A 72,089-nucleotide genomic window follows, 5' to 3' on the forward strand; every position below is an offset into this window, starting at 1 on the left:
CAAGATGATGCTCACAGACTGGGCATGCAGAGCTGCTTTCCAAATAGATGATTGTCTTTACACCGTGCTATTCACTGTCTATTATCCTTTTCTTGGATGGTGGCCCATATTTGAATGGGGGGGATAGACTTGTGAGGGCATCCCCTGCTCACTAAATAATCTCTATGCTGTAAGAGTCACCGCTCACTTGGCCTCTTACTACCCCTGAACCAAGCACAGCAGGGCATGCAGCATATACCAATGGCCAGATGTGAAAACAGAAAATAAAATATTATGCCAAGATAACATATCTATGGCCATTTTCATAGCAGTATCTTTAAAAACTAAACCAATAATGGTAATACAAAGTATAAATAATTCCTATGAAAATATTTGCTTTGGGAAAACTGTACAGTATGGCAGCTATTGTCTTGGTATGCTTTTGCTCAAAAGCAGATCTTTTTTTTTCTTTTGGCAGATCTCTTAATTCTCCTCAAATGAATATGTTTATCAGTGCACTGAGAGGCTTGAGTAGTATGTCAATAGGGTGTCCTCTTTTAGTGTAAGAAGCCCTAACATTTGTAGTTCAAAGAATGACACCCAAGATTTATCACATATACTAATTATATACTAATTAATACTAATTTTTCCTCATAGGGGATCTACTTACCTAAATCAGACTTTTCCCCCATTAAGCACGGAAGTATATTCTTCCATGCACTCCTGTTTTCTTCTATTTAAAAGATAGAAAATAATCTCATAAGCAGAAAGCACTTAACTCAAAACCCTGGAGAACCCATTTCAATCTGCATCCCTTGCAGTCATTGTGAGTGCCCACACGCTAACGCCAGCAAGTGGGTGTTGCTGCCGATGGGGGCCGTCCCCTGTGCAGGCTGTGCTCAGCTCCACTGGGCCAGGCACATGGACACCAGGGTAAGTGATGGCAGAGTCGCTGCGTGAGCGACATTGGGAGGATGGCGGGGGATGGAGGGGCATGGCGGGGGGTGGCGGGGGATGGCGCCTCTCAGAGAGAACAGGTGTAAAGGAGGAGGCAGCTGGCCCCAGTCCTGGCTGTGGCTCTCCAGACCAGGGTACAAGGTACTGAGTTGAGTAGAAGTTCTTGCTCAAAGGTGCAGTGAGGGACGTGCTGTCAATGCCAGGCCCTGGGAACCAGGGCTCCAGTCTGAGAACTGGCTGTGGGGCAGTCAAAATTGTTGCCTGCAAGACCGTGTTTCTGGTCTCACTGACTCTGTTGAATGTCATTAGCAGCCTTTCAGCCTCGCCTACCACCATCTGCACACACACACACAGACACACGGATGGTCCTTTTTCAATCACCTATGCTAATGTGTGAGAGGGATAGGGAAAATAATGAGTAACTGACCCCAAACTTCATTTCCTTTAACGCTCTTCCTGTCAGCTCCACACTCAATTATTTTACCAGAGCTTCCAGCGAGTCATCACTTTGTGGATATACCCAAATCAGCTTCTCCCCGGCCTCTGACTTCCCAGTGCTCTTTTGTGCTGGCAGGCAATGCAGGAACCTAGAAAGTTTCTGGAACCCCTGCATGGAAGGGATTGCAGATTTTTCTCTCTGGAGGCTTCCTGGAGGCTGGGTCTGTAACTGGGCCTCTCCTCTTAACCAAAGCATCAGGCTTCCTCTAGAAACACCATAGTCTTTGGTACATAATACATTTCGTTTCTGGTCAATTAGCTGTTCTTTCTCCCTCATCCCATGCTCATCTTAGAAAAGCAGGTTAGCTCTAAACGTGATGATCATGAAGAGAAATGTGCGTAGGTGCAAATGCGTGTGTAAATTTAGAAGCATTGCCACTTTCCTCCAAAGCTATTTCTTCCTTCGTAAATCAAGAGGAGAAAGAAAGTTGGTTAATTTCTTGGTTGAAATCGTTTCTGTCATTTTACTGTGTACTTAAAGCTGCTGCAAGCAAATGTGTAGCTTTTTACTGAATTGTACCAGCTTTTAGAGCTGCAGATTTCAGAAAGCTGCTCCAGATCTCAAGCTTCTAAAGAAAGTGTCAGTGAGATGGATGCTGCTATATCTGGCTCGAGCGTCAGATCCCAGGCGCCTGAGTGAGTTTCGAGCAAGAAATTACTTAATCGGAAAAAAAAAAAGTCTCCGTTCCTGCCCAATTCCCTGAATATCAAATGCTTTTGCCAGAGTTATCTTGTCCTTGGCATAATTTAAAGAGAGTTGTTTATCAATTGCTCTTTGCTTTTGTTTTGATTTTACTTCCTATTAGGATCTGGGTGGGAGTGGCTGGGTGGTCTGTTGACAACTTGGCTTCATTGTGATATCCACGCCCTCCCCCACAATTCTCCCCCATGTCTCAGAGAAAAACCAGGAACCTCATTCCCCAGAAGTCCTTTGCCTTCGTTCCTCCAGTTTAGATCTGGCCGTGAAGGGCCCCCCATGAGATGACCACAGCAGTAGGGATGGAGAAACCAGTTTTCCTTGGCACCAGCTGCAGGCAGGCAGGCAGTCACTCGAGTCCTTGGTGGCGGGGGGTTGGGGGGGGGTTCTTGAGAAACATCCGCTAGGGGCAGCTCAGTCACTTCAGCAGCCCCGATTTCCCTTGGGATTCCTGCACTTCCAGATGTCCCCAGAGCCAGCTTCTGCCCCTTACCTCCCCAGCCCTTCTAACAGTGTGCAAGCCTTAACTCCTCCCTCACGTCTCAGTGGAAAACCTAGCATGGCTTCTGTTTTCCAGATTGACCCCTGACTGATACGGGGGCAAGGGGCTCATTTGGTCATGCAGCTCTTTCCTTATAATACAACCAGGTAGGAATTCAAGTATTTCTTGAATGCACATAACTTACATTTCCGTGTCTTAAATACTGGGGACACACTTCAGAGATAAAGTCCTCACCTTCCAATAGTTCCAAATAAGATAGAGATACAACGATGGCCACGCATATATGAAAGAGTGTGTGTCGGCACAATAACCTAAAGTGTGTGCCCGGGGAAGACTGGATCAGGGAATCTGTTGGAAGCATGGAAATTATGTGAGTTTGTCTTTCTTCCCAAAATCCTCTGCCAGAAATGCTCAGTGGATGTGCTTCTCAGACAAGTGCTGTCCTCCCTGACTGCATTCCTGAGCGGCTCTGACAGACCGTCCTGCCAGGGACAGTGTTGGCACTGTCACCATGTGCCTGGGGCACAGGAGGAAGGAGGCGTGTGAACACAGAAACGCAGTGTTAATTCTCTGCAACTTCCTGCACATTCACGGGGGTCTCCTGGGAAGAACTGGAGGGTGAAAACAATGGCCATGAAAGGGGCATCTGTCAGAAAGATTTGAGTTTCAGGAGACAGAAGACGCTGGCCCAAACTGGCTAAAACTACAAGGAATGTATGCACTGAGATGGTGATGTACCCGCCCAAGTTCCTCCCACCTGCTCCGCTGTCCTCAGCATCCATTCCATTTTCAGGATCTCCTCCTGATGGGAGCAAGATGGTCACCGCCTTCCCAAGTGAGACATCCAGAAACGAAACACCACTGGGTGGCAAAAAGGGAGCATGGTTTCTGGTGTTTGCTTTCTTAGAAACAAGGACAACTTTCCCCAAAGTCCCCTCAACACACCAGTCCTCTTACATGTCCCACTGGCCAGAAGTGGGTCCGCTCCAAAATCTGTCAGTAGAGAGAGAACCAGACCAGGCAAACGGGCTTAGTTCAGTCAGGATTGAACCCTGGACCCAGGAATAGGTCCACAACTTTGTTTCACATTGGAGTGGGCTAGCCTGATGCTGGAGCTTTGGACAATAAGAAATGAGGCAATATACGTTGGCTTTTCTAGAAACGGGTCAAGAGGATAACTATTTAATGTAAAAAGAAGCCAGGAGGAACCCCAAGACCTGCCAGGAGTCTGCTGTTCATGACATCTACAGACCTTTGGGGAGTTTCTGTAGGACTCACACCTCATTTTGCACCACCACATTCAAGTGTCCTTGGATTACATTGTATTTCATGTACATTTGCATTCAGCTATTTCTGAAATTCCACGGTCAATCCTGATTTTAATGAAAGGAATTCTTCTTTACCATGACAAAGTCACTGTCAGAAGGGTAGCTCAACATGGTACTGAGGTCACAGTACCATGAGTCCACCTTCAGTAACCTCCACAAGTTGGCTTTGGTCTATTTTCCACTCATATCTCCCAATCTTGGTGCCAGCTGGGAGGATGGGGATGGATGGAAGTGGAAAGAGTCCCTAGGTGGACCTGCTGGGGGGATTCAATCTATCACTGGAGCATTTTTCTTGAATATTTGAGAGCGAGGCTGGGGTTGGGTTTCCACCGTTATTGTAGTTGGAGCAAGCTGAGCCCCATGGGTAGGAGTGTTTTAGGTTTCAAGATAGAGGGACAACCAGAAAATAGTTCCCCCATTAAGACTATGCATATAGAGACCTTTCCATATAATGAGATAACGCCCATCCTGACAGACCTGAGGATGACCTGGTCCAGAGTTTACTAGATGATATTAGGTGTTCTGCAAAAACAGTGGTCTCATAAGTAATTGTGTTAGGGAAATGCTGGGTTAACAAGGTTAAACAGGTTTATTTACTTCATGACCTCTCAGAGCTTTTGATATGGTGCCATAAATCGTGGTTCTCCAAAAGGGGACATTATATTCAGTGTTTCCCAGACATATATGATCACAGAATACAAACAGGACTATAGTGAGACTGATGTGTGGAAATCACTTTGGGAAATGCTGCCCAGGCCCTTTATTTATTTTACAGACAAATCAACCGAGGACCTGCTAGCTGAGGGCACTTGTCTAAAGTCACCCTATTAGCCAGATCCCTCAGGAAACAGAATCATCAAAAGAGGTCAAAAGAAAAAACATAAAGTCATGAATTGAATGTGGGCAGAATTAGGGAAGCCAACAGGTGCAGTGCGACACCCAGGGACTAAGAGCAGCAAGAAGCCATTGCCACCCCACCCCTGAAGGGGAAGGGAAGGAAGGGGGTTACTGGAGCCCAGCTAAGATCTGGAGCCACAGCAGAGGGGCTGCCTGTCAAAACTGCCACGTGGCAGGGACGAGGGGGATAAATGCATGCCCTCAAACTCGCTCTCCTCCCGTCCTTCCACTGGCCAACCCCGGCTGGAAGCCAGAGGGCCAGGAGCCTCGGTGCTGTCTGTAGAAGCCAGCCTTCGGGCACAGAACTGAGCAGAGAAGAGCCCATGATGTATCCGTGTGGCAAGCGAGGAATGACCAGAACGATCACACAGCTAGTTTTGTTTTGTTTTTTTCATTTTTAAAAATGTTTACCTCACGTTTTGTAAACTTATTTGAGTTTGCTTAACACAGTTTAATGCAATATGATATGTCAATTACATCTCAATAGAAGTGGGAAAAACTCAATGCCATGTAAAACAGAACAAAGACAAAACTGAAGATAGAAAGCAGTGGTTCTCAAACTGCGGCCTGGGGGTCTTACTTCCACAAGGCCCAGTTATAATAATGCTCTGATGTTATTTACCTTTCTACTTACATTCTCTCACAAGTGAATGGCGAGGTTTTCCAGAGGCTTCCTGACAAGAGCTGATGTCATTGTTCTGACAGCTAATGGGATATGTGCTTGTGGATTCTCATGTTTTAAAGTCGTTCCCTTTTCATTTCAATTACAGTAGATGATAAACATGACCCATATAAAAAAAAATCTCTTTGATGTTTTTGGTAACTTTGGATGAAAGGGGTCCTGAGAAAGAAATGTCAGAACTGCCAATGTGGAGGTAGTCAAGGCACCAGGTGTGCCCAGGTCCTTGAAAGGAACTATCCTCACGTTAACCACCAAATCTGTTCTTGGGTTCTCTGGGGCAAAGCCTGTAGGACACAAGGGTTACGTATAAGTCATCTCTAGAGCCTGGGGTATGACTCAGGTACATTTTCTAGCAATAAAGTGCAAGAAGATTTTGTATGTAGTCCACATACAGAGATATATCTATGTAAATAGTGATGAGGGATACTAGATAATAAAAACAACAAAATATTTTTATTACAGGGGTGGTGTATTAGTTTTCTATTACTGCACAACAAATTACCTCACTCTTAGGAGCCTAGAACAATACCTACTTATTATCTCATACCTTCTGTGAGTCAGGAATCTGGGCATGACCTAACTGGGTTTTCTGCTTGGGACCTCACAAGGCTGAAATTAGTGTCAGCCGGGCTGTATTCTCATCTGCAGGCTCAATTAGGAAAGGATGTGCTTCTAAGCTCCCTCAGGTTGTTGGCAGAATTCATTTCCTTGTGGCAGCAGAATTCGTGGCAGCTTGCCTCTTGAAAGCAAGCAATGGAGAGAGGCTACTTCAAGTCTCTAACTGGAGGGAAGGCCCAGAGACTCTTTAAAAAGGGCTCGTTTACTTAGGCCAGGCCCACCCAGGATAAATTCCCTTTTGTTTAACTTTTAAAGTCAACTGATAAAACTGCATGTTAACTCCACTGGAATGAAAATGAAAAACAACAAAAATCGATAAAAAATAAAGTCAACTGATTAACAACCTTAATTATATCTGTAAAATCCCTTCACCTTTGTCATATAAAATAATCACAGGAGTGATATCCCATACTTTTGCCGTATTCTATTGGGTAGGAGCAGATCACAGGTTCCACCTACACTCATGGTGAGGGAGTTGAGGGCCTGACTCATGAGCAGTTACCCTATGGTATGTCTGCCATGGGCGGGAACAGATTCAACCATAATTAAAAGCGTTTTAAAACAGATACCTGGGAGTTAGTACAAGGGCATGACCTTGGAAAGAACCCCTGAGCAAAGACCTTGGAAAGAATATCTTTTCCAGCAAGATCCCACATATGTGAACAGACTTTGAAGCAAAACACTGGGATGAAAATTCAGACTCACTTCCCCAGGCAAATGAAACAGTTAACAAAGAAGATGATGTAAAAGATGATGACTCAGAATCAAAATAAAGCTGCACCAGCATCCTACAATTCTGCTACTCTAGTCTAATCATTGGCTAATACAAATCATACTATGAATGCTAACTAGAATCAAGGACCATTATCCTGGAGGGCAAAGGGATGTGTATGTGTTTTTTAACCCTTACTATACACCTTCAAATTTTTTAGACTGTATTTTGCTATTTTCCAAAACTCTCTTCCTGAAAACTGTTGAGAGAAAAGCTGACAGGATTTTTAAAGGAATAGCCTACAGCTGGGTGGACTATTGAAGGAATAGACTAGCCTGGGCTTGGGGGTGATAAAGACAGATGGATGAGGCCACCCTTTAGGCCCATGATACAGAAACAAAACCTGCAGAATTAATCAGGGAAGCTAGTCCATCAGGAAGGGGAAGATCACCATTTGTGAAGATGTAACTGCTAGAGGCTCCCCACACTCTGTACACAGTCTGCTCAAAAATCTTGACTGGAAAGGATGATGCAGATGAAGATGAGAACCTTCCGAAAGGGTCAAAATCCTAAATCTTGGTAGTTGTCTTGGTTACTAACCAGGGCCCTCTGAGATGTGAGGCAGGACTGGCCCCCAGATGGGGAAGGAGGGAGGAGTGTAGGGGAGAGTGCCCCCACGCTAGGGACCCCTTGGAAGGGAGGCAGAGAGCCTCAGAGGCAGAGTTTACCCACTTCAAATGTTTCCCACAGTGGTTGCTTATTTTTGTTCTAAATAATTCGCTGATGGCAAAGTGGGTATTTTCCCAGCGATGTTCAGGAAATAGAAAACACAAAATTCTGTCTGATTTTCATTATACTCTGTAATTTAAGCCAGTCTGGATGCATTTGTAGTCTTCTCCTTCTCCACTTTTTCTGGTATGACTTAAATGTAATCAAGCAAAACCAATACACAGGTACTTACCAAATATTAACTGAGCCATTTATTTTTTTTTTATTTTTAAAGATTTTATTTATTTATTCATGAGAGAGAGAGAGAGGCAGAGGGAGAAGCAGACTTCCCGCAGAGCAGGGAGCCCGATGCGGGACTCGATCCCAGGACCCCGGGATCATGACCTGAGCCGAAGGCAGACGCTTAACCATCTGAGCCACCCAGGAGCCCTTAACTGAGCCATTTATTAATAAACTCCGTGATAAGATAAACCCTGGCAAAGATTTTAAAGTCTGAAATACAATCTATTAATGACAATAGTCATTATTTGGAATTTGAATTCATAGGCACATTACCATATCTTGAAAGGAATTTACATTAACTGACCAGCTATTTTTAATATTAACAAAACATATAAAATGCAATAGTTGAGAATATGGTAGAATTTTGTAAAAGAATAAATCACAACTTAAGAATACAACAAAGCAAAAGAATAAATAGGATGATGTTTTTCGGGCGTTTCTATACAGAGTTGAAGATAACCTGTTAATCTCTTTGTCTCTCAGTCCCACATACTTTTATTTCCCTCCATGCCTATCAAAAATCTCTAAAAACTACTCCAAGATTGGTTATCTTAATGATTTTTGCCTCTCTCCATTTAAATGTGTTTTTCCAAAACAGCAGCCGTGGGGCTCAAGGTGGTGAATTAGTTATAATAAGGCAGCTCCGGTAATTACATTATTGTGTTGCCACCCCTAGAGCTGTGATTTGAAAGGATGAAAGCTTAATTTTTCCATCAGCAAAGTCAGTTTCATCCAAGCTGTTCTTCAGAGTGCCATATGCATTTAAAAATTACATGTTTAAATCAATCAGAAGAAAATGGAGTTTAAACCCCTCATCACAGTAACATGGATGGATTGGAAATTTATGGAGCATCTTCACTATAGAAAACTAAGCCCACTGAAAGCAGATCTAGAAGTCATCAGGCACACAGAGCGGTACAGATATGACATCCCCACTGTGTGAGTGTAAAGCAGAAAGGTCCCTAATAAATTAGAGTAAACAGCAGCGGAACTGTCCTCACCATGGCGTATCTGTTCAACCTGCCAAGGAAAGGAAGTTTGCATTAATTGGTACCCTCAACGCTCTCTCAAAGGACCAGGCACTTAGAGCAATTAAGTCAGATGTGGAAAAACAGCTCTGCATTGAAAGCTGACAGCAGGACTCGGGCACAATATACATAATGAGTGGCTGAGGAGTTTAATGGATGGAGGCTTGGAGACTAATGGACAATTAATGTAAAACAGATGACTTCCCTCGGAGATGACAGTCTTTTGAAAGGCGCTTCACCTGCTGCTCAAATCCTGCTAAAATGAAATGATAAAAGGAACATGGTCTTATTTAGCTGGGCTGGAGCGAGTCTGGGTGTCCCTGCTTTGTCCTTGAATATTCTCAAAAACCAGGTCAGGAATGTACCAGTTCCTGCAGCTGGGGCTGCCAGCCCCCTCCCTCGGCCTCCTCACGACGCCCCGGGTGGCCAGAGATTGCAGGGCTCTGTTTGCCACAGAACTGTCCTGGGGGAAAACGACAGGGCACATAATACTGTTAACAGCCTAGCTTTTAAAATGACAACAAACCACCCCAACATGAGAATTGCAGTGAAGACATGCTGGAGCATCTCGGAAATTTTAAAACATGGTTTTCTCTCAGCTAAGCCATTTTAATTGTGCTTACTGAAGTCAGAGAGCCAGGGTCCTTCAAGTTTGAGCTTTAAAACCACAGACAGGGGGCACCTGGGTGGCTCGGTCGGTTAAGCGGCTGCCTTTGGCTCAGGTCAAGATCCCAGGGTCTCAGGTCATGATCACAGGGTCCTGGGATCGAGTCCCGCATCGGGTTCCTTGCTCAGTGGGGAACCTGCCGCTCCCCCTGCTCGTGCTCTCTCTCTCTGTCAAATAAATAAATAAAATCTTTAAAGACAAATAAAATAAAACCACAGACAGCATCCTCCTGAGAAGGGGCCGGGTACCAAAAGCATATACTTAAGTCAATCTTGTGGAAAGAGAAATCCATTTCCTATAGAAATAATGCTGCAATGATATTTAAATTCCCATGTGATCCCCTGCGAAGGCTATTTAACCTGGAATGAGGCTTAACACACATCGCCTGAGCCCTGGGTCACAGGGAGAAGAAAGTGGGTGCTTTTCCCTTTTTCTTAGCAGGAAATGGGATTGGGCTGAGCTATAATTTTGAGATACAAGCTAATCCTTGACAATTTTCTATCTTCGAACATCCCTCTCCTGTGTTCACCCTCAGGAAATCAGTACCTTTATGTAACATAAGCCACTAGGCATTCCACCCCTATCCCCACTCCAAATGTACCTATTGTAGCAATCCTCCACTCGTTCCCCTCTAATTTTTCTTCCATTTGCTCAGAACAGTATCTCTCAACTGGAAGTTAGAGGAGAGCAACCTGTGTGGGCTCATTTACACCCCTGCATGATGGCCGGAACACTAAGACGTCTTTGCCTGTGAAAAATAAGACAAATTGCTTCTAATACTATCTGTATCTCTAACTGGCAGAATTTCTTTTTTTTTTTTTAAGATTTTTTATTTATTTATTTGACAGAGAGAGACACAGCAAGAGAGGGAACACAAGCAGGGGGAGTGGGAGAGGGAGAAGCAGGCCTCCTGCGGAGCAGGGAGCCCGATGCGGGGCTCGATCCCAGGACCCTGGGATCATGACCTGAGCCGAAGGCAGACGCTTAACCAACTGAGCCACCCAGGCGCCCCAGAATTTCTGTGGGAAAAGGCAAGCGAAAATCTCAGGTAGCTGAGCAATTCCAAGTATCTAGTTTAAAAGTATCTACACATGCAGGAGAAAGGTGCGAGGATATTTGTTAATGACGGTGGAAAGTAGAAGCCACACGGAGGTCAACAGGAAAATGCCTCCCGTGTAGTGTACCCACAGGCCGTACCAGGACGCACGAATGGTGCGTGTCCGCTAGAAAATTAGACAAAGTCGCGCTTTGTTCACAGCCTGCCTGGATTTCGGCAGCCAGGTGTTGGGCAAGATTTGCACAGCTGTGCCCCGAAGCCCCACCCCTTGCCTCCCACGTGCGCAGAGCTGCAGCAGGGCCTGAACTTCGTTCGAAGCCTCAAGTACTTAATACATGTGGATTTATGTTTGTCCAAGCCAGAAGTCGTGGGTGTGGCGTTTTCTCAAAGCTGGGTAGGCAAGAAATATCCATTTTCTCCAAATCAAATCATATCTGACTGCCATCCCCTCCGCCACTGAGTTGGCAAGAAATTCAGTCGTTTGTGTTCTCTTCTCCCGGGATTTACGTAAAAATCCGGGAGGCTTATTTGGGGCCCAGAAAATTGGCGAGTCTCTCTGTGTCACTCGTGTTTCGGATTATCGCTGTCAATGGTCCATCTGAGGAGAGGGCTCGGCTCGCCTGGTTCCAGGCCAAGCAGCTTTCCTTCGAGCCCCATCCTCACCTGAGCTCAGCCCTGCCCTGGAGCACCGGTAAGGACCTGGGCCTGAATCAGGACCTACAGACCTCCATGTTTTTCCTGGGCGTTGGGAATGCCCTTTCCCTCAGTTTCAAGAGCTTCCCATGTTCCCTCAACAGACACATTTGCTTATCCCTTCCCTACACAAATACTCCCCAGCATGACCCTCTCAATAAGCTCAGGCCTCTGAAAGATAAGGGAGCTTTCCAGGCTGCCCGAAAGAAAGGTTACCGCAACTCAGTAGTTCTCAAAGGGGTGGTCCTGGCCTGCAGCATCACTACTAAAGGTACCCTTATGGTTTGAAATGCCAATCCCTGGACCCCGCCCCAGACTTGCCGCATTAGAAACCCTGGGAGCAGGGCCCAGCATGCTGTGTTTGTAAGCACTGCTGGGGCCTTAAAGCAATTTGGGCTGTCTGCTTAGACCCCCAACAACCACCAGAGGCAAAAGGTCTTCAAGTCCTGGCTACCTCCTTTAATAAAGTGTGGGAGCAAAAAAAGAGAGGTAAAAACAAAACAGCTCTCATTCTTTCCCATGCTTCTACAACAATAAAATAACAAAATAAATACCTTAATTATGTCTCCCCTTTTATAAGGCACTGTGTAAAGCACAGTCTGGATTTATAAAGAACGAAGGAAACCTGAGAACTCATCAGATCCTTACCTCTCCAACAAATCCTCACCCCCCACCTTCCAGGTTTAAAAATTCAGGAGGCTTTATCCTGAAAAAAAGAGCATGCTGAGAAATAAAGGTCAAGTGTTCAGACTAGGCTGTTCCACATCTCCATGGAATGTAGAAACGTGTGAACACCCTTAGAATTTCAATTGGGTCTCCTTTTGCAAGGATTTTTATGCTAACCAAGGTGGAACCAGCATATAACTTCCTTGTAGTAAAGGATTCTGTACCCTCCCACAATATATTATACCAGATAATGATAATTTTTATTGCATCATTTTATTTCAACTTTGTTATAAGGTTTGATTCATGCAAAAGTGGAGAGTCGTTCTTGTTCTTAAACCCAATTAAATCACCATTTCCTGATTCATCCTCCTGCTGCCCCAGATACTTCCAATACATTTCAGACCTGAAATTTTCTGAACTACTTCTTTTCCAAGTCATTTTAAGAACCTAGCATTAAAACATAATTACACGACTGAACATACTTTTGAAGCCTGCTCAGTAAGACTTTTTTTAATAGTGAGGTTTCTGAATTGTGTGCCTCAGAGGACGATTTTCCGAGCTGTGTATAACTCGAGAGCATCTCTCTGAGCCCATTAGTCACCTTACAAAATTACATGAACTCTTTCAGGCCTCCCGGGGTAGCAACGATTTAGCAATAAATGAATGGATTACGCTTCATACAGTCATATTTTAAAACAGCTTATATTAACAACCAAGACTGTTGAGTATTTTTTAGGCTTCCGATATTACAGTCGCGGTTTTTACTATGAAATACAAGATTCACTTGTTGAAAGAATCAAAAAGATGTTAGAAAGCCAAATGGAGAATTAGTCTCTAAGTTTTACTTGAGGAAATCCAGGCCAGAGATCAATTCAGACCTTGACCAAGGTCACACAGCCCGGTTTCCGTGCAGCAGGAATTGGACGCCCGCTTTCCTCCAACTGCCAATCCTCATTTCAGCCAATTCTTAATTTTCCACTAACCAAAAAGCCAGCCCATTACCTTCCAGCATACGACTGCCACCTAGTGGTTATAATGGTCATTGCTGCTTATGCTTAAAAGACTCCAGAGCCAGGAAGGAAATGGAGTAAGAATTAATTCACCTTTAAAATTTATCCAGAGTCTACTGCTCTGTTAGGCGCAAGTTAATCGTTTTAATACTATGAACTGGGCATTTTTATCCAGGAAGAAACGAGGCTCAGTTGAAGAAATTTACCCAAGTTCACATAGCCTAGCTCTCAGGAGCTGCATCATGTTCTTCTCCCCTGGGGCTGAGTCCCTGTCCTGTAACTTTGACCTGCCCAAGGCTGGCTTCTCTTAGCTCTCGGCAGTCCTCTCCGACCTGTGCGCTTATTCCCTGGGCTGCAGTGACTGGTTCAGGCAGAGCCAGTAAGACCCACGGACACTTTCCGGGAACAGGTGAGGGAGAGGAACATGCAGTTTTCCATTCACACAGGTTTGTAGTAGAAACAGTGTGGGGCGCCTGGGTGGCTCAGTGGGTTAAGCATCTGCCTTCTGCTCTGGTCGTCATTCCGGGATCCTGGGATGGAGCCCTACATCCGGCTCCCTGCCCAGTGGGGAGCCTGTTTCTCCCTCTCCCTTCCCCCCTTTCCCCCCCCCCCCCCTCGTGGTCTCTCTCTCATTCACTCTCTCTCAAATAAATAATAAAAAGAAGAAAAACAAAAACAGTGTGAAGCTTGCAGCCGCCCATGCTCTGCAAAGTGGAGCTGAAAATCAAGTCACCACAGGGCAAGAAAAGCTAAGAGAGAAGGAGAAACTGAACCTAGGGACATCCCTAGTGCTCCCAGTTCCAGCTGTGTTTGAAACTAGCTCTACTCTTGGGACTTCAGTTCCGAGAGCCAGTCAATGCCTCTTTAAGGATTAAGTCAGCTTGAGGTGGGTTTTTTGGTATCGTGTGCTGAAAAGTCCGGGTTCATTCTTCCTTGGTTTCTTCTCTTTTCCTACTTTCAACTGTCCACAAATCAATATTTGTATTGTCCTTACGCTTACAAGGTGTGGGTCTGTTTTCCAATACTTATCATTCTATTCTTGCAGGTACAGTACTTACATAAAAACGTAATTCGGAAATATTTAAGCATAATTTTTAAATGAAGTTTTCACATAAATTTTAAAGTACAAAATTCTTGGAAATCTTTTATTTTTCATCCTAAATATCAGCTTCTCAAGAGCAAGCAGGAAGTCTACGATCTAAAGTAATTAGTTCTTTTTTTTTTTCTAAAGATTTTATTTATTTATTTGACAGAGAGAGAGACAGCGAGAGCAGGAACACAAGCAGGGGGAGTGGGAGAGGGAGAAGCAGGCTTCCTGCCGAGCAGGGAGCCCGATGCGGGACTCGATGCGGGACTCGATCCCAGGACCCTGGGATCATGACCTGAGCCAAAGGCAGACGCTTAACGACTGAGCCACCCAGGCGCCCCTAAAGTAATTAGTTCTTTCATTAAAGCAGGAGCCGAATAGAGCTTTGGGGTTTGTGAGGGAGTCTCACCATCTGTGTAGGATTCCTGTATCATTATGGCTTAAAGCAGTATCGGGGGTTTTTGTCAAACAAGACAGAGTCCCTTGAGAATATCATTCATTTATTTAATGTAAGGTCAAGACATAAAATGCCTTGGGAAAGGTAGTCCTACAAATCAATAATTTTTTAAATGTTGTTAATTTATTCTTGGATAATAGAAGAAATTAACTCCTTTTCTTTATTATCTCATCTCTTAAAATTACATATCTCATTCTTAATTATATAATCTCTTTACTAATGCTCAGGTAAGAAATGTACTACATGCAATTTTCTAAACCAGAGAACTTCTTGGGAGGTGATTTATTTACAATTTCAGTGGTAAAGTAAATAACTTGATCCCAAAAGGCAACACCATGCTTATAATTTGCTTTCCCAACATTACTATCAAGTTTTGGAGACTATTTGCTGATTAGTTTGAGGGTTGGTGGCCTGGCTGATGGCTGCCCTAAGCAATGTTCAGATGCTTACCAAAAACTATCCAATGAAAATATTTTGGCTGCAGCAAAGGGAAGTTTGGGTTTTTTTGTTTTTAACTATTTGAGGGCACTGTATCAATGGGAGAAATACTTTGCAAGTAATATATGGAGCCATGAATAAACACTGGAGTTAAGGGCTACTTTGTTTACTGAGTCATGTTAGTGGTTCTAAAATTCTTTTTAAAATTGTTGACCAAGGGGCATCTAGGTGGCTCAGTTGGTTAAGCGTCAGACTCCTCTTGATTTCGGCTCAGGTCATGATCTCAGGATCATGGGATGGAGCCCCAAGTCGGGCTCCTGGCTCAGGGGGGAGTCTGCTTGAGATTCTCTCCCTCTCCACCTGCCCTTCCCCCAATTCTCTCTCTCTCTCAAATAAATAAATAAATCATTAAAAAAATAAAAATAATAAAGAAAATAAAATTGTTGACCAAGTTATCTCCAGATTGCTGGCTCCTCCCCTCTCCACACTTTCCCTGGTTTTCACACTCTTCTCCAAAGAGTTTCAGGAACAACTAGAAGAGAAGGTCAGGTAGGGGTCAGTCTACCATCACCACCACTCATTCCCACTCTCAGCTCCATTCAAAGAGAGCAACTTTGTTCAGAGCTCTTTTTTATGTATTGGTATTCCTTGATTTTCTTTGAACTCATTGAACCATTGTCTCTTGAAAACCCAACTATCTTTTAAGCATAATATTAAGGTATTGTGATATTCCCTGAACAAGAGAGTCCCTACCTTTATGTTCTAGTGGAGAACAGACAATACACAAATGCACAAGAGACTAAACAAAATAATACCAGTGGAATGGAGTATAATAAAGAGAAGAAAGTGGTAGTATGGTAAAGGGCCACCAAAGGGGTCAGGCATCATTAGAAAAGGTGCTGAGGAAATGCCACACTGAGAAAGTGATATTTGAGTGATGTATTTGAGCCATTAGAAGGTTGTAAACAGAGGTTTGATATGATCCAATTTTGTAAAAATTGTTTTTGTGTGTTTGGTGAAAGGAGGCAGGAGAGAGTAACAAGAGGGCCTATGGGAGGCAAGTGGGATCATCCCAGCAAGCAACCATTTGGCTAGGATTAAGATAGTAGAACACTGGCCATTAAGATAGCAGAGAGAAATAGACACAGTGGGCATATTTTGGAGGCTGACAGAACTTGCTGTTGATTTGCATATGATAGATGAAGTAAAGAAAAAAATCAAGGATGACTCCTAGTTTTTTTGGTTTTGAGCAGTTGGATGAGAGGTGACACTTTTCACTAAGATAGGAAAGACAGAAGAAAAACAAGTGTGGCTTGAGAATGTAGAAATAAAGTTTTGTTTTGGATGGTTCTGATATAAAATGCCTCTTAGATACTCAAGCTGAGACGCAAAGTAAGCAGTTTTATATGGAGTCAGAATCTTAGAGAAGGAGGCCCTAGAGATCTAATTTTGAGAGTCAAAGATGTAAAGCATTGGGGTGAAAGAGAATGCCAGGAGGGGACCCAAGACCATGTTTTAAGCACTCAAGCAATTAAAATTTGATTAGAAGGGGAAAGAGCAAGATGGAAAGAAAACCTGGAAAAGGCAATGGTTTTTTGCAAAACAAGCAAATTCCCACATCCCCCAAAAGACTAAAGAAATCTGAAGCAATTATAATGCATATTCCCAGGATTAAGCCTCAGGAGTCCTTCAAAATTCCTTTGACCAAAGCAGGAGATCTTGGCCAGTGATTCAGGAAGAAAACTAGGAAAATTCAATGAATTCTGCTGCTTTAAAAGAGCCCAAAAGTACTATAACAGGTAATTTAGAGAGAATAATCCCATTCCCTAAATGCTCTACTCTGGGGGGACAATGCCCTAATCTTGGGTGTCACAGTTACAGCTCTATTTTTTAAGATTTTATTTATTTATTTGAGAGAGAGCAAGCACGAGAAGGGGTAGGGACAAAGGGAGAGGGAGAAGCAGACTCCCCCTGAGCAGGGAGCCCACTGCAGGGATGCAGGCCTCGATTCCAGGACCCTGAGATCATGACCTGAGCCCAAGGCAGACACTTAACTGACTGAGCCATCCAGGTGCCCCACAGCTCTATTGTTTATATTCACATGGTTATTGTTCCCAAAGGTGCCCCAACACCTGGGTGCCTAAATCAGAAGATGCCGGTTTCAGCTACTCTTCCAAATCGACTCCTGTCCCATGCCAAACAAGGATTTCTGTATTGAGCACAGACTACCCATCCAGAAGACCCTACAGTGAGTTCCCCTTCAAGAGTGCCTCCCAAATTTCCTGGCAGACAAACTCAATTAAAACCATTGGCCATCCGTAAGATAAAGTTTAATGCTGTTGGACCACAACAGGGAAAGAATGGACTTCTCCACTCTTTCATTCCCAGGAAGTTCTTTGGACCAAAGAAATTTACAAATATGCAAAACTTCCCCAGACATTAGATTGCATCCTAAGCGGTAGCAGAAAGGGCAGACTTGGTCAAGCCACATAGGATTTTATTGCGCCCTTTCCTTATGTGAGAGGGAATCTTCTTTCTTAGAACAGTTGATCCTCAATATTCACAGATTTTGTATTTGTGAATTGCATACTCAATAAAATTTACCTGTAACCCTAAAATCAGCATTCCTGGGGATTTCATTATCCTTCATAGACATGCATAGAGCAGTAAAAAAATTGAGTTGCCTGATGTACACATTTCCTGCTGAGGTCAGCTCTGCCTCCGTGTTTCAGCTCTTTGACTGTAAGCAAATATCCTTTGTGTGGTCTGTTAGTGCCACATTTTCCACATTTTTGTGTATTTTTTGTTGGTGGTTTAAAGGCCCCCCAGGAATAGTGCTAAAGTTCTCTGTGGTGCACCTAAGCACAAGAAGACTGTGCTGTGTCTTACAGAGAAACTACGCGTGTTAGACAAGCTTCATTCGGGCACAAATTAAAGTGCTGTCCACCATGAGCTGAATGTTAATGAACCAACAATATATATTAAATATGTTGTCTTGAAATAGAAACACGTAAGAGAAGGATATGTTTCGATCAGTTAGCAAGAACATTGTGACCAGAGGCTCTTGAGAACCTAACCCTGAATTTGCCTTAGAAGCAGTGTTTCAGTATTCACTAATTCAGTGTTTGTGGTGACTTTATAGAACATAAGTATCATGAGTCATGAGTATCAACTGTATTTACATTATCAAAGGGACACCAGTCAAGTGACTTTCCTAAAGAAGACACCTACATCCAGGAGACCAAGGTGTCCACATAACATGCGCAGAAAAGTGCCTGGCAAGCTTTAAATGGCAGATGCTCTTTCTTTATAAAAAGGCAAAAACAAAACAAGAACAACAAACAAAAATCAAAACAAACATTTAAAGCATTGTTTAACCAGTCCCCCACCCACACCCCTCCCTCGATAAATACATATACACAAACATATGCGTGTGTATATATATATGTATATATAAGCAAATATATATATGTATATATACACACAAACATATGTGTATGGGGGGTGAAAAAACTAAACACTGATTTTAGAGTAAAATTTATATTAATGAAAGCATTTGGAGTAAATCCTGGCAGATGATATAAATTTCAGTGAAATATGCCCAAACGAGAAAATTGCAGATAAAAAGATAGTTATTTTGATAATACATGTTATTAAGAATTAGAATCGAACATAACCCAGATTTAATGTATTACTTCACTCTTACCTCACACAATTATGTGAAATATTTTTCTCAGAATGAGATAAAGAAAAGTTGATGTTTTCTATTTCTCCTTTGGAAATATCAGTAGGGGATTTTTAAATAATGTTACACAGTAAATTATTACATAACTATTCACAGCCATGTTTTAGAAGAGTACTTCATATGGGACGATACTGATCTACAATGAATCTTCAGAATCGTACACATAGCATGATCACAAGTTTTTAAAAAGTATATAAATGCTACAAATACAATGAGAATTCCATACTACATTTGAAGTTGTAAATTTCAGCTATGATATTCAAAGTAGGCTTTATTTTCTTTGTACTGTTCTGTATTTTCTATACGTTCTATAATAAGGATATTACCTTAATAAAAACTATTATTAATTATGATTTCTATACTTTACCACTGCTTTTATTGTTCAAACCTAAAAAGTATTCATTTTTGTTTTTATATTAAAAAGCTACATTTTTATCATTTAACATCTCAAATAATTAACATTTCTTTAAGCTTTCCAAAACCCGAGTGAATAACAGTTACAGTCAGGTCTCTGTTCTTCCAATAATGAACGGCAACGTAAACAAGCCCGTGCAGATAATACGAAAGCTCTTTCGGGTTTGGAAATGTGATGCGATTTTCATGCAGAAAATATGTCTTTCCAATGCTGAATGTCAAATGAGCCTGTCTTCCTGGGGTACCTTCCCTCCAGCAGGTAGAGGGAAGAGACTGTCAGGTCTCCAAGTGACAGCAGAATGCTGGGAATAACTTGCAAAGTAGATAACCTTCTACTATGATCATAGATCATAAATCATGCTATAAATCGAAAGGAATGAAAAATAAGCAAATATTTTTCGAGAAAATGGTCTTCAACCGACTGGCACAAAGACAGATACAAGCATCCAATTACATAATATCTCAGCACCTGCCTCACACCCAGCCGCAAACTGCCTTCAGCAGTTGTCTGACTGATGTAAATAGCCTAAACAATGTTTTTTTTTTTTAAGATTTTTATTTATTTATTCATGAGAGACAGAGAGAGAGAGAGAGGCAGAGGGAGAAGCAGGCTCCCAAGGAGCAGAGAGCCCGATGCGGGACTCGATCCCAGGACCCTGGGATCATGACCTGAGCCGAAGGCAGATGCTCAACCATCTGAGCCACCCAGGCACCCTAAACAATGTTATTTTTAATGGTGCATATTTTGGCATCTGTTTGGAACTCGGAGTCAAGCCTTATGTAGAGCATTACAAAGAATTCATTGTGAAGACTAGGCTCTTGGTTTTATATTAATCATTAAATCCATGAATTTGTAATGGATATTTAATATTCATCTCTTAAACTATATAGTTTAAGATGCCCTGGGTTCATTTTGAAATGTTTAAAATAAGCGTGGGCTAGTTTTCTCTTGCTCTTCATAAAAAACTCCATCTGAGAGTTGTAAACCCATCAATTCTTGGCCATTGACTTTGATTTCTCTGCTACTGTTTGTTCCTATACGTGCTCTCTGTTTTTGTAGACTTGGATGGTCTTCTTACGTTGTGCTGGTTTTCCCCTTGTTTTCCCCTTCTGACTCAACGAGTCTCTCCTACTCTGTGGGGTTACAGAAGATATGTGACTGGCTACCCACACAGACTTCAAGGACAGATAGAATGTGAGACTTTGAGGTGCTACTTGGCATTACCCAGCCTCAACTTGAAGTGAGATCATAAGGCCAGAGAACATACAAACGGTCACACAGCTTCAGGCTGTGACCAGAGATCTATTCCTAACATGGCTTTTCTGTCTTCCACAGTCCCAGGCTCTATCTCAGATCCAGAATCAAGGGTAAAAGAATAGGGGTCACTGAACTTGATCAATTCTTTCCCCTCATATTCATTTTCTAGCTCTTTCGGAAAAGACGATTCTCTTCCAGAGTTCTCTCCATGAGTGTAGAGTTCTAGAAATAAGTCTCCCAGTTGGGAGTGTCTGTGCTGACCCTGTGGGATCGATTGGTTGGATGATAAATATCAACCTGTGTCCTGATTTCCAGGGTCCTAGATGGAGGAGAGGAGACCCAGGCATTCATTAACAGCCCTGATTCCTCCTCGGATCCAGCCTCGGGCTACCAACAGTTTGGAGCTAAGGTGAGTGGTTTCCCTGGAGAACTGAGAGTAGCAGTACTTAAAATCTCAGCTAGGCAGAAGACAAGTGCTCCCTAAGGCACTACATGTGCTAAATGTTCAGCTTCGCTTGGAAAAACTTTTATAAACTTATATAAATGTCCACGTGGACCTAAGTTTCTTCTAAGTTAAAGGTTGACATTGAAAGTTTTTTTTTTTTCATTTTACTTTTAAATTGTCTGGTGTTTTATTTGTTCCTGACATTTATTATTTTTTTTAAGATTTATTTATTTATTCATTTGACAGAGACAGCAAGAGAGAGAACACAAGCAGAGGGAGTGGGAGAGGGAGAAGCAGGCTTCCCGCTGAGCAGGGAGCCCCATGCGGGGCTCGATCCCAGGACCCTGGGATCATGACCCAAGCCGAAGGCAGACACTTAATAACTGAGCCACCCAGGCGCCCCTGTTCCTGACATTTAATTATGAGTTGTTAGAGTTCCCCTAAAGAATATCTGTTTAGATTTCAAGTACTAGCACGATAATGCCACTTATTTCATTAAGTCTTGGCCACTTGAACCTCACAGCAAAACCGGTGGAGAACCACCAGTTTTACCACAATGACAAACAGTCTCGGCTGAGGTGACAAGCAATGCCTTTTTATATTCAAAGAGTCATCGATCATGCAGGTCCTAGGAACACTGAAAAGGGAAAAAGTCATGATTACTTTTGAAGGAATGAAGTAATGGTCGAAAAGATGGCTCAGGGAAAGAAATATATTTTAAGATGTGGGGTTACTGCAGAGTTTTGCTGAACACCAGGAGCTTCAGAACTGGCAAACCATTTTTACTTCTGTGTAAGACATGCTCTGGGAACAAAACAGACATTTTGTTGGGAGGCTGTAGGACAGTTTGATTAACTTTCTTTTCTAGGACAAAAGGCTACCATTTAACGCAAAATCCTCAGGAGCCTACTCCAAATTGAGCGACTCAGGCGGTGATATTTATCCATTTGAATTTCATTTGAGTTTATTGATTCCTTCATCTGGGAAATAAACAATCAAGAAGAAACAGGGGTCAGTTGTGGAGGCAGTAACCCCGGTCTTCCAGGTCTTTGCTGTAAAACGTAGGAAGGGATATGTTCTAAATTGCTCCCATTCGTAAATGCTTCTAGGCTGTTTCTTATGTGAAAAATTACTTATCTTCTAGCTCCTTTTTCTGTCTTTCATTAAGCTACAACAGCCTAGTGGCTAGCAATAAAGAAAATTGTACTAAACAATTGGAAAAAATTTTCCCAGGAGACTAGCTAAATGAAAATATGTTGGGTTTTGTGATCAGCATGAGCGGAGAATGGTATTCTTACTATCGGCGAGGTGGCCCTTTGGACCCTGCAGACCAGGAACGCCAGTACTTGCTGGGAACCCATAGCTGCAGGGAAGACAGCTGTGATTAATGATTCAAAGCAACCCAGGTATATGCAACAAGAAGTTCAGTTGCACTTCCGTTTACAAAACAAAATATGTCTGGCAATAAATAATGCCTTCAACCTTGGTTTTTTTCCCAGACTAATCCGATCCATTAATCAAACTAAGCCATTATTCTAAACCCCAAGGCTTAATATACTACAAAAAAGTTCACACTTACAGTGAGGGAGGATTGATTTGTGGTTGGGGTAGGGGAAAAGAAGGATAGTCTTTTGTTTCCTTTATCTCTCCAAAGTTTGCTGTTTAAAACACATATAAAATGTATAATTTAAAACCCTCAGTTTCTTGAGCTAAGAACACCTGATTGTTATTCAAATAGATACTGATATGCAAAGGCCACAGCTCTGGTCTGAATGTTTGTGTCCCCTCTCCCCCAAATTCATACATAAAAATCCTAAACCCTAAGGTGATGGTGTTAATAGGGGAGACCTTTGGGTGATTAGGCCATCATTAGGTCAAGAGAACTCTGCTCTCAGGGATGGGATCAGTGCGCTTATAAAAGGGGCTCCAGAGAGATTCCTCGCTTCCTGCTACCATGTGAGGAAGCAAGAAGTCTGCATCCCAAAGGCTCTCACTCAACACGCTGTCACCCTGATCTGGGACTTCCAGTCTCCAGAATTCTGAGAAATAAATTTTTGTTTATAAGCCACCCAGTCAACAGTATTTTGTTATAATAGCCTGAACACATTAAGACAGCTACACTCAGAGAAACTGTAGAGAAAGCCAGTGTTTCCATTTATATGCATGTGAAGACAGATGAGGGGGAGGGGAAGCCCACCTGAGAATAGAACAGCCTAACATAGGACACCTGGGAAATCTCACTCCAGCTGAAGTGAAAAGGACTCTTTGAAATCTTCATATTTTCTTGGCTGATTCAAATGTTGTAGAGTGTTGCCATCATGTTACATATTTTTACTCTCTTCACAATTTTAATTTCATCCCTTTACCCTAGGAACTGTTCTTTGTGGTATAAGAAATTTGTAATAGCCAAATTAAGAATCATTAAATTTGGCAAATGTATAAATAATCTTAAGTATTTTTGTAACTCAGTCCAGTCATTCCACTTCTAGTAATCTGTACTAAGAAACCAAACAGACATAAATTCAAATGAGTTTGTGCGTGTGGGCGTGCGCATCTCAAGATGTTTATCACAGCATTCTATATTATACAAAAAAAATTAAAATACAATGATAAAGTTTTTAATTTCTCACATCAGTTTTTAAAGATCTTAAAAACTACAAACTAGAATATTAAACTCTTACAAAAATTATGTTTTCGAAGTTATTTAGAAAAAGTGGCTGGGTGGCTCAGTCGTTAAGCGTCTGCCTTCAGCTCAGGTCATGGGCCCAGGGTCCTGGGATTGAGCCTCACATTGGGCTCCCTGCCTGCTCAGCAGGGAGCCTGCTTCTTCCTCTCCCACTCCCCCTGCTTGTGTTCCTTCTCTGGCTGTCTCTGTCAAATAAATAAAATCTTAAAAAAAAAAAGAAAAATTTTGGCTCCTTTAACTAAAAATCCATAATGTAAAACTGTAGGTTACAAAATTAACTATATGTGAATCTTAATATATTTGTAATATATTTGCAAATAGTATGTATTTTTTTAAAAATCAGAGGAATTATATCAGAGTGTTAAACTTGATTATCTCTGGGTAGTGAAATTCTGAATTTAAAATTTGTTTTTCTTTTCACTATTTTCTAAGTTTTTTCTTTTATTTATTGATAATCAGGGGGAAAAAGGTATATAAAATAAGCCAGTGGGTACAACCATAGAATGTGAATGCTTTTTACATAATTATCATACACTTCATGCAGTCTACTATTTACAAGACTATATAAAGGTTTTTCATTCTTTTTGTTTTACTAAGAGAGAAACTTAACTGTTTCCTGGCTTTCAATTTTCCTAGTGTAGTTTCAAGTTTCTCACCTGGAATGGAGATGGAGTGTAAGATATTGCCATCCCTGAATTTAAATGAGACATCAAAAAAAAACACACAAAAAAACCCAAAACAGGTCACTAGAGTTAAGAGACTAAGACATTTAAAAATGATTACATCTCAGTAAGTTAGGAATAGAGTGGAACTTTCTTAACTTGATAAATAATAACCACAAAAAGCCTACAGCTAACATGACACTTAATGGCAACAATCTAGAAGCTTTCCTGCTAAGATCAAGAACAAGGCAAGGCAAGGGTGTGGACAGAGCTAGAGAGTATGATGCTTAATGAAATAAGTCAGTCAGAGAAAGACAGATACCATATGATTTCATTCATATGTGGAATTTAAGAAACAAAACAAATGAGCAAAGGGGGAAAAAAGAGAGAGAAAGGCAAACCAAGAAACAGACTCTTAACTTTAGAGAGCAAACTGATGGTTATCGGAAGGGAGGGGAGTAAGGGGATGGGTTATATGAGTGCTGGGGATTAAGGTGAGAACTTATTGTGATGAGCACCAGGTGTTGTATGCAAGTGTTGCATCACTAAATTCTACACCTGAATCTAATATTACACTGTATGGTAACTCACTGGAATTTAAATAAAAACTTAAAAAAAAAGAACAAGACAAGGACGTCCCCTCTCACCAATCCTTTTCTTTTTTTTCCGAATTTTCATTTAAATTCTAGTTAGTTAACATATAGAGTAATACTGGTTTCAGTAGAATTTAATGATTCATCACTTACATGTAACATCCAGTGCTCATCACAACAGTGCCCTCCTGAATACCTATCACCCATTTAGCCCATCCTCCACCCACGTCCATCCATCAAACCTCAGTTTGTTCTGGTTTGCTTCCTTCACTCTCTTTTTTTTTTCTTTCCCATATGTTCATTGTTTTGTTTCCTAAATTCCACATATAATTGAAATCATATGGTATTTGTCTTTCTCTGACTGACTTATTTTGCTTACATACTAGCTCCGTCCAAGTCATTGCAAATGACAAGACTTCAATTTTTTGATAGCTGAGTGATATTCCACTGGATATATATCACATCTTCTTTATCCACATCAGTCAATGAACATTTGGGCTCTTTCCATATTTTGGCTACTGTTGATAATGCTGCTGCTATAAACATTGGGGTGCATGTATCCCTTCAAATCTGTATTTTTGTACCCTTTCACCACTCCTTTTCAACATTATACTGGAAGTCCTTGATAATGCAAGAAAAAGAGAAAAGGAAATAAAAGATACACAGTTTGGAAAAAATAAATGAAACTGTCTTTTTAATAAAGATTGTCTATGTAAAAAATCCAAAAGAATCAACAAAAAAACTCCTGGAGCTAGTAGAAGATTACAGCAAGTTTGCAGGATACAAGGTTAATATACAAAAGTAAATCACTTTCCTATATACCAGTGATGAACAAATGGAATTTGAAATAAAAAAACACAATGCCCTTTACATTAGCACCCCCCAAAATGAAATACTTAAGTATAAATCTAACAAAATATATACAAGATCTATATGAGGAAAACTATAAAATTCTGATGAAAGAAATTAAAGAATAGAGAGATAGTCCCTGTTCATGGATAGGAAGATTCAAATTTGTCAAGATGTCAGTTCTTCCCAATTGGATCTGTAGATTCAATACAATCCCCACTGAAACCCCAACAAATTATTTTGTGGATATTGACAAGTTGATTTTAAGGTTTATATGGAGAGACATAAGACCCAGAATAAATGGGAGAAGGCTATTTTGAATCCAGTGTAGTTTCAGGTTGAAATATTGAGCCAACACAATATTGAAGGAGAAGAACAAAGTTGAAAAACTGACACTACCTAACACCAAAATTTACTAAAAAGCTACCATAATCAAATGTGGTATTAGCTAAAGATTAGACAAATATATCATGAAACACAATAGAGGGCCCAGAAATAGACCCACATGAGTATTGCCAATTGATCTTTGACAAAGAAGCAAAGACAATACAATAGAGAAAAATAGTCTTTTCAACAAATGGTGCTGGAACAACTGGACATGCACATCAGAAAACTTGGACCTAGATACAGACTTCTAGCCTTCACAAAAATTAACTCAAAATAGGTCATAGACCTGAATGTAAAACACAAAAGTATAAAACTAGAATGTAACATAGAAGAAAATCTAGATGACGTTGGATTTGGTGATGACTTTTTAGTTACAACACCATGAAGGAAATAATTGCTAAGGTGGACTTCACTAAAATTTCAGACTTCTACTTTATAAAAGACACTTCTATTCTGCAAAAGAATGAGAAGACAATCTAAAGATTGGAAGAAAATACTTACAAAAGACATATTTGATAAAGAACTGTTATCTAAAATATAAAATTAATTCTTAAAACTTAATAAGAAAATAAACAACCCAAGTTTTAAAATGGGCGAAAAAAAACCTGATATTACCAAGGAAGATACACAGATGACAAGCAGTGAAAAGATACTCAACATTATAGGTCATTAAGGAATTGCAAATTTAAACAATGAGATCCTACTACACACCTATTAGAATGGCTAGAATCTAAAACACTGACAACACCAAATATTGGCAAGGTTGTGGAACAATAGGAACTCATTCATTGGTAGTGGGAATGCAAAATGATACAGCCACTTTGGAAGACAGTTTGGTAATTTTGAAAACATATTCTCACAAAAACCTGCACACAGATGTGTATAGTCACTTTTATTCATAATTGCCAAAACCTGGAAGCAACTAAGGTGTTCTTCAGTAGGTGAATTGGGTAAATAAACTGCAGTTTATTTATTTGTTAGTATTTTGCTAAGGATTTTTGCATCTGTATTCATCAAGGATATCGGCCTGTAGCTTTCCTTTCTTATGATGTCTTTTTCTAACTTTGGTATCGGGGTAATACTGGCTTTGTGAAATGAATTTGGTAGTATTTTCTCTTCTTTGTTTTTTTGTTGTGGTTGTTTTAAAAGATTTTATTTATTTGACAGAGAGAGACACAGTGAGAGAGGGAACACAAGCAGGGGGAGTAGGAGAGGGAGAAGCAGGCCTCCCGCTGAGCAGGGAGCCCGATGTGGGGCTCGATCCCAGGACCCTGGGACCATGACCTGAGCCGAAGGCAGACGCTTAATGACTGAGCCACCCAGGCGCCCCCACAGTAGTGTCTTATGATAGTTTTTATTTCTGTATCATCAGTCGTAATGTCTCTTCTTTCATTTCTCATTTTATTTATTTGAATCTTTTTTCTTTTTCTTAGTATAGCTTAGAGTTTGTCAACTTTATTTTTCAAAAAAACCCAACAACCCTTAGTTTTGTTGATTTTTCTCTACTTCCAAATTTATTTATCTCTGCTCTAATCTTTGTTATCTCCTTCTTTCTGCCCACTTTGGGCGTGGTTTGTTCTTCTTTCTCTAGCTCTTTAAGGTGTAAAGTTAGCCAAGAGGAAGCCGCTAGAACTGCCCTAACTACCAAAATGGTAAACCCAAAGTCCTGTTGCATTACTGGAGGAGTAAAGGTGCAGAGCGTCATCACCAAACACTTGGAAGATTCCCTTGAAGGATGGTGATTTCCACAACATTCCCACTGAATTCATTTATTTTGCCTGTGCAGAAAGCAGATGGAATTCAGGAAATGGTAGCACATTACTGTAATCAGTGACTCCAATTGCAGCTGGATTCCAGGTATGTTTTGTTACTGGAGCAAATCAATACATCCCCTGGCTCATGGTATACAAGGATTTAGCTTGTTACTGCACCTTTTAAAAAAACCTTAACTGTTAGTAAATATCATCAGGGACTCTTTGCTTTTGGATGGCAGGGCCAACAGCACAGCTCCAAAGTCCTACCTCAGAACCATGCCAGGTCTCTGGTGCGATGCCCTTATCTAGTCCTCAGGGACCCAGTCACTTCATAGCACATCTTATCACATGGTTTCATTACATTGGTATCATCAACCAGTTAGTGAGCAGGAAGTAACAACTACCTCAGGAAAACTGTTAATATATATGCATGTCAAAGAGTGTGAAATAAATCCCTAAAAACACAGGGGCCTGCCACCTCTGAAGTTTCTAGAGGTCCACTGGTCTAGGACACGTTGACGTATCTTTTCCAAAGTGAAGGAAAATTGCTACATCTGGGCCTCCTAAGAAAGTGACACAATGTCTAGTGGGTCTCTTTGGGTTTTAGAAATAAAATATGCATCATTTTGGTATACCACTATAACCCAGTTAACCTAAAAACTAGGAATTAGTGGAGTTGGGAAAGGAAAAGATTCTGCTACAGATCTAAATTTCTGTGTAAGCTTCTCTGATGTTTGAGCTTGTACTGGTCAGCGTTCAGAGAAGCAGAACACTAGTATGTACATACATACATATATGTATACATTGTTCAATATAAATGATATATATACCCAAAGGGTAAAACTCTAGAGCTTCTAGAAAAAAATAAAAACAACATAGAAAATCCTTGTGACCTTAGAGATGGCAAATATTTCATAGAAGGACAAAAAGATAATAATCATAAAATACATTCCATCAAAATTCAAAGCTTCTATGCATTAAAAGATATCATTAAGATGACTAAAAAGCAAGCCACAATTGGGAGAAAGTGTTTGCAATATAAATATTTCACCAAAGATTCATACCCAGAATATATGAAGAATTCCTACAACTCAATAATTGAAAAACAAACCATTTTTTTAAAAACTGAAAAAATTATAATAGACACTTCACAAAACAAATTATATGATTATAGTTATACGAGTGGCCAATACACATGTGAAAAGATGCTAAACATTGTTAGTCAACAGGGAAATGCAAATTAAAACCACGAGATACCAATTTACACTAACTGGAATAGCTGAAATTAAAAAGATGGACAACATTTGATACAAATATAACTCTTCTACATTGCTGCTGGGAATATATAAAGATAAAACTTCTTTGGAAAACAATTTGGTAGTTTAAACACATAGTTACCGTATAATTTAGCAATTCAATTCATAGGTATTTACTCTAAGGAAATGAAAATATATTCATAAGAAAACCTGTACAAGAATTCTCATAGCAACTCTTCCATAATAGTCAAAACCAAGCCAAACCAAACCAAACCAAACAAAACAAAATTAAGAAAGTTAATGTCTAAATTATATTGTGGTATATATCCATACAATGAAATTCTTCTACTCAACAACAATGAAAAAATGAACTACTGTGTATCAGTTATCTGGTGCTCTGTAACAAACCACCTCAAAATGTAGTGACTTAAAACAACAAAAATTTATTATTTCTCACAGTTTTGTAGGTTGACAGAGTGGTTCTTCTGCTGGTCTTACCTAGGTTCAGTCCTGCATCCGTATTCGGCTATTGCCTAAACTGGGCTGAAAAGATCCAGGAAAACCCCACTTACGCGTCTGAGGCTTTGATGCCGGCTGTGGGCTAAACGCACCTTACTTAGCAGGACTCCTTGTGGCCAGATGGTCTTATCCTCTAGGGTTTCTCTCTCTGTCTCATCAAGACAGCCTAGATTTCTTTATATGGATGCTGGGTTCCAAAATTTAAAGTGGAAGCTATCAGCTTTCTTAAGGCTTGGAGTCAGAGGTCCAAGTCAAAAGTCAGAACTCAAAGAATATCACTTTCAATCGAGTCACAAAAGCAGCCCAGGTTTCATGGGGTTGGAAATAGACCTTAATCTCTTGATGGGAAGAGTAGCAATGTTACATTGCAAAGAGACAAGGTGATAGAAAAATGTGATTCATTGAGAGGGTATTTTCACCAATATAACATCATGATACATACAACAACATAGATTAATCTCAAAAACAATACTTTGGCTGAAAGAAAACCTTCACAGAAGAGTAAACAGCATATTATTCCATTTATATAAAATTTTAGAACAGGGAAAATTAAGCTATGGGGCAGAAATCTGAACACCAGTTGCATCTGGTCGTGGGGATAGGAGTGGAAAGGTTGATTGAAAATTGGGACAAGGAAGCTTTCTGTAGTGACTGAAATGTGCTATGAATTTTAGGTTATCTTCATTGAATTTAGTTTTTCATGTGAAATCAGCATATCATACAAATCTTTCTTCTTTGTTCATATAATTCATTCTTCTCCATTAATTAGATTAGCAAATAACTGAATATCCTATATATTACTCCTATCAGAAGTTTACCTCTTAGTGAATTACAGCTTTTATTGTGCTCTGAAAACTTTTTGTTACAATTTGCTTCTCAGTGTCCAAAAATATGTCTATTTCCTTGTTCTTCCTTACTGCTTCTCTTATAGCCCATCAACTTCTGAGCACAAAATCTACAGAAAAAAATGAGAAATGACTTAAAGAGGGTTCCCCACCCAAATTTTGATATAGCTAGAGGGAGTAACAAGTAAATCTGTGTACATAATTCAAATGAATAGAAAATCAGTTTTTTTCCTTTTACCACCAAACAAAAAAAAATAACTTTTTTAGTGGAGAATTTTTAGTATATATAAAATTAAATAGACAAGTATAGCGAACCCATTACCCAACCCTAGCAAACATAAACAGTCCAGTCTTGCCCCATTTGTGCTATTAGGGATGGACCATCTTGTTACACTTACTCCTCAAAAATTATCTAAGACAGCATGTGTGTTTAATTTACTCCATTAACTAGATGAACCTGAAAAGAAAACAAAACTGTTGTTAAAATACCAAAGTAATTAGTAACTTCTGATCCTGAGAGGCAAATTTTTATCTGAGGAGATGAAGAGAAGGAGCAACACGTCACATATTCATGTTTTTGAAGAGTTCACACAGCTCTTGGTCCTCAGCTCATAACTGCTATGTGGCCGTACAACTGAGGGCGAATGTTTTTCAAATGACAGGATGCAACTTTCCAGAACATATTCTATTGGTAGAAGAAACTCACAAATAGATTTTCATTTAAAAAAAAAAAAACTTAGAACGCTCAAAAGATTTCCTTTTGTAACACTTTTTCATCACTATGACATGTGATCAGAACATGTCTTATCCAGTGTAGAATCTATGTCAGTGGAGTAGTATGTGGTGTCTGATTTACCTAACAATTAATTTCATACATATTCTCTCATCATTTCGATTATTATTATTATTATTTTAAAAATTTTATTTATTTATTTGACAGAGAGAGAGAGCACAAGCAGGGGGAGGAGCAGAGGGAGAGGGAGAAGCAAACTCCCCGCTGAGCAGGGAACCCGCTGCAGGACCCCAGGATCATGACCTGAGCCCAAGGCAGACACTTAACTGACTGAGCCACCCAGGTGCCCCTCATCATCTCAATTATTTTTTTTGAAAAATGTTTGGATAAAAAGTCACACTTAAACTTTTTTTCATTTTGACATTTTTTCAAGTCCTTGTGCAACAATGGATTAAATTCAATAATTAGGTGATTTCCATAAAATTTCCATTATTTGAGAACCTCACTTTTCATTATGACCTCTGTGGGACAAAACTTTTTCACTTAAAATATAGCAACTGTAACTACTTTTTAGCACACTAGAAATAATATTGAATTGTCTTTGTTCTTTCAGACACTGGTCCAGTGTGTTTTGTTTGATTTGCATATAAAACAAATAAACACAGCCTCCTTATACTCTGTGTAGTCTTCCTGACTTGAGCATTGTCAATGTGGTCATTCAGCCTGAACACCTGTCTTATATAAATTGTGTCTGTTTGAAAACAGTTTACGAACAATTAATGCAACCTTTAGTGTTGGTCTAGGCTAGCAAGGATCTCTAAGTAACTGGACCATTTACTTTTTTTATTCTGAAAGTATCTGTTTAAGACTCTTTTTATTTTACATTCTGTTCTATTCTCTATACATATTAGGACCACAACTTTGAAAAACAGTATTAACTTAACAATGTTGAAATTTTTATTGTCTTTTGTAACAACGTGATGAAGGAAGACGTGACTCCTAATGAAGTCAAGTTCTCCATCAAAATGGAGCTGCTGTTGACCATCTGGAATGTTCGTTGAACTTACAATTTCTCTCCTTTTACTTTCCTTCAGCCTTTCTTTTATCCTTCTAGAAGTAGTTCAGTTCTCATAAACATATTTATCTTTTCTGTTGTCATTTTTATTACATTTGTTTGTTTGGGCTATTTTGGTCCTTTTCCTTATCTTCATGATTTTGTTCACAAGAGACTTCAGTTTCCTTGTGATGTATTAAGAGAAATTAGGCATTTTAAAGTTACTACAGTCTTTTTTTTTCAGAATAGGTTTTTGGCTGCTAGTTGGATACTTCTATTTCTTCTTCCAATAATTCAGAAAAAAATGTGCAAAATTAATCTGAATTTAAGATATGCAAAAGTACAATAAAAATGCATATTTAAAATTGCTCCTGTACTGTATAGAGCTATAGAAATTGGTAATCAAATCACTCCTACTATGTACATTAACTTGTTGATGGATATGTGTAGGAATTTTTATCATTGGAACACTATTTTCTTCAGGTCTTTTTACTGCATTTGGGGGCAATTTTGTATGTGGTTTCACTATCAGTGTCAATGTTATATGTTTTTTCATCTGGAACTATTGTCAGGACAAGATGCATTGGATAGGCTAATATATGATTGCATCCATCGGGATGCATAAAACATGCAACCTCACACACAGACCTTCTGGATGCATGTGGTACTGCTATGGTTTTACTCTATAAACACAGGAATTCTTTTTTTAAAAAGATTTTATTTATTAATTTGACAGAGAGAGCAAGAGAGCACAAGCTGGGGGAAGAGTAGAGGGAGAGGGAAAAGCAGGCTCCATCTCAGGGGCTCCATCCCAGGACCCTGGGATCATGACCTGAGCCAAAGGCAGATGCTTAAACATCTGAGCCACCCAGGCGCCCCCTAAACACAGGAATTCTTATAAACTCTCTCTTACATGATTCCCATAAAAAATGTATAAGGTATTTAAAATTATATATTCTGAATTATTTAGTTTATCCCTAATAAAACTTGCATTTTGTGTACATATTGTGGAGACCAAATCTTCCACTAACAATTTTGCGTGTCTGATCATGGAAGAAATTTCAGCAGACTAGCTTCAGGTCCATACGTTCCTAGCCTTCTTTTTCCTGCGTGGCCCTCATATCTAGGGCTGAGTAGATAGGGCATGTGCACATTGCAGGGTAATCTGTGACACTTATGAGTTAGATGAGTCAGCACTGGGGACAATAGTGGTATTCCTGGAAGTCATTCCTATACCTGGACACCTAGCAATAAATAACAATATGAAGTTTTGTTGAGTTACATAAATATGCCCCAAAAGTAAATGTTTCCTCAACTTAACTCCCTTTATTTGTCTCTCAAAATCCATGCTATTCTAACTCTGAGACCGTAGGGCAAGTCTAACAAGGGAAACAATGGAATGGAAAGGGACAATTGTCTTAGCTGGTGAAAATATCTTACTTTGGTTAATTTTACAATAACATAGGACTATGTGGACACATTTCTAATGTGTCTCCCAGGCCCTAGAAATGGCCCATGAAAGTGAGGCACTCTGACATTTTCTTACTTTTATAGTGAATCTGCCTCTGGTTACCACCAGCAAGATACATCCCAGTAAATTAGAGTTTCTTGATCACTCTTGATATATCGCTGATGATAATATACAACAAAGCAAACTCAGGTAGAATTAATAAAGTATTTAACTATTATATAATTTAATACTTATATATCAATTAATTAACAGTTAATTATATAATATTTATGTATTCAATAATAAAATAACAATGATAGCTCACACATGTATAGCACTTAATATGTAGCAGGTACTTTTCCAGGGTTGTTTGATCTTCACACCAACACTATGAGGTACTATTGTCTTAGAGGATCTAAGACAACCTTCATGCAGAATTCTAAGACAGAGCGCCAAATGTCTCTTTTCAGCCAGGCAGGTAGGATAAATGGGAGAAGCCATGGGTGTAATGGCACCAGGCATTTATTTATTCCCTCTCCACTGGGAAGACTGTTGAAATGGAGAGCTCAAGTGCCATATAAAGAGCACAATCCACATCTTGGGGCTTGTGGCCCTGCAGAGATACTGGCCCAGATTTTCTGATTTTTTTTTTAAGAGAAATAGAAATAGGAATTGTGTGTGTGTGTAATCTCCTAATTCAAGATATTGAGTTTATTTTTAAAAAGAAGAACAACTTGGGGGCCAAGTGTAAGAACTTGGGGTTCTAGCCCCGCTCTAAGGCCAACACTGTTCAGCCACAAATTTCTTTGCAAAATCTCAGAGTGTTATTTGTATTTCTACACTCCTTTTTCCCTCTCTAGTCAAAGTTTTAGTAATTTGCTGCTTTAGCTGGTAGCACATTGCCTAGCATTATACTTTTTCCAGAGTAAGTGCTTAGTAAATACCTGTGGTTGAATGCATGAAGTCGGGTGTGTCATATTCCCTGAGTTAAAAGCAAAGCCTGAGCTCTATCATCAGGATGCTTTCAGGGGTTGATGTGAGGAAAGATAACCATACAGCAACATTTAACTGTTTACTACAGGTGATAATTTAAGTGGGGTAATCTATCTTTAAAAGTATATTAATTTTCCCTCTGGTTACTCTTTGTTGGTCAAGTATCATATTAACCTAGGAGTAAAGAAATATAGAGACAGACATAAAGTGCTGATCAAAATCTGTAATTAACAGTCACAAACATTTCAAGCTCCCAATGCACGTGTCCCACTTTAATCTCAGCCGTATGAAATTTGTAAGTGCTCTCTAAAAGCACAAAGTCAGCTAATTCAACAGCCTTTGCCCCAGGTATCTTGCAGTCAGTCCCCAAATCCGCGTTGTTAGCAGGAAACCTCAAAACCTCAGGGGAAATGTAGCTCGAGTACTCATGCTATAGACAGTATAAATTTCTATCAGCCCAGTAAACTCATTACTTTGCTGGTTTCCATCAACTTCATTTTACCTATTTTATTTTTCTTTTAAATTTTTATTTATATATTTCATACTTCCAGAGACCAAAGGTTCATGTCAAATGACTGAAATTGTTATTTCCAGAAATTCCAGTAGGTTGGCTTGACGAACCTCTGCCTGTTCTGATTTTTGAGCTATGTGGATCTGTCTGTGCATACCATCGGAATTCATAAATATCATGCCTACAGCTGGCCTTTTAGACAAGGAAGACAGTGGGAGATTCACCTCCTCTCCATCGCCTCTCTCCTGTGCCCCGTGGCCTGGGTCTCTGCTATTGTCATTTGCAATTCAGTCTGTTCTATTTCTTTAGTCCAAGCATGTGATTAGGCCCTTTTGGAGCTTTGACAGACAACTCAGTAGTTTTGGGCCTCCAGTGCTATCCCCTAAGGCAGCAAACTCAATCTATTTAGAGAGCTGTTAATTAAGTGAATTATGTTTGGTCAGATATTTATGAGCAAAGAAAATTGGAATGGAAATGATAAGTGTGCCCTTACAAAAAGACTGAGTAAGCTATATGTAAATTAAAAAAAAAAAAAAAAAAGCAACCCAACCAAAAGAATCTCTCTAAAAGGGTTTTTCCTCTAATCTAGTTTAGTTTTTCTCCTTAACCATTTGAGAGAACACACTTGCTCTTTAGTGACATCATTCATCCCAAATAGGCTTGTAAATTTGGGCAAAACGCAAAGAAGAACTGAGAGGAATGTAAATACTGTATGTTCTCTCTACAGAATTGTTGAGGGAAACGCCGCTCACTTAGGAATAGAGTTCTAGGAAGTATGTCTGCCATCTGTAGTCCAGACGATGATGATTGTGGTGATGAATTAAACATTTAGAAATAAACCCTAATGGTTGTTACTGTTTTCAAGGATAAGGCAACTGAAATATTGTTTCATTACTCAGAAGGCACAAAATAGCTAGAATTTGTTTATGTGTCATGTATTCATAACTTAGAAAATATATTTAAAAAGACACAGCGATTGTGGCTTTTTGAAAAAGCGTGTCTTGGCACAATCTCCATAGAGGCTATGGCGCGTGTATAATGTGCTAGGACAGGGGGACAACGCCAGAAGCTTGAAAGCATTACGATCATCATCATTACTACTCTTCAATGAGGAATCGTGCTCTAAGATTGATTGTTTCCTATATTGCCGCGCATGAGCATGATTCTATACCTTTCAGTCAGTTTCTTGTGAAGACCCCCATCCCTGCAGCTATGAAAAGACATTTGTAAAGCTGCTCAGGATTTTTTTCCGGAGTAACATTCAAAGAAAACTAAATGGGCATGATTCCTGAGCACTACTCATCAAGAACAGGCAGGCTAAAGTGGACATATAAAAGAAAAGGGCAGGGCGCCTGGGTGGCTCAGTTGGTTAAGTGACTGCCTTCGGCTCAGGTCATGATCCCAGGGTCCTGGGATCGAGTCCCACATCGGGCTCCCAGCTCAGCGGGAAGCCTGCTTCTCCCTCTCCCACTCCCCCTGCTTGTGTTCCTGCTCTCGCTGTCTCTGTCTCTGTCAAATAAATAAATAAAATCTTTAAAAAATAAATAAAGAAAGAAAGAAAGAAAGAAAAGAAAAGGGCAATGAAAATATTCAACATATTCATAAGATATTCACAAAATCAAGGCCCGTAGAAGGTTGTTGGGTTTGGTTTTGTTTTTCATGTGATTAAAAAAAAAAAAAAAAAAAGAGCAAATTTGATTTGGTTGGTGGGGTAGGGGGAATAAGTAACAGTGGTGGAGTCCTCCCCTTTTCTCCAAAAGTCAAGACACAATTCCACAACAAAGGTTGTTTGTACATTCTAGAAGGTTGAAAAGGAGCTCTACAGTCCAGAAAATACAGTTGGATAGAAAATGAGTGACTGAAATCAAGGAGGACTTGGGAGGTGGTGAGGCACAGAAATGCCTTGTGGTGCCAAATACAAAAATAGTAAGTTGAAGCAGGCTACTCACCTACAACTTAAGATACTTAGTAAAAGGCTCTAGGTTTTGAAAAGTTAAAGAATGTCCCAATCTTCTTTCCAGTCTATCTGTTCTTTTTTACAACTCTTTTTTACAAATCTGCCATTGACCGAAGCAACTAGTTGTTTCAATCAAACAGCAGGTATTTGGGGTTGAAAATGCTAGTAAAAGAATGGGTGAAGTGATCCTGAGTGGGTTCAAGGTTGGAGGGGGAAGGTTTGGTACTGAAGGCAGGTTGAGAAGAGTCCTATCCAGTGGTTTCTGAAACCAGCTCCTACAGTCTCGTGAAAGAAAATTATTAAATTATCAGGAATTTTGCAAGCCAGCTGTGACATAGGGCAATTATTAAAAATTATATTCAACTTAAAATTAAATAAATTATATGGAAAGCAAAGATGATAAGCACTCAAACCCTTCCACTTCCTAATTATTTCACAACATTTTACTACTATCTGTGCTTTTGAGTAATGTTACATCGTAGTTGTATGATAGAAATACTCTAGAAGGGAGTGCTGCTGATGCTGCACTCAGTGACAACAAGCAGGTTGCTTGAAAATCTGCTACACTGATCAACATTTCCCAGGACATTTCCTGGTCCTCACTGTAACACCGTCTCCAAGAGTGGGCCTGCTCTTTATGTCAGAGCTGACGTTAGAGGCAAAATAGAATCCCATTGGAAAATAGATGCCAGAAATCTAGAAATGTAGAAAAGAGGTACCCAAGCCAACATTTCTCTGATATTGCTGTCTATAATTTTTTAATATTTAGCCATTCATTTATTGGTATTTATTGAGCTTTTTCTACCGTCACACCAGGCTTTCTGGATACGATGAAGTAGATAATATGGTACCTTCCCTTAGGGAGCCCATGGCCCAAAATGCCACCAGAGGAGTATCCAGATGATTAAAATAGAGATTGGTATGGGAGGGAAACACAAGGTGCATGGAAGTACGGCAAAGGGCAACCTGGTAAGGCAAGTGTGGGACTAACACCATAAACCAAGCAACACTTGGTGCTGGCTAGAGTAGGCTCTTGGGGAATCTTCCAGGAAGAGAGCCTTAAAGTGGGTGCTATCCTTTAACTCTTTCCATGGCTCTGCAAAGCATGGGTGGTACTCTGGGAGAAGCCTGCATATAACTGCAGCTGGGGGAAGTTGGGAGGGCCAGATGGCACCTAGCAACAGCATAACAATGGGATTAGAAGGCTTTCCAGGTCCGAGGAATGACCCTGTTAGTGAGAAGAGCAGCCTGGTAATGGTTTGCCCATTCCAGGTGATAACTGCATTCCTTCCCACCTGTAGCTGGATGTAGCTTGGCTACCTGAGAACATCTGTTTCTTCTCATTCACCCAGGCTGAGGGTGTTTGAGGGCAGATGGAGGGCATTTTTAGAAAAAGGAGGCCTGATCTGAATTTTGAAAGGTGTGAGGATGGAAGAAGGGACCAGACAAAAAGCCACATCAGGGGACAACCACCCTGACATCGTGGTTAATTCCCATCTGAAGGAGGATTATTTCTGGAATAGTTTGAAATAAACTTGGAAGGTAAAAAGAGAGAGGAGATAAGAGCATAGGAAAGGGATGAGAAGCACTGCCTCTCAGTTGCTGATAAGATTTTCAGTTGGTCCCTGAGATTGGGCCAGGAGCTCTGAAATAATGATTAAATTCTCATCCAATTCCTAGACAAATACTTCTAATATCAGGCAACTGAGGAGTAAATTGAAATGACATTATTAGAAATAAGTGTCTACGTATAATAATTTTCAGTCTCTTTGCCTGAAAGAAGAGATTTCATCATCTGTATTCATTGCTTTTTTTTTTTAAAGATTTTATTTATTTATTCATAAGAGAGAGAGAGAGAGGCAGAGGGAGAAGCAGGCTCCCCGCTGAGCAGGGAGCCCGATGCAGGACTCGATCCCAGGACCCTGGGATCATGACCTGAGCCCAAGGCAGACGCTTAACCATCTGAGCCGCCCAGGCGCCCTGTATTCATTGCTTTTGAAACTGCTAAACTGAATCCTATATTTCTTCATGTTAAATTGAAGCCTGTAGTTATCAAAATGCTGACAAGTTGAGTTATTGGTTATTCTCAGGGTCCATGCAAAGACTGTACCATTAATAACATTCACTGTATACATTGATAGAAGAGAATTATTTAGAGCTACCAATGTGTTATTACAACTTATCCTGTATGCCCTAAAAGAAGTCATTTCTGACTTATGGGAGAAAAAAGGATATTTGCAGGGGGCTGACAAATGATAAAATACCACTGCCAATAAAAGAGGGGGAAATGTAGCAACACAATTCTACAATAACTCAGTTAAAATCTGCTACTCTCTTTTTTTTTTTCAGCAAAGTTTACCATGCTCATGTCACAAGAAATAAGGGGTGAAACCAGGAAAGAACTCAGATGAAGAAATATGTTGCAAATGCTGATTTATCATGTGAGCTTAAAAATCCCTGTCAAGAAAAAAAATCATCCACCTATTTCCTTTATTTCATACTAAAAATGCCTCAAACTACCAGGTTATGTATCATGTGCCTTTAAGGAAAAAAAAAGTGTTTTCAAAAGTTCTAATTTAAAATATAAAGGGAGTGGCTGAGTGTTAAATATGGGGTTACTACTGTGGGATATAGGAGGCTTTATTTGGCAAATAAGAACTTCAAGCTTCCTTTTTGGATGTGGTTTCCTGCCTAAGTAGTTCTCAAACTTTTGTATATATCAATCCATGAACTATATCAAGAGGTTCAATACGGACCATTCTGAACACATCCCTTTAGATGTGATGCTACGCAGACTGCATCTATAACCATATATATATATATAATAACTCTATCCCACAGCCCCACAGCACAGAAACACACATGCATGATTCAAGAATGAATTGGGGAAATAATGGCACCATTAATACCACTTATCCACGCAGGTGATTTCTATTGCATAGCTCCTACGTCCCAAGTACTGTGCTAGGCAGTGCAATAGACACAGAAAAAATACCTAATTCCTGTCCTCAGGAAGGTGTCTTCTAGAAAATGGAGAGAGGCCTAAAAAAGGCAAATCACGACATAATAAGGCAAATAATTTTGTCAAAAAGCCATGGAGGATAGTGCTGCGGAATTACCCAGAATGGAGGAATTCACTTTGCTTAGACCCAGGGAAGGCTCCACAGAGAAATTGACACTTAAAGTAATAGGATTTTGCTGGGCAAGGTAAGAGAAAATGTCTGAAATTAATAAATTTCAATTAACTCTAGAAACTAAACACGACAGGAACATGATCAAAAGATTTCCCAAATACCAATGCATAGACCACATGAAAGACCTTTCTGAACTATGAGCCACTTTCTGAGGTCTCGGGTTGTTTCTTGCCACAGCAGAGCCTGTCTTACCCTTTCTAATACAATTGTGTGATTGTCTTGTTGGGGCCAGAGGGTCAGATCAGGGTACATGAAGTTGGGGATTCAGTTTCCTTGAAAGGAGCAGATACTCTCAGAATGATCAGGCCTGAGATAAGAAATAAGGATTTTGTAAGCAAGTTGGGAAAAAGAACATTTTCCTTCCCATTGGGGCCATTGGTCTAAGGCAGGGAGATCCCTCTAGCATTTCTGATGCTGGGAGTGGTGTAAGGGGTGGTGAGTGTGACAGGCATAGAAGCTTCCAGATTGTCAGGAGAGATGGGGAGAGCCAGGAGCTCCTGTGACAGGCTCGAGCCTGGTCAGCAATGTAAGTTGTTCTTGGGCATCTCCCTTATTTTCCCCAAATCCTCAGTAAAGCCTTGCTTACAATACAGCTTGCTTTCAGCTGTGCTGTGGGCAAGTAGGGACAGCTCTGCCTTGTTTCCATCACACCAGTAAGAAGAGAGAGAAGTGTCCCTATCCCTGGAGGGTAGAGGTAAAGAACCACGTGGCCCAGCTGAGGGCCAGAGACTAGGGAGTAGGAAGAAAATATCACAAGCAGCGCAGTAATTGATTTGATATAATTCTTTCCTGTCCAACGCACAAGCAAAACTAAGGTGCTAAGCGCTAAAAATAGCCTCTGTCACTGGCCTACCTTCCCGATTGCAGTGAGTTGCAAGCTGCAATTTCATGGTGCAAATGGAAATTTTCCACGAGGCTTACTCAGTAGGAAACGTGTCATTCTGTCTTCCTTGTTATTGGCTCTTGTGTTCTAACAACATTATGCTACAGTAACAAATAAGAATCTCAGTGGCACAAAATGAGAAAGGTTTGTTCCTTGTTTATCTCTGCGCTTGATGAAAGTCAGCTGTATCCTCTGCTCAAAGTCATGCTCCTTCCAGGACTCATGCTGAGGGGGCAGCCATCTTCTGAAACATGGCCAGTCCGGTGGCCGAGAGAAACAGGGCCCGGCCAAGCGAGCACCAGCCTTAAAGCTTCCACCTGGAAATGATAGCTGTCATTTCCGTTTTCCGCTTACCCAACGCGAGTTCCACACGCAAGGAAAGGCAGCGGCCTTATAATGGGTGTGGAGGGGCGCCTGGGTGGCTCAGTCAGTTAAGCATCTGCCTTCGGCTCAGGTCATGATCCCGGGGTCCTGGGATCGAGCCCCGCATCGGGCTCCTTGCTCTGCGGGAAGCCTGCTTCTCCCTATCCCTCTGCTGTTCCCCCTGCTTGTGTTCCCTCTCTCTCTCTCTGTCAAATAAATAAATAAAATCTTTAAAAAAAAAAGAATGGGTGTGGAGCCGGACGGTTCCTACACACCCCACATCTTTCCCGAGAAATCCCTTCAGTCCCTCGCTGAAGAGTATGTTGTTTTAATTGAGCAAACAATAATCGCATTCTAAATGTACTGAATAGGGTGTTATCTTTCCTGACAAGAAAAATTGTGTTAGGAGGGCTTGGTCATAGGTAGAGAAGATGAAAAAAGAGACAAACGAGTAAGTGGAGAGGCGATGATGACTGAAGTGTACTAAGAAGATAGAGAAATAAGAGAAATGAAGGAAAGAAGGAGCATCAAGACAGGGAGCGTCCCCCACTCTTGCCCTAAATGGCTTTGTTACAACTTTCTACTTCTCCAATTCTCCACTGCTGTTCACTTCTTGAGGTCTGAACTAGTTAACTGAACAAAGAAAGACCCCTAAGAGAAAGGAAGCAGAAAGGAAGAGCAGGAGGATGTGGGCAAATCGAAGACATAGGAGTCTGGGCTACTAAAGAAGGATCAACTGGAGGGGAAAAGAGCCAGGAACAGTAAGGAGCTAAAGCAAATGGCGGCCACCCAGGTATGGTCTAAAATTCAAAAGCCACTCTAGCTGGGGGAAATGCTGCACCAGGTGAAATGATAGTTTGTTATCACAGCCCTTGAAATGTCAGATTTTCCCCTTGCTGCATTCTGCCTGATATTGTTTGCAAAGCTCACACTCTTGAGATCATATATGTGGCCCCAGGGAAGAAGACTGCCAGTTGAGAATTGATTATCTCAGAATAAATACACTGGGCCCTTTGTGTCAGGACTTGAGGGGTGGCCTGCTCTGAAACAGGGCCTGGCTGGTCAAGCTCCTGGGTCCAGCCTTTTCCCACCCATCTTTAAACAAACGCTGTCTTACCACTTCCACATAGCCCATGGCTTTGAGTCTACTTGGTAAAGGTGGTATGACTGTCTTCCATAGAAAACCTTAACTCTGACCCATAAGAATTGTTTTGGGGGTTGTTTTTTGTTTTGTTTTAAATTTTTTGCAGCTCCACAAACCTGGTGCTAAAAATATCATTTAAATGTAACCAGGGCTGCTTTCAGTAGCACTTTGCTAGTGGAGACTATCAGACTATCAGGCATCTCTATTAAATGTCAGACTGTCTTTTCACATAAGAACCATGAAATTGTTTAATTGAAATCCACTATGAGAGAGTTTCTGCATCCTCAAACAGCTGATGTGTAATGCCTGGGAGTCCCAAGCCACTCCCCAACGTGCTATTAGACCTTGAAATGGCGATGGTTTCTGCTCATATTATAGCCCGCCCCTATTTATCATTTTTTCATGACTTAATTGTGGAACTGTTTTTTAAAAATTTACATGAAGTAGAAATCGTTTTCTTTTTTTTTTTTTTAAAGATTTTATTTATTTATTTGACAGAGAGAGACATAGTGAGAGAGGGAACACAAGCAGGGGGAGTAGGAGAGGGAGAAGCAGGCTTCCCCGCGGAGCAGGGAGCCCGATGTGGGGCTCGATCCCAGGACTCTGGGATCACGACCCAAGCCGAAGGCAGATGCTTAACGACTGAGCCACCCAGGCGCCCCTAGAAATCCTTTTCTAAAGAGAATCCACTCACTGTTACTAAGCAAGAAACCTTTGAATACAGCAAGTGGCTTAAATTCCTTTCAGCGTTCTGTTGAGTATCTCCTCTTTTTCTGAAATTAATACTTCCCTTTTCTTCCTCTATCTACAAATATATCATTTCCTCAGAAGCTGTCATATTTTACACAGAACAGCCACAAGCCTAATCAATGCCTCCGTGTGAAAAAAAAAAAAAAAGGTGGGGAGGGGTGTTCATTCATAGATACAAAGGACAGATTGGTGATTGCCAGAAATGGGGGATTGGGAGATGAAATGGGTGAAGGGAGTCAAAGGTACAGATTTCTTAGTTATAAAATAAGTCATGCAGATGGTATGTACAGCATGATGACTATGGTTAATAATATCATATTACAGGGGAGCCTGGGTGGCTCAGTCAGTTAAGCATCTGCCTTCAGCTCAAGTCATGATCTCAGGGTCCTGGGATCGAGTCCCACATTGGGCTCCCTGCTCAGCGGGGAGCCTGCTTCTCCTTCTCCCTCTGCCTGCCACTCTGCCTGCTTGTACCCTCTCTCTCTGTCAAATAAATAAATAAAATCTTTTTAAAAAATAATATTGTATTGCATATTTGAAAGTTGCTAAGAGAGTAGGTCTTCGAAGTTCTTATCACAAGAAAAAATAATTTTCGTAACTATGTATAGTGACAGATGTTAACTAGACTTATCGAGGTGATCATTTCACAATATATACAAATATCCTATCATTACATTGCACCCCTGAAACCAGTATAAAGTTTTATGTCAATTATAACTCAGTTTAAAAAAGGGGCTCAGCCCAGTGGGCGCCCAGCTTGGCAAGCCCCAGCGTCTGAGAGAAGCAAAGGGAATTCCTTTCTCCAGGAAGTCTTGGTGAGCAGAGTATGGGCTTCGTGTCAATCTGCACATGCCCTTTGGGTGGGCACCTTCGTGAAGCACACAAACCACACAGCTGTACATGTCAACTCTTGCAGGTTCATACGTAGGACTGGTCCAGAGGTGGCTTCTTATTATAAGCCTGGCCAATCAGAGCCCTTCTGTGGATTTTGTTCCAACTAGACCCAAGAAAGTCAGACTCTCTGTTGGTGAAAGTCAAAAGATGAATTGCATGAGCTATCAGTGACTGAGATTTCTACTCTTTGGAAAAAAAAAAAAAAGCCATTGGTAGTGACAAAGAGTGATGCCAGCCTGCACACAGAAGTAAGAGCAAGAGATGGTAAGCATTCCGTCAGCACCGAAGTTCCTGGTTCCAGAAGTGCCTGCGACCAGCAGCATCCCTGCCCTTCTCATGGGTGCGTGGTTTGGTTGTTCAGCCCTCCCTTGGATTCGATGAGTCAATAGACATCCTTTTATCCGTTTTGCTTTAGCTTCTTTGAGTTAGGTTTGCATCTTGGCAACTTGAGGGTCATGAAAAAATGCAATGGCACTACAGCGAGCAGCCATATATCATGGAAGCCATCACTTCCAGAGGTGGTTCTGTCTTGCGGAGATCACCTCCCTGAGTGGCTCCAGCACAGAGGAGGTAACTGAGACCTAGACACAGAGAGGTGCGTGCTTGTTAAATGATTAAGAAGTGACAATTCCTTATTTCTATGTATGCCCTTCTGTAAGTCTCTAGACCTCAGTTTTCACATCTGTAAAATGGGAATTTTAATATTTTCTATTTCATAGATTTGTTGAAAAGATTAAAGGAAACAATGCATGTATTTGGGATAGTACCTGGCACCTCGTGCTCAATAAATGTTTGAGATGATTATTATTCTTTTATTATTTCCAGTGTGCTAATGGTGCTTGACATAGGGTAGGTACTGCAAGAGCAGTATTGCAAGAGTTGCAGTGGATATAAAAATCACACTTTAGCCCTAACTCCATAGCTGATGTTCTTTGACCTTAGGTAAGATATTTTTTTGAACCTCAATTTTCTCATCTGTAAATGGGAAAAATAATTTTTTTGCAGGTTAATTGAAAGACAACATGAAATAGTATGTATGAGCAAGTTTTATAAACTCTAAAACTTTACCCAACCGTAAAAGATAAAAGATTAGAAAGATGAATTTAAGTTTTCTTCTTTTTAAAGATGCTGAGATATCAATACCAACTAAAAAAGAAGTGAAAACCTGAATATTCATCTATTGGATAAAATAGGTAGTATATGTCCTAAAAATAGAGATTTTTTTTCCTCCATTGGAATCAATAAAACTCTTTTAATTTTGATTTGAAAAAATGCGTCCTTTAAACATTCTTGCTTTTCTTGAATTAGCTCACATGCAAAAATCTTGCTTTCCCTTCATGAGAGACTGTCTGAGAATTTTGAGAATACCCCAAGCTCAGCCTGGGAAAACAGCAATTTTAAAATTACAAATCAAATTTTGGCATGATGTTTAAAACATTAGCCTGCATACAACAAAAGAAGCCTCAAATCAAACCATCTGTTTTCTTTGCATGCTAGTATTTGATAAATGGAGATTTTAAAAATAAAACTGAATACAATCATCTCTGGACTGTTTCAGTGAAAGAGTAGCCTGAACAATAACAACAACAAAAAAAATCTATTGCTTTTTCTAGCAAGTTTGAAGATATTATTGAAGAAGATGTTCAGCAGAATAAATTCAAGTTAAAGAATAAAAATGTGAGACAAATTTTGAGAATAGACAAGTTGAACACAGCGCTACAACGTCCCATTCTCTTTTAATTTAGAACATCACCATCTGTTCTCTGCCACACCGCCCTCCCCTCTTGGAATCTGGAGGCTTCAAGATCAATGTCTTCTTTAACTTTTCTATGGCCGGACCTTAAGTAAAATTTTCCACAAATGTCATGTGAGATGGAGAATGCATTTTTTCCAAGTTGCCTTCCAGAAAAGCACAATGAGAAGTTCCTCCAGAGGGCATGAAGGTCTGGCCTCACCACATCTGTGGCTGTTAGACCCTGCTCTGGTCATTGGCAAGGGGGAGGTTACTAAGTTCATATAACCCCTTGAAAGAGGTTTTTTTTAAAAAAAAAAAACACAAAAAACACAAAGAGCTAAAATAATACTATTAGGGTTACCAGAGAGCAGTTTTCAAAGCTGCAAATATTTTCTGGACTTCTGCAATCCCATTCTTCCCTAGCCATGTAAATGCAACCTGACTAATCAAGTCATCTGAGATGTTGCCTATAAGATTTTTCTTGAAATGTTGACAATTCTTTCTTCCCTTTTTTTGTGGCAAACCTTTATAAAAATGAAGATTATTTTGATCAGAAAGATGGATGGAACTAGAGGGTGTTATGCTAAGTGAAATAATTCAACCAGAGAAAGAAAAGTGTATGATCTCATTCATATGTGGAGTTTAGGAAACAAAACAGAGGGTCATAGGACAAAAGAGGAAAAAATAGAACAAGATGAAATCAGAGAGGGAGACAAACCATAAGAGACTCTTAAACATAGGAAACAAACTGAGGGTTGCTGGAGGGGAGGGGGTTGGGGGATGGGGTAACTGAGTGATGGACATTAAAGAGGGCACATGATATAATGAGCACTGGGTGTTACATGCAACTGATGAATCACTGAACTCTACCTCTGAAACTAATAATACATTATATGTTAATTAATTGAATTTAAATAAATAAAGAGAGAAAAGCAGGTTTAGGTGGGTGTGGGCAGGTAGTCAAGAGACCAATTTTAGACACAGTGTGAAATTATAAGAAAATCCCTCTCGATGGGGGTGTTTATTGTAGATCTGCATGTTGGACCATGCTTCTATCAAAAAAAGACCTTAAGATGGGAAAGGCCTGGTTAAGATTATCTCATATACTCTTATGAGGCCTTATAGTACGGGGTCTTCAGAGACTTGGGGGGGGACGCTGTCCCTATTGTTATCAGAGATGGCACTGAGGTGGGTGACCCATGTCCCAGCATTCGGCAGCCAGGAAAAGGAGATTGTGTGAAGGAAAACAAAGTGATTGTCAGGCATTCTAATAACCCCAGAGTGTCAAGACCAGGTACATAGGTTGGGGAGACTGGAAAGGAAACCCATCCAGAGAGCACCCCCCATTGGATTCTATCTTATCTGTACTTAATAATGTGTATTGTTCTCATCCACTTGTTGATGTCCTGCTGTAGCTCCTGAAAACATGGCTACGATTAGAAGCCCTGAGAAGATGTACGTGGAGGACTCCTGGTGCAACATTACCTTCGGCACCCCCAGAAACAGGTCTTCAGGGACCTGCTTAAGTTAAAATGACGTGACGTTTTAGGAGGAACAAAGAAACCACGAATTGAAGATGCAGAATGTGTGGACCTTGATAAACAGAGATCAGCTGCTGGTTTGGAGGGGCCCAAAGGAGGGATTGTACAAACGGAGCAGATCTTTGTCTTTTCAGTCTTTGTCTGAAGCCATGGCAGTGGGAAAAATTGCTGCAATCAAAGTGAAGGTTAAGAAAAGATGTGCAGTCAAGACTGACCTAGATGAGGATATAAGCACCCTGAAACCGAGGTTTTGGGGTGATGTTGAGGTAACTATGACCCAAGATATCATCAGCAGAGTTGGGGTGAGGATCAGAAATACAGTAAACTACTTTACAAGAATATTTTTGCAATTCTTCAATTTGTAAAGCCCAGAGAAGAATGGAATGTATCTGGATTGTGACTGGCCCCAAATATAGCACCTGGGGATCCCATGTATATACCCAATATCCTGTCCCAGCTGCCTAAAACAGATATGATCAGGAAACATTCAAAGGAGAAGAAGAAATGGACATCTTCAAAACTGGCATGATGGTACCTACCAGGGTAAGCCACCAAATTCTGTAACAGAGGATGATGCATCTGCCCGTAAGACTCAGACTCCTGAACACAGCCAGTTCTGAGACCAGTTTCTCAAGCCAGGTTTCCAAACCAGACAAAAGGATCTTCAATCCCAATCATCATAAGTTAGGCAGCTACCACCTCTTTAATAACCAGGCTCAGAGCAAAAGACCTTCTCCAGTTTCTGAAATTTGTCCCATCAGGTGAAAAGCAGAAACAAGGCTGCCAATGAGAAAAACCAAACTATGATTCAGAGTAGAAAAGAGCAGAGATAGCCAGAAGGCCCTACGGTTCGTGTCTGGACTCCTTATGGAGTAGTAAACCAGCCCCATGAGTGCATGTCTCAAGAGATCAACTCCATCTGTGCATGCCCTGGAAAAGCACCAGGTTGTAGAAGTTTCTGCACAGGGTCCTGTCTGGCAGTTCAAAGACCAGCCATGGCTTTTGCCTGATGGATCACCAGTTGATGTATTTGCTAAATTTGAAGACTTTTGTCTCAAATATGATGAAGTTTGTCTAGATCTAAATGTTCAGAAATAGGACTGAACAGTATCAGAACTCAGTCCTCACAGAATTCCTTTGGACAGATCAGTTTCCTTAGAGTTCTGAGAAACATTCATAGTTATGTGGTAAAACAGACATCCCACTTGAGATTCTGAATTTCCTCCTGTTTCTGGAGTTTGGATTAAGAAACATGGACATACCTTGCCCTAAAGGCTGAGACTCAAGCTTTAAAGAATTTACCAAAACTTACAAACAAAGGTCCCAGATTGATCTTTAACAAGACCTTGCTTAATGCCTTGAAGAGAACCCTGATTCATACACTTACGTTCTGTGGCTTTTATCTTTTCCAGACGTCTCCTCCTAACTCCCTGACTTTCTGCTCAATGTCTTCATCTGCCCAGAAGCTCCTCCCCCCCCCCCCCCCCCCCCCCAGCCCCCCCTGTTCAGGGAATGGCATAGAGTAGAAACTCCTCCCACGCTTCCAACTCTGGAATGCTCCTGCTAATTGAGGTGCAGTTTGAAAAACAAGATTATTGTTTGTTATTCTTATTGTGAGTTTTGTAATTATGACGACTGCTGTTTAGCACACGTTGGGCTTGCCACTGGTTGGAAGCCTCACCTCTGAATGATCTGTGCCTAATCACAGAATGGAGTGGTACTGTTGTAAATGTCACCCCACTCTGCTGCTCTGATATATGCCCTCATTAAGGTCGAGGAGAAGAAATTTAAATATCAGGGTTGAGCTCCTGAGCAATCACGTCCTTTCTGTTGATCACCTAATGAAAATGTATGGCATGTAACAGTGAAGAGATAAGTTTGCATGGGGACGCGAGCTTCCACGGCTGTGCTCCACCATTCCTGGGGAAGGCTTCCACCATGCTTGCTCTTACAGTGCATTTGAAGATTCTGCTAATTGCAGAAAGCACGGTAGGACTGAAGAGAGGCTGGGCACAATAGTTCTGCAATTTTATTACCAAGTGATACACATAAAATTTAGATGCTGGTAAGCATCAAGAGAACACTGAAAGTTGAAATATGGAGGTCAAAGGAAAGGGAAGATGAAATCTTGGAAACTTCACGTGATCTGTTTGGGTAGATTATGCCTATACTATTTTCCTGGGGTCCTACAAATGCCATGTTTAATAGCAATTATAAAAAACAAATAGGGAGCATAAATATGAGCATCGAAACAGCCACACAATGGTAAACCACTAACACCTTAAAAAGAAGCAATGACGTGCAGCGCCTATTTGAGATGGGTGAGAATTATGTCATCTACAGAATCTAATTTATCCTTGTGAGAAGAAATAAAAATTCCCAAGAAGCCACGGGAACTGGTCTTGGCAGGGTGACTGGGGACACTGCTCCTGACAAACGTGGCCTTCTGGTGGTTTAAAGAGGCTGACATCACTTGCTAGAAACTCCTTATTTTTTTTTAAATTAACCATGAGAGTGGGATGGGAAAAAAGCGCCCCCCCCACCCCCGCTTCCCTACTCTACAGAGAATTCTGAGCTCCAAAGCATACGGAGAGCTATCCAGGCATGGCACCTTCTCAGAGAGCGCTCCCCTGACTCCCTGACTTTGTAAAGCGGCGTGTCACCCGCGCGATGTCCAGCCCCTCCCTCTGCCCGGCCGTCCCCACGGAGCCAGGGCCCGCCTGGACGGCTGACGGTCGGCAGCCTGCATGGGCAGTCTACGTCTGCGACTTGCCGGATGTAGGCGCTTGGGCAGGTCCTGAATTTTTCTCTGCCTGGGTTTCCTCTTCTGAAAACGAGAAATGGTAATAGTGCTGACTTGAGAGGAATATTGGGAAAATTGAATGAATTACTACGTACAGTTCTTGGGACGGAATGTGGCACATAGTCATTGTATGTTTGAAATAAAACGGGTAAATAAAATGAGTTTGCTTTTTATTACGCCCCCTTCTAGAACATAGCTCGATGAGGAGAGGCCTGGCTTACCTCAGAGCTAAGGACAGTGCCCTGCGCACAGTAGACTCTCAGTAAAGGCTTTGCTGAAGGGGTAGCACCCTGAGCTTCCTCTCTGATTTCACTCCTTTCTTCTTTGATCACCCTTATTTGGGTGATCTGGCTTATGTGTTTCATTCAAGACTCATAGAACTGTTTCATGCCAAATTCCCTGGGAATCTGATCCTGTTAATACAGGCATTAGTTTATTAAGATCTTATAGCATAAGGCCTAGAGTTTCTCCTGGCCCAAATATATGGTCCAGAAATACTACTCAGCATATATTTTAACTATGAAATAATGAAACGTTGTTTAAATCAAGCACTCTAGGCTGAGTCGTGAGGCACGAAGACCATAGGGAACGGGGATAAGGTAGGTTAGCAGGCGGGACCAGGAAACAACTCGACCACCGTGCATACTTTGAAAGGGATAGCCCACCTTTCCAACTGTGGAATCAAAGGAGTCCAGCCAACCTGGAAGCTTTGTCCAAGGCTGGTGAACAAACAGCTATAGAACATTCTGCAAACAGAGATAATAGTTATGGTCAGATGGAGGTCCTCTTCCAGCAAAATGGAGGGGCAAGACGAGCTATCTGAATTGAAGCAGGTCCTTAGACAGCAGCTGAGCTCCAGAGGCAGGGCCCAGCTCCAAGACAGAGGATCCTGGGTGAGCGTTCACACGCTGTCCAACCCAGACATGCGGCCTGCATTTGGGAACTGACTCCTGGCCCAGCAGGAAATCAGAGGCCAGAGCCTAGGCCCAGCAGGTTGTACAGGTTGCTCTGAATAGTCTCTGTGAAGTGTTGGTCATGGGCTTTTCTCATGCTTCACCTGCACTGTATTTTCTCCTATCTTTTCTCTTTCAGAAATTCTTATTATTTAAATTTATCTCCTAGTTTAATCCTCCAATTTCTGAGAGGTTCTTTTCTGTTTTTCTATTAGAACTCTTTAGGGATTTACTTTGTTTTGTTTTTATTTCATTTCACCCTGATCTATTTCCTTAAATGTATCCCCTAAGCAATTTTGTTGACTTTTTCCATTTCAATTTTCCTGAATTTTAACTTACAAGAGCCCCCCAGCTCTTGTTTTATGGCCATAATGTATTCTCTTATCTCTCCCTGAGGAATTCAATTATAAGATGTTTGGGCATGTTTGTTTCTTCTCTTCTCTGTACAGTTTTTGAATCCTTTGAATTCCTTTTAGTTTTTACTTTTTTGTCTGTTTTTCATGTTAGCAAGTTCCCCCTCAACATCTACCCATCCTTGGCTGTTCTTACTCATCGTTATAAGAGCAAAGCTCCCCGCCCCGCCCCCCACCCCACAGCTGAGGGAAGCTGTGAGCAGTGCCAACCCTTGTTTCCTGGTGAACCTCATGGCCATTTATAGGCAGAGATAGCCATTTTGTCGAGTGACCCTCAAGTCTTGGTGTCTGTATAGCTGTTCTGCCCCGATCTGTTTCTCTAGAGAGGAGTCTTCCACTTCCGTAGTGGAAGAGGGTAAGCCTGATTTCCAGTGTTCGGGGGGGGAAAGTTCAGCCTGGGGTTAAAAAGGGGGCTCACCCCTAGATGTGTGGGCTTTCACTGAACCCTCCTGCTTCTAGCCTCTACTCTCACCTCACCCACCTCCCCCAACCCACAGTTCTTGAGTCGATCCCTTCCTTGGGAACTTCAGAAAGTTAGTGAAGTCTTCCCAACAAATTCTAGAATTCCCAGTGAATAACTTCCTCAGCAGGATCACCTTCAAAAGATTGCAAACCAGACCTTAACAATATGTTCCCATATATCCCCTTTTGAGGACTGCGGGACTACGCAGAAAAGGGCTACAAAGTTACAAAGTTCTTGGTTACAGAGCTGGGTCATGCAGGATGGCGTTTCCTACTTGTATGCTCATGAGGCACTTTGCAGGGTAGGACAGAGTGGGGCTGGGAGGGAAGGGGGGCCCAGGGACTCCATGTGAGCTTTTGTCCTGAGCTACTAGGGACAGGCTGCTTCAGTAAGTTACCTTCGCCAGTAAAATGGGGGGCTGAGGATGGGATCTTGGGTCCCTACCAGCTCAAACATGTATTCCATTCCACAATTGACCTGCCCATCTCCTTTTTACCTTGTAGAAAGCTAGGATGAGTCATATACAGATGTCATAAATTCTACGGCAGGACATGAAGGAGAGAGGACATGAATACACGAACCACAAGTAATAGCCACTTCTCCCACCTGATGTGGTTTGGGCTGACCAATGAATATGCAGCCTTACCCATGCTCTGCTTCTGCAGTTATTTGAGCTTTCCTTTCAGGCATGAAAAAGCAGTATCTGTAAAAATGTTTCTTTTAAGGCTTGTTAGGGTTGGAGTTTCACATTTCAAAATCTGCATTATATACCTAAGAAATAAGAATGAGACAAGCCAGTTTGTGTGGCTGGGGATGAATTTAAATGTGTAATTATATATTTACCACTTACGAAGGGCAGCTGCAGAAAGCCTGTTAATACAGTGTGCCAGGGGTCTCTGAGGTGTGTTGCTAATGTTTACCTTATACACATGTTTACACACACACACACACACACATAAAACCTTATAATCTGTCCTTGCAAAAGTCTGAGAATGAGAGCAACACTACTTTTGTATGCAGGGAAATGTCCTTGTAGTCACTCTTATGAGGATACTGGCAAATATTTCAGCAAAAGATAAAACTAGAAGCAGAATATATCATTCCTCTGAAAAACCCGTGTCCTTCAATAAGCTTAAGCCGTTTCCCCCATGCTACCTTAGAAGGAGAGCTCTTTCAGTTCGAAAGGCTTTTATCTGCAATTTGTAGGAAACCAGCTCCAGCATGACTCCCTGACACCCTTACAGGTCTCCACATGGGGGCCACCAAGGCAAGGCCCAGCTGCAGTGTGACTTATCTTGGGGATTGCCTTGTCCCCCTCACAGGGGCTCAGCAGAGGGGCAGTTTGGTGAGGAGCTGTCATAGAGCGGTTTCCCACCCACTGCCCTATGTTGTGGGAGGTGGCCACGAGGCAATTTCTCATCTGTTTCCCTGATTCTTACGAGATGGGACTTCACACCTATCCCCGTCCTTTGAAAAGAGTTGCAGACGCTAAAAGTGCTTGGCTGGAGTCCACAGTGGGCTCCTCGGCAACAGAGTGGCCCACGGCTTGTGTTGCCCATCATCTGGCCTTTTTGGTCTAGGGTAGTCCTGTGGGACAAGGGATGCAGGGGGCTGGTGCCATGCCGCTCTTGTTTATGCTATCTGTTTAATAGATGTCTAAATCCATTTGGGCTTATGGCCTCCTTACTGGCTGAATCAACAGAAGTGTGGCAAGCCAACATAACAGTGTTTTAAGTGGTCACGCTGCCCCTAAGGGACTGACTGTTTGAAGGAAAGCCTGACCAACAGTAGCTTAAGAAAAGGAGAACGTTTATTTTCCTCCGCTGGACATAGGGAGCTTCTATGTTAAGTCAGCAACATGTCAGTGCAAAAATTCTTCAGTCTTCTTGGCCAAAAGATGGCTGCTGGGGTTCTAGGCATCACATCTGCATTCAATGCAGGATGAAGCAGTGAAGGCAGGCAGCAACTATCTGTCTGGTTTTCTTAGAAAAGTGAAGCTTTCTCAAAACCCGCCCCCCTTTCCCTCTATGCATTTTTGGCCCTAACAGGGTCATAGCTCCCTGAGCTTAAGGGAGGTGAGATATCCAGTTTTGAAAGAAAGGCACTAGATTGGCACGATTGGTCTGGACTAGACCAGACTAGTCACAGTACACCCCTGGGCTGTCTCCCTGCCTCTCTGCACTGGACAGGAGTTTTACTGGTGAGACACAAGGGGAGGACAGTTTAAGTGGACAACAACTGTGTCTGCCACTTAACTAATATAGTGAGTCCTAGCTTCCCAGCTCCCAAAGATCAGTCAGTAGTCGACTCCATTCTCTCCTTGCTTGCATATCAGTTGTATCTCATACCTGAACTGATGAATGAAGAGATGACTGGTGGTATTAGGAAAACAATTTCCAGTTCCACAGACACTCTAAGACTAACCTAAAGGGAAAAAACTATTAGAATTGTCACCATTAAGAACGGTAGATTCACCAGCTTCCGAACTCCTTTTCTATTCTTTATTCTAGAGGTGAAATAGCAGACTTAACATCAAATGCTTAGAAGAGAATGACATTAGGTGGACATCGAGAGCCTAAAGCCACCACAAACTTACCTTGGCAGAAAATCAACCATAATAAATTTCCTTCAAGTAAGAGTACTCTATCCCCTCTTATTTAAGTAAGAGATAGTTGGGATTATTACCTGTATTTTGGCAAATTGGTGCCAGGAAAAGTCAACCTATCTGGTCTGGAGGGGAAAGAAGTTTTCAAATGCTAACACTGAACCTAATCCCTTAGGAGCTAGGCTGTGAGGATGAAACCCTTCCATTCTCTTTCACCAGCCAGACTCCTACAGATCTCTCAAGACCCTGCTTAACAAGAACTTTCTTTACGAAATCTCTCACAGATTCCCCAAAGTTAGCAAGCCATCTGTAATCTCACAGCCCTTTCTCATATCTCCAATTGAACTCTTCCCACTGACACACTGGAATTATTTACTTACCACTGCCTCACCAACTAGATTAGGAGCTTATCCAGGGGAGCAGTTTTGTTCCAAACACTCAGCACAAGGTGGGAAACCCAGTAGTAAGTTCTCAGCATACTTTTATTGAGTAAAATTAAAACCTTTAATAATTAACAACCTACAACATTCAAGGCCTATCTATATCTTAATTTAAACTCATAAAAATGAAAAATGCATTCATGGTCTCCAAAAAGAGATTAGCTCAATAAAACACAAATACAAACCAAGAAAAATATTTACAACTCCTAGCATGTAAAAATGGCTTATTTTTCTAACATCAGAAACTCCTAAAAAATTGAGATTAAAAAAAACAAGCCAAAAGATAAATGGACAAGAACATGGGCAGACAAATCACATAAAAAGAAGTATGAAGGAAACCTCAAACCAATGAAAAGACGCCGACCTTACTCATAATTTTTATTTTTTATTTATTTTTTTAAAAGATTATTTATTTATTTATTTATTTGAGAGAGAGAATGAGAGAGAGAGCATGAGAGGGGGGAGGGTCAGAGGGAGAAGCAGACTCCCTGCTGAGCAGGGAGCCCGATGCGGGACTCGATCCAGGGACTCCAGGATCATGACCTGAGCCGAAGGCAGTTGCTTAACCAACTGAGCCACCCAGGCACCCACTCATAATTTTTAAAATGCTAATTAAAACTATGCTGAAATGCCATTCTCACTCATCATATTGGCAAACATCCAGAAGTTCAGCAACATCCTGTGTCAGTAAGGCTGTAGGGAAAGAGGCATTTCTGGTAGGATACAAATGGCGCGTTCCCTACAAGGGCGTCTGGTGGTAACTATGCAAGAGCACCAGTGTTTCCACACTGCAACCCCACTCTTCTCATTCTGGAAACTTATCCTACAGGAGTCCCCGCACGGCTACAAAACAGCATGTACAAGGGCTGTGTTGTGCCACCCACTGTAAAAGCCTAAGAAGAGAAGCAACCCGGGGTGCCTGGGTGGCTCAGTTGGTTAAGCGACTGCCTTCGGCTCAGGTCATTATCCTGGGGTCCCGGGATCAAGTCCCACATCGGGCTCCCTGCTCAGCAGGGAGTCTGCTTCTCCCTCTGACCCTCCTCCCTCTCATGCTCTCTGTCTCTCATTCTCTCTCTCGCAAATAAATAAAAAAATTAAAAAAAAATTATAAAAGCAGTCAGGTCCAAAAGTATTCATTCGGTGTGTGATCTGGTAAAACTATAATTCACATATAAAGCTCATGCTATCTCACCTATTGATTAAAATGATGGCAAATAAATGCATAGAAAAAAGATGTATGAAGAGATGACTGTCTAATGATATGCTCATTAGACAATCAGATTAGAAATCACAATTTAAGGACAAAAGTGTTCAATTTTTCAGCTATTGGACCTTAAAAAAAAACAAACCATAGCATTCTTTATATGAACATCTGAACAAGCAACATGTTTTGAAATAAATGATGGCGGGGCACCTGGGTGGCTCAGTTGGTTAAGCGACTGCCTTCGGCTCAGGTCATGATCCTGGAGTCCCTGGATCGAGTCCGAGCAGGGAGCCTGCTTCTCCCTCTGACCCTCCCCCCTCTCATGTGCTCTCTCTCATTCTCTCTCTCTCTCAAATAAATAAATAAAATCTTTAAAAAAAATAAAAATTAAAAATTAAAATTAAAAAAAAAAAAAAGAAGAGAAGCAACCCGTTCCCACAAACGGAGGGTTGGTGACATAAACTGTGGTACATCTCACAATGGAAAACAGCAGGGCTGGAGAAGAGTGAGGCTACCTTGTCCCTTGTGCTTGAGGAAGGCAGCCAGGACAGATGGTTCAGTAGAAAGGCGAAGCTCAGGACAGTGAACACAACGATGCCTGTGGTGTCACAAAGGGGAGGATCAGTTTATTTTTATTTATAATTGCATAAGGTACTGAAAGTGTATCTGTACTTTGAGGGGAGCGAAGAGGTCGGAGAACAGGGTGGGTAGAGCGGAGGCAGAACTTCTCACTGCATACCATTCCTCATTTTAAAACCTATAAATCGTGGGCGCCTGGGTGGCTCAGTCGGTTAAGCAATTGCCTTTGGCTCAGGTCCTGATCTCAGGGTCCTGGGATCGAGCCCCGCATCGGGCTCCCTGCTCTGCGGGAAGCCTGCTTTTCCCTCTCCCCCTCCCCCTGCTTGTGTTCCCTCTCTCGCTGTGTCTCTCTCTGTTCAAATAAATAAATAAAATCTTTAAAAAAAAAAAAAAAGAAAACCTGTAAATCGTTACCTCTTCCAAAAATTAAGTTAAATTTTTAAAATCCTACATCTTGCACATAGTTTTTAAAGCCAGATTATATGCTTTTGTACCTCTGCCTCCCCTCTTACTACCTCGGTGAATTGGGGACCTCTCTGAAGAAGATTTTGATGAGTTGATAAATGCAAAGGAATGAAGCCTAAAACAGAGTAAGTTCTGGCTGTTATTAATATTGCATTTAATGATAATGTTGAAGAACTCTTGGTATCTATTTAGCGAAAAGATTTCCAGCATCTTTCCAATATTCCCGTGTGATAGTTAAAATCTGTTTCTCTTTTTGAGGATAATAAAATGAATGCCAAGAGAAATAAAGCGATGAAATCCAAGATAACACTGAGTCAGAGCCAGTCCGAATTCAGGAGCTGACACTTGGGCACTGCCAGATCATTGCATGTCACACATATGGGGACCCTACAAGACAAGAGCATTGATTGTATTCCTTTCTAGCAAATCAAAAAGAGAATATCACACATCTGATTTTGAGGTATTAGGAATGTGCAAACTGTTTCAAGATGTGCAAGACATATGCAAAACACAGTCCCTTAAAGTAACTGCTACATTTCTGGATGAAATCAGTAGATGAAATCTTCCTACTCATTTTCTAGTTGCCCAGGAAATGGGGGTCACCATCAGGCTGGGAGTTTCTAGGAGAAACTTTAAATACAGGCAACGGGTTCAGCTGTAGGGTTTGCATTTACAGTCCCGATCATGCCTACCTTATGATTGTTTATTTTTTAAAATAGAGAATTACTAATGCAGAAATGATACAATTAGCTGGGCAGTGTCAGTTCATTTCTCAACCCCTTTTGGATGGCTTAGGTTGGCTTCTTCTGTGGGAAATGAATATGTGCATGACATTTTTATATTTGGATGATCAGATATGTACACAGTAACACTAATTCAAAACAGTACAAGGAAACAGTTTCCGAGTTTTTCTTTCTAATCAAAAAAAAAAAAAGAAGCCTAACACATTATGAAGAAATTGTGCCCCCTGCTGATTTAATTTGATATTAATGTCATCAGCTTAAAAAAAAATTTTTTTTTTTTTTAAACCAGGCCTGCAGGAGAGTGCTGTGTCCTCAAGGTCAGTAATTTAAGTGTCCTCTCAGATACAAAGACAGCCTCTCCTAGTAATTAGGAACCCTCTGCTTGATATCGACTTTTTATCCAAGATATTTTTCTTCTAAGAACCTTCTCAGTATTCCACGTACCTTTGTCGACTCTGAATGGGAGAAGCAAGCAAGACAAAAAGCTGAGCACAACCCCTTGAGAGTACCTTCAGCTTTATTAGGACATGAAGGACATTAGAACTCTGTTCCAACTATCAGGAGAAACAAAAATGCTCCTTGCGATTGATTGAGTTTATTCAGTCTGAGAATTCTATTATTGCCATGAATAGCAATCACAGTCATACGTTCCAGGTGCCAGGAAGTCATTTTTTAACTGGATATGAGCCAACTCTTCAGATTCCAAATGCGTCCTCTAAAAAGGGCTCCAGCCCTGAACAAAATTGTTAACTAGAAACGTAGCAACTGCAACTCAATCCCCTTCTTCTGGGATCCTATTTGTCTTGATGCCTTGGGTCCCTTCCTTGCCTACTGCCTCTCAACCCAAGCTTTTATTTCTTTTTCTGGTCTGGTACTAATTTCCAACAAGTAGCCAAGCAATCTTTCAGGAAGTTTTCATTGACAGAGCTTCTTCTCTTCTCATCTGCAATGAACTGAATGTTTGTGTCTTCCCAAAATCCGTATGATGAAGCCCTACCCCACTGTGACGAGGGTATTTAGAGGTGAGGCCTTTGGAAGGTTAATTAGGTTTAGATGAGATCACGAGAAAGCAATCCGAATTATGTGACTGGCACCCTTACAAGGACATGCAGGGAACAGAGCACATTCCCTCTGCCATGTGAGGAAACAGCAAGAAGGCGGCCTTCTGCAAATCAGGGCGATGGTCCTCACCAAGAACCCAACCGTTCTGCCGACCTGATCTTGGACTTCCAGCCTCCTGAACTGTGAGAAATAAATGACTACTGTTTAGGCCCCCCACTCTGTGGTATTTTGTTATTGCAGCCTGAGCTAAGACATTCTCTCAAAGAAATACTTAGCTCTTTAGGAGAAATTCCTGAACGTAAGAAGGGACTTCAGGGGCACATTTAGCCTTAGAGAAGACGATGGAGGAGGTGTGTGGAGTAGAAGGCCACTCCTCAGGCCTCTCCTAGCCGAGGCCACAGGCCGCATCACTGCTCCTGGGCACGTGTGAAATGAATTTTTCCAGTCGGAAGGATACAAACTTTTGTTCCAGATTCAAGTAACAGGTAGGCAGGAAAAATTCTCCCCCCGCCCCCCATCCCTTAGAAGGACCTTGTCTACCCAGGGTCCCTTTGTTCTTTAATTAGGGTTGCCAAGATTTAGCGAAGAAGAGTACAGGGCACTCAGTTACATCTCGATTTAAGACGCTGGAGTCCAGCATTTTCTCTGATTTCACTGTTCTCACGCTTTATTTCCAGGGCGTTCTAAAGCCACCCCGAGAAGCTACCGAGCCCAATGCGGACGAAGGCGCAGCCCAGGTGATCACGCGCGCGCCTCACGGCCGCGGCGGGCTCAGGCGCTCATCTCCCTCTAGCGGCCTCCAGCGGCATCACACCCGCCGAGGAAGGGGGCGGCCGCCTGGGCCTGGGAGACACTCTCGGAGTCCACACCCTCAGGGGCGTTCTCAAAGCGTGGGGAAGGGGCCCGAGGAGCTCAAAGCCGGCTGAACCTAGATCCATTCCACCCCCGACCCCCACCCCCACCCCGGGGCCTTGGCGCAGGAAAGTGGCCCTGTTCCCATTAGCAGAAATGGTGTTCCTTTTGTTTCGCTAAACAAGAGACATTTATTTCTCATAGTGAAAAGCTGGAAGTCTGAGACCGGAGTGTCCGCATGGTTGGGTTCTCTGTCACAGTCCTTTTTCTGGCTTGTAGTTGGCTGCTTTCTTGCCGTGTCCTCACATGGAGGAGAGAGAAAGAGCTCTAGTCTCTTCATCCCTTCATAAGGACCCCAGTCCCATCACAGGGGGTGTCTGCTCTCATAACCTAATCCAAACTGAACTACCGCCCAGAGGCCCCATCGTCAAATACCATCTATGGGGGTTAGGATTTAAACATAGGTTTGGCCGGGGCGGCGGCGGGGGAGGGAAGTTACACACAAACATTCAGTCCTTAGTACGCAGTAACACAGTGGGGTTGTCATACTGCTCACACCTCCACAGAGGTAGAAATGGCAGGTTAAAGGAGGGAATTAAATTGGCCAGGGTCGTGCAGAGGGTGCCAAGGTACAAACCCACTTCTACCTGATCTCTCTCCAACTTACCACAGTGGTACTTGAGTATACATGAGGAGGCCATTGGTATGCTAAGAAGGAGGATCAAACACTTAGGGAATGTATTTTAAAGTCAAAAAGCAAGCAGCAAGGGAAAATGTGGAGGGAGGGTAGAGCCGTGAGTGGCCGGCAGCCAATGGCTCTGTCATTCCTCCGCTGGAACTCAGCTCTGCCACCTGGGTCTCATCAGCTCGTCACTCTAGACCTAAGGTTCTTTAGATAACAAAGGACAGTACTGTGATTTCGAAAATCTTTCTTAGTGTTTAAATTTCCAGGCTGAGCCTCCTGAGTAGTCTGATCTAGTAGGTCTAAAGAGGGGCCCAGGAATCTGCACTGATACGAAGCATGGCAGATTTGAAACTCAGAGGATCTGATGTTCTTTGATGTTTATTCCTCCGCTAAAATCTGTACATCGATCACAGAGGCGACATTCTGAAGAGTATTTTCTAGTAGATTTTAATTATTTTTTTATACATGATGATTTTAGGAAAGGAGAAGTTAAGGCACTTTGTGAGAGAGCAAGATTGCTAGGTGGAAGTTCTTGTGGTGTTTTCTGTGTCATTTCATTGGCATGTGGTAAATTGTAGCACAGCCCCAGTGGAGATGTAAGCTCCTTAAACTTAGTAATTCCACTTGATGTTAGATTATAAAAAGTTATGTGTGGTAGAACCTGCAGACCTTCCAAGGAACAGTTAATCTCACAAAAAGAAGGATTTTGGAAAGAAAATATAGTCACGGCTGTTTTAGCCAGATTTTCTTTTAGTTATTTAAATCTGCTATTTATTCCTTGAACACATTCTTTTTTAAGTGCTTACTATGCTAGGAGCTGAGAATAGGATGAGGAGTTCCTTGGTTTCTTAACCTAAGTGTTTATCACCCCTCAAATCTTCTTCAGAAAGAAGTTAATGGCTTTCCTAATAACTTAATTCGTGGGCCCCTCAGTTCTGTCCCTCCTTGGCTATTTGCACTGTTCATGCTCTTAGATAATTACTATTTCCTTCTTTAGTCATCACCCACAGTCCATACATTTCATTATCATTATCTTATCTTGGTGCAAGAAACTCATCTAATTACACCTATGCACTTCCCTTTGAAGACGGTATCATAACGTTAATAATTTATCTCTTTTTTTTTATTCTTATGTTAATCCCCATACATTACATCATTAGTTTTAGATGAAGTGTTCCATGATTCATTGTTTGTGCATAACACCCAGTGCTCCATGCAGAATGTGCCCTCCTCAATACCCACCACCAGGCTAACCCATCCTCCCACCCCCCTCCCCTCTAGAACCCTCAGTTTGTTTTTCAGAGTCCATCGTCTCTCATGGTTCGTCTACCCCTCCGATTTCCCCCGCTTCATTCTTCACCTCCCGCTACCTTCTTCTTCTTCTTTTTTTTTTCTTAACATATATTGCATTATTTGTTTCAGAGGTACAGATCTGAGATTCAACAGTCTTGCACAATTCACAGCGCTTACCAGAGCACATACCCTCCCCAGTGTCTATCACCCAGTCACCCCATCCCTCCCACCCCCCACTCCAGCAACCCTCAGTTTGTTTCCTGCAATTAAGAATTCCTCATATCAGTGAGATCATATGATACATGTCTTTCTCTGTTTGACTTATTTCGCTCAACATAATACAATAATTTGTCTCTCTTATAATTGAGTAAGTTACCTAGAAAATGATTTCTATATCTTATTTCTATTCCTCTCTTTATAAGACCTCTGTCTATATTGCTGACTTGTCACCTGCTCAGATATTTAAGATGAAATCTACTGGTTGGGCAGGCAAGGAGTTGATATATGACTAACAGGCAATTCTCCTTCAGGACACTCAAGATTGTGTAAGTTTGCCTGAGTCATGCCTGCTGCAGCTGCGACGTGTACTAAGAGCACAACAACAAAGAGCGGGGATGGTTCTCTAACTCCATAAGCCAACAGGGAAATTACGGCTTGGTAAAACAAATAGCTCCCAAAATCATTCCAGAAATTCCAAGGAGTGATGGGATGTTTCTTCACATGCTTGTAGTGAGGAGACTAGGTTGTTTAATTGATGCTTTTCTTCAAGTTTGCTCCATTGTTTCTATACTTCCCTTTGAAGGTTCTTCACCATCATTCAGATCAATCTCTGTTCAGCAAAGATTCCTTAAGCCTCTTGTACATGCTACACACTGTGCTAGGAGCTGGGAATGCAGCCATAAATACTGCCCAGTGGACACAGACACTAGTCTCTACTGTTAGATTCTTCTACTCATTGAATCAGATTCACCTATCTTTAAATATTTTGATAATGATCCAGAATATACGAGTATGGGCTGAAAGCATGGGCTCTGGTCAAACAGACTTGAGTATGAGACAGAAGCTCGTCACTGCCGCCTGTGTATTCATGGACATGAGGGTACTCCTGAGCCTTCGGATTCCCATTTGTAAAACAGAGATCACAATACTACCTTCTCCCTAGGGTGAGTGTGAGGATTAGAAGAGATAGTACTTATAAAAGTATTTGCACCAGTGCCTTACACTGAGCAAGGGCTCAAAAAGTGCAAGCTCTTATCACTTAATAATATAATTTTCCCAGGCATGTGTACACAAACTTAGCTGGTTTTCTGCCAGAAGGCGAGGGGCTCCTTGAGCCATCAGCTGGGCTAAGCTTAAGAAAAGATGTCAGCAAGGGCTGAAAATGATGTGTGACTCATTCCATAACTAGTCTGTGGTTGAGGAGTCAACCAGGGGAATGAAGTTCAAGTGAAGACTTCTCCTGGCAAGTGAAATTAAGAGCATAAGAACTGGAACTGTGATCTAGAGTTCCCTCTCTCCAGCATGACATTTCCTCAGATTCGTTCTGAAGAAAACAAGTCCTGACAAAAGGTGTGAAGCAATGGTTCTCTGGCCAAAAACCTTTGGACAATGCCATATAACATATATTGTGCCTCTGTTGGTGGGAATGCAAGCTGGTGCAGCCACTCTGGAAAACAGTATGGAGGTTCCTCAAAAAGTTGAAAATAGAGCTACCATATGATCCAGCAATTGCACTACTAGGTATTTACCCCAAAGATACAAAAGTAGGGATCCGAAGGGGTACGTGCACCCCAATGTTTATAGCAGCAATGTCCACAATAGCCAAACTGTGGAATAGCCATGACTCAAGATGTCCATCGACAGATGAATGGATAAAGAAGATGTGGTATATATATACAATGGAATATTATGCAGCCATCAAAAGGAATGAGATCTTGACATTTGCAACGACATGGATGGAACTGGAGGGTATTATGCTGAGCGAAATAAGTCAAACAGAGAAAGACATGTATCATATGACCTCACTGATATGAGGAATTCTTAATTGCAGGAAACAAACTGAGGGTTGCTGGCGTGGGGGGTGGGGTGGGAGGGAGGGGGTAACTGGGTGATAGACACTGGGGAGGGTATGTGCTCTGGTAAGCGCTGTGAATTGTGCAAGACTGTTGAATCTCAGATCTGTACCTCTGAAACAAATAATGCAATATATGTTAAGAAAAAAAAAAAGAAGAAGAAGAAGGTAGCGGGAGGTGAAGAATGAAGCGGGGGAAATCGGAGGGGTAGACGAACCATGAGAGACGATGGACTCTGAAAAACAAACTGAGGGTTCTAGAGGGGAGGGGGGTGGGAGGATGGGTTAGCCTGGTGGTGGGTATTAAAGAGGGCACATTCTGCATGGAGCACTGGGTGTTATGCACAAACAATGAATCATGGAACACTTCATCTAAAACTAATGATGTAATGTATGGGGATTAACATAAGAATAAAAAAATAAAAATAAAATATTGTGCCTTGTATATTCACAATGCACATTAGCATGTTAAAGATTCAAATTCTGGCAGCAAAAAAAAATATTTAAACTTTCTATCATCTTCAGATATCATATTCATATCTGTATAGAATTTTTTTTTAATAGCACCAATTAACATCTCAAGAAACATCCTTTGGGAAATGCTGCTAAAAGAAGCTGAAGCAAATTGATCTCACGATCATCAAGCAATGAAAAAGATGTATACTTGGGGAACAGGCCAATTATTTTTCTGGCCTTGACCCTTACCTGTAGTGTAAACTTGAGCAAGTCATTTGAGGTCTATACATATCAAACGAAATGATAACACATCCTCCTCAGATAGCCAGAGGTGGAAGAGTCATTATGAAAATTCACGTAAGGGAGGAATAGAAGTTGCCAAATAAAAGTTAATGTTACAGCATGCATCCTAACTTTTACCAGAATAAATGCCAGTAAGCATTTCTTAAGAGTAAAAAGCCTTTTGATATTAGATGGCTGGGAGAAGGTTGGGGTAGGTTCAGGACATAGCTATTAACGAAAGCATAGGGTAAGTGTTGGAAATGAGTAAGCATGAACCCCGGAAAGGTGGAGAAAAGAAGGAAGATAAGTCAGTGCTGGTATGCTGAGGCCACCAACAGAAATGGTGGGAAAAAATGAGTCGGAATGGCAGAGGGGCAGAGTGAGACTCTTTTTCTGATGTTCTAGTTTTGAAGCTAACAAACCACCAAGTTGGCGATTTCATCTATCTGGTCTTAGAAAAGTGATCAGAGCTTGAGAAATAAACTGGGGAGCCTTTAGCACATTATTGTGACTATTTTAAGAAAACGATCATGTCTTCTTCAGCTCTTTATCTGTTCAACCTAGTGTCTGGTACATGGTAGAAGCTTTTAAAATGTTTGGAAAATAAATGAACAAATTAATACTCTGCAAATCTAATAAAGTAGATTCCATATCAAAATATCAAGGGAATAAATAAAGTGATAGTTGAAACAATGGAATTAGGAAGACCAACAATGAAAGGTGTGTAAAGAAAAAGCAGGAGACCAAGGTCTAAGACAAGAACTACAACCAGTGAAAACAGAGGGAGTCAGAGAAGCTGACAGAGAGACAAGTGTTTTGTAACATAACAGGAAAGAACGGAGAAAGTGGGTAGTCAGTGATATCAAATGCTCTGGGAGGTCAAATAGGATGAAAACTCACTTCTTCCAGTCATGCTTTGGGAAGAGCATCAGGACAATAATCCAAAATCCTGATGTCTGGGAGGTGGGTACAGCCTGTACAGAAGAAAAGTCCCCTCTACGTGCACACGTGTTTAGAACATGAACATAAAATAAGCTCGCTAATAGGAGGAAAACAGAGACCTAACTCTTTTTGTTGTTTCCAACACAGGATAATTCTTTTTAAACTTTTAACTATGGAAAATTTTGAACATGCAGAAGTAGAGAGAGAAGTATAATGAACTCCCAGGGACCCAGCACCCAGCTTGAACCCTTGTCAACCTATCAACTTTGTTCTGTCTACACCTCCACCCACTCTCCCACACGCATACTGGATTATTGTAAGGCAAGCACCAGATACCATGTTTTTCCAATCATAAATATTTTTGTTTGAGACTGAAGGGTATAAAGGCAGGCAACAACAAAAAAAAAAGTTGGTGTGGTAGGCCTCCTTCTGGAGCAGATGAACACAACAAACAAAAACCCAACACCAAGGAGGAACCTCCCCCTTCCTCTCCCAGAGCATGTGGCTATAACCAGCAGAGTGGGGCATTTTTCCTGAATGAGAAAATAGAGAAAAACTGCTAGCTTTATTAAAGAAGAGGATGCCTTTGAATAAAGTTGAAATGCCTTTCTTTTTTTTTTAAGATTTTATTTATTTATTTATTTATTTATTTATTTATTTATTTATTTATTTGAGAGAGAGAGAGAAAGAGAATGTGAGCAGTGGTCCATGCTGAGTGCGGAGCTTGTCATGGAGCTCAGTCCCACAACCTTGAGATCCTGACTGGAGCCGAAGTCAAGAGTCAGACGCAACCGAGGGCACCACCCAGGTGCACCGAAATGCCTTTCTTCTAGGTAGATTTACTAAAAAAAATAAAAATAAAAATTAAAAAAAAAGGCAATTTTAGAACATTTCTAATTTGAAACAAAACTGTATCTATGAAATTAAGGTAAACAGTCTTGAAGAAAAAAACAATCCAAAATCAGAAAAGTTTGGTACTTGAATTTAAAAACATTTAATGATGTGTATGGAGAGATATAGAATGTGGATCAGATGATTCAATGTTAAGGTGTCAGTTGACAGTCTCCTAAATTTGCCCTTCCTCCTGCTCGTGCTCTCTTTCTAGCTTGCTCTCTCTCTCAAATGAATGCATAAAATATCTTTAAAAAATAAAATAAAAATGAAAGGCTTTCAGATTGGAACATAATACCAAATCTAAGTAAATGCCATTTTTATAAGACATCCTTAAAATAAGGGCGCTTGAGTGGCTCAGTTGTTAAGCGTCTGCCTTCGGCTCAGGTCATGGTCCCAGGGTCCTGGGATCGAGCCCCGCATCGGGCTCCCTGCTCCGTGGGAAGCCTGCTTCTCCCTCTCCCACTCCCGCTGCTTGTGTTCCCTCTCTCTCTGTGTCTCTCTCTGTCAAATAAATAAATAAAATCTTAAAAAAAAAGACATCCTTAAAATAAATACAATGCTTAAACATTATAAGATGTGTAAAGAAAAACCAAGAAGGGAAAAGGAAAAGAAAGAAAGAGGTAGCAAAACCAGCAGGAGATAAAATAGGATTCAACAACTATAAACACTAAATAGGAGTAAGAGGTCATAAGTGATAAGGATTTTTAAATTTTGAATAATATAGTTAAAAGCCTGATTTAATAAATATATAATTATACACTAGAGAAAATACATCATTTTGAAACAACATGGCAATTTTACAAAAAACTCCAATGTATGGAAGTTGTTCATATCACATTTTCTGATTACAGTCAGAAATTAACAAAATATTTAATAATAATAGAAAATCAGTCATTCATACATCTAAAATCACTCAGATAAATTTGGGGTTAAAATAGAAATTGCGACTATAATTGAATCTTGTTAAGAAAATGGGTATAATGGGGCGCCTGGGTGGCTCAGTCGGTTAAGTGGTCAGGCTCCCTGCTCAGCGGAGAGCCTGCTTCTCCCTCTCCCTCTGCCTGCCGCTCTGCCTACTTTTGTGCTATCTCTCTGTCAAATAAATAAATAAAATCTTAAAAAAAAAAAAAAAAGAAAATGGATATAATGAAAAACCCTGAGTACTGACATTTACAAGATAACATGGTAAATGAGCAAAGAGGAGCCAATATATTTTTTTAAAGTTAGTAAGAGAGATCTGCATTATATGACATTAAACATTAGAAAGCCATAATAATTAAATCAGCTTTCCTCTAACTCTTTTACACTAAATACCTGATCAAACTCAATCTGGCCCACTGACCTTTTTCCTCCTTTTGATTTCCATCCTCAATAGCAACACTGCACTCCCTACTGGATACTTGCTCCTCGAAGTCAGAACTAATTCCCTCTAAAAGATGGGAGAGGTAAATCATGGAATGATGGCAAGGGAAAATGACAAGTTGGAAATGGCCAAATCCATATATGCTACATGAAAGTCCCCTGGTCACGGGGGTGACTTTCCAACCACCTACTACTTAAAAGTGTAGTTTACTCACTAGAAGCATCAACATCATCTGGAAACTTGTCAAAAATGCAAATTCATTGGCCTCACCCAGACCTACTGAATGATTCTCTGGAAGTAGAGCCCACCATGTGCTCAACAATCTCTTCAGATCATTCTTACACATACTAAAGTTTGAGAACCACTGCTCCAACCTTTAGAACCTCCCTTTAGAATCCAGCTTTGTCTAATACCTAGCTAAGTTGGTTTTCCCTAATGAGCCAATGTTCCCTTTAAATAAGCAACGGTGTGTGGGGTTTGAGTGTTAAGCGTAGGGAATGGGGAAGGGAGAGGTGGGGAGGACAAGGTGGAGGTCATAGGAGGTGTGATTCCTATTTTTCCTAAGGGATAACACTTTATACTTCCTATTCCATATGAATGGAGAAGCTAAACAATCTTGTTAAATAAAATTTAAGCCCAGCATTGGACTGGATAATCAGGCAAATACTAGATCATCTCCCAATTGCACCTAGTTTGATCTTCCTTTCCTTCTTCTCATTCTGGCATCTAAAGAGTACTACTGTCGGGTGCCTGGGTGGCTCAGTCGTTAAGCGTCTGCCTTCGGCTCAGGTCATGATCCCAGGGTCCTGGGATCGAGTCCCACATCGGGTTCCCTCCTCGGCGGGAAGCCTGCTCTCCCTCTCCCACTCCCGCTGCTTGTGTTCCTGCTCTCACTATCTCTGTCTCTGTCAAATAAATAAATAAAATCTTTAAAAAAAAGAGTACTACTGTCAACGACATTGTGCTGTGGCTTAAGTATTTCTTCCACCGAGGAAAAATTTTCTTGAGCAGATTCCCAAGTTCTCAGGAACAGTAGAAGGCCATAGGGGGTCCTCTATCCATATGCTATATTGGACCATGGCAACCATGTGAATCCACCTGCCTGGAAAGCAGATACTACTAAAATAGTCTCATGTGAGTTTCCTGCAATATTATCACCTTAAAAAAATACCCATCTTAAGACTGCAAAAGAGGCACACATCTCTTTCAAATTTTGGAGAGAATACGAGCCGTTCAGCACAGGAGTATAGATCCTAACTAACGCTTCCTTTCAAATGGGGCGGACCCACCCTTTCCAGGAATGAAGAGTAGTAGCTACTAATCGGTGACAAAACAATCCACGTAGGATTCCTAATATTTTCACAAGGAGTAGCCAGGCTTTAGGAAATTTGACATTGCTAATGTGATGTAGTAATTTTGCTGGAGGCTTAGCATAATAATTTCAAACAAGTTACTAGAATTTGCCTTTTGGGTGGAGTCCAGAAGAAACAAGCTAAGTGTTTACACTAACCAAAAAACGGTTTGAGTGCTTTTCAGTATGTTATAAATACTTTCAAGAAACAATGAGGTTTTAGGAATGACTTCGAGAAGATGCAGATAATTTTGTTCCCCTAAAAATCATTGCTCACAATAGAGTTAGGATGCCATTTATCTTTAATTTTTGAGCCAGTTGTTTGTGTGCTGTGAGTCATGGTAATTAAACCAAATTTAGATTCTCTTACTCTTACCTTTCATAATTTATTTTTCCATTTGAAACTAATGACAATAAAAACTGTCTCGCTTGGCATGTCATTAGAGCACATGTTGTATAAGGTAAAAGCCAATGATTAGGTTGACGAGTCAGGTATAGCAATGAAGAACTGGGTGGAGCTTAGCAAAATTCTGAATTTCATGAGAAGAAATTATGTCTATTACCAAAAAAAAATTTTTTTTTCCAGGTGCTTTTCTTTAGGTTCTAAGGTAGATTCCTATTATATAAGAGCTGTATCATTTTAATGGAAATTTTTTCCAAAGACAGTTTATTTGCAAACATAAGTGACTAACTCTTACATCATGGTTTTCCTGTTTTCATCTTTGCCTCTTTGTTAAGCTCGTGTCTGTGCACCACGGGCAAAACCAACCAGAACTGAAAAACCTGGTAACTGTAACTCATTGTGGTTTGTCTGTGTGGGCACACCTCATGATAGGAGCCTGGAAATGCCAGTTTTGCTTGTCCCAGTAAAAAATGATCCACACCTCAGAAACCAGTCTTCTCCATTTCTTACCTCTGCCCTCTCTCCCTATGCACCTCTTATTTTCTAGAAGGACCCGTCCTGATTCTGTCCTGAATCTGATGCTTGATCATAATTAAGAGAAGAGTCCGGGACGTGGTACACTCTCCGGAGCCTGTGTCCTGCTCCTCCTCTGCACTACTTATCTGTCTGAGGTGGCTGAGAGGAGCAAGCTCCCCGGCCTTCACTTTCCTCCTTGGCAGGATGAGAGGGCTGGCCTGCATTATGGCCAACATTCTGTGACTCTGGTTCTTTAGTTATTCCCTTTTACACTGTCCCCAGCCGACTTTACAGTTTGCAAAGCTCCTTCGTACTTTTACAGTTTAAAAAGGCTTTCATACGCCTGATCTCCTTAGATCTTTACAGCCACTCTGGGGAATAGGCAAAGCAGTTTGTATTACCTTCATTTTAGGAGGTGAGGAAACAGGCCAACAGAGGATCTGCGACATGCTCAGTGGCTCATGGACTCTGAAGGGTGAAGCCAGGACAGGAGCCACGCTCTTAGTAGCCAGTCCCCTATCCCATGTAGCTATGTCTCATGGGCATGTCAGTACATAACAACTTAAAGATTGGGTCCTTCCACTCTCATTTACAATAGTTGAAAACACAAACTCCAATTTATTCGTTTTTTTGTCTCTGAAATATCTTCCTTCATCTGAAGCTCAGAAAATTTAAAAGCAATTCAAGGGATAGATTCAAAAGCTAATCAATGTAAATGGGTTGAACAAGGATTGTTACAGTACTTGGAATAGGCAGGGACGAGACTAGAGTAAAACAATCGAGGCCTTTGCTTTAGGCATAAAATTTAAGAGGATATAAAAAAAATCAGTAGTCCAGATTAATATTATAATGCAATATTTTTTAAAATCAGAATTAATGCAAAAAAATGCATCACAAACAAAATATCAACATCTTAAAGCTGGAATCAGTAGAGAAAAAGGGATAAAAATTATTTGAAGTCAGGGCGCCTGGGTGGCTCAGTCGGTTAAGCGACTGCCTTCGGCCCGGGTCATGATCCCAGGGTCCTGGGATCGAGCCCCGCATCAGGCTCCCTGCTCCGTGGGGAGCCTGCTTCTCCCTCTCCCACTCCCCCTGCTTGTGTTCCCTCTCTCGCTGCGTCTCTCTGTCAAATAAATAATAAAAATAAAAATCTTTAAAAAAAAAAATTATTTGAAGTCAAACATGCTCCTAACTAAATCAGTAGTTTTGAGTCTCATTGGCTGAACATACCTCTTGCCTAGGACAACATCTTATACCAAGGAGATGCACAGTAAATATTTATTGATCTGAAAGAAATTTGTATTTAATTGAGAATATTTATAAAATAAAATGTGAACAAATTATGAGGATAATTTGAAATTGCTGGAATAGACAGAACCAAGAGGCAATGTTGAGAGGGCCACAGCAGATATTCAATCAATAGAAGTATTAATGGTGATGTTTACTATTGATTATCTTTCAGGGAATGTTGACTTTATTTCTGAAGCTTTCTAAAAATGTGATACCTATCTTCTTTTAGTTCATGATGTAGTCCAAGTCCTCGGTTTAGTCCTAAGGTCAATTGTATATTAATGACTTCAGCCGCTGCTAGACAAATCACAGCAGCCATTTTTAAATACCTGCGTTTGCCAAACCCTAAGGCCTGACACATC

At 41.1% G+C, this 72,089-nt stretch overlaps 1 pseudogene; it reads left to right on the plus strand.

Moving 5' to 3' along the window:
- The first annotated feature begins 19,254 nt into the window (after window positions 1–19,254).
- On the plus strand, window positions 19,255–48,816 carry LOC118001037 (annotated as a pseudogene).
- The last annotated feature ends 23,273 nt before the right edge of the window (window positions 48,817–72,089 follow it).

The sequence above is a fragment of the Mirounga leonina genome, unplaced genomic scaffold (assembly GCF_011800145.1).
Source record: "Mirounga leonina isolate KUSES-001 unplaced genomic scaffold, KU_Mleo_1.0 Mir_53, whole genome shotgun sequence".
Classification (NCBI taxonomy): Eukaryota; Metazoa; Chordata; class Mammalia; order Carnivora; family Phocidae; genus Mirounga; species Mirounga leonina.